At 37.1% G+C, this 72089-nt stretch overlaps 2 protein-coding genes and 1 pseudogene across 2 annotated transcripts; 1 reads left to right on the plus strand and 2 right to left on the minus strand.

Annotated features, from left to right (window-relative positions):
* Positions 1 to 20530: 20530 nt before the first annotated feature.
* Positions 20531 to 23217, plus strand: LOC145049468 (secreted RxLR effector protein 161 pseudogene; annotated as a pseudogene).
* Positions 23218 to 45803: 22586 nt separating this feature from the next.
* On the minus strand, positions 45804 to 47472 carry LOC145052361 (tRNA (Ile)-lysidine synthase). The gene is made up of 4 exons (XM_079000173.1): positions 46857 to 47472; positions 46660 to 46770; positions 46296 to 46568; positions 45804 to 46200 (listed from the first exon to the last, which is right to left on the minus strand). The coding sequence occupies exons 1-4, from the start codon at positions 47367 to 47369 to the stop codon at positions 45991 to 45993; spliced, it is 1107 nt and encodes a 368-aa protein (XP_078856299.1). The 5' UTR covers positions 47370 to 47472; the 3' UTR covers positions 45804 to 45990.
* Positions 47473 to 52645: 5173 nt separating this feature from the next.
* Positions 52646 to 53972, minus strand: LOC145049730 (uncharacterized). The gene is made up of 3 exons (XM_078998097.1): positions 53837 to 53972; positions 53530 to 53662; positions 52646 to 53413 (listed from the first exon to the last, which is right to left on the minus strand). Exons 1-3 carry the CDS (start codon positions 53970 to 53972, stop codon positions 52663 to 52665), a joined length of 1020 nt encoding a protein of 339 aa, XP_078854223.1. The 3' UTR covers positions 52646 to 52662.
* Positions 53973 to 72089: the final 18117 nt, after the last annotated feature.

The raw sequence follows: 72089 nt of genomic DNA on the forward strand, positions 1-72089 counted from the left end.
TTTCATATGAGGACTTTTAAACTCAAAACACATGTTATGCTTATTTTACTTTGTTGTTTGAAACCCTTCACTTTCTGAACCCTTTCCAATAATCAACCTCATGAGTAATCAGTTGAACTCATTGCCAAAGTCCCCTTTTCAAGGTTCACTAACATAGTTAGCACAGTCGGTAACACTTAATGGACCAACCCATACACCCTCGCTATCGAGGGGTCACACATTGTTTCACACAATGTCTTCAACTTGAACTTTTCTTCATATTTATCTTGATTGTGCATTCTTCAAGTTCTTTGATGCTTTATCGGATTTGATTATCTTTGTATTTGACTTTAGCTTGAATATATATATACTTGGAAGTTCTTCAATGTCTTATGATGCTCTTTGGTTGTGTGAAAACAATAATAGACCCCTCCCAACCCCAAAGGTGCAGGAGTAAGTAAGACCAAGTACTCAGATTGTGATGACACATATTGTTCGGTTGGGTCCTAATTGAAAAATCGTAGGCTCAAGCCAAAAACCTTCATTTTTCAAACACTTGGGTACTTCACATAACAAATTTTAAATAAATATAAATATTTCCAAACAAGCTGCGCAACCCACAAAATCAATATTACATGTATATTATGACTCGATGTACAAAACTCCTATCATTTTCCATCTTGATGAGTTACATTCAAGATGTAAAGATGCTACTAACTCATCACATATTTCTTAGAACCAACTCAGGAGAGAATAATAATAATAATAAGTTTAATAGCAGTACATTCATCCGAAATAAAGACATGAAAATCAAAAGAAAAAGAAAAAAAGAAAAAGAAAAAGAAAGTCTTCATCACACAACCATAAAAATAAAAATCAAAAGAGGATCTCACCAATGTTCACTGCGGGGGCGGCTGTGGAGGATAACGTGGGTATGGTGGAGGATACCCAAAGATCGATCCAGCTAAATCCTCAAAGCGAGTAGAGTCCTCTGTAGCTGGTGGTGGCTGATAATGCTCATACTCGGATGGTGGTGGATAGTTGCTCGGATCCCCGGATCGGTAGAAGACCGGAGCTGGAGCTCGGTATCGATACTGTGGCTGATCAATGTCCATCGGTTCATACTGGACACGACTCTGTCTGTAGGCGGCATCTGCATAGTACTCCTGCTGGTACAGCTGACGAGTGGCAACACTATAAGTGTTGCTAGCTGTAATGCCAACCTGTCGCATCTGCTTAGTAAGGTCAGCTAGTGTCGTGTCGACACCTTCCATCCATATATCTGTTCTCCCCATCCAAGCCTGCACCTCCTGGTTATGTGTGTTTTGTCTCCCCACAAAGTCCTCCCAAGTTGCCTGCATGTTCCATCCTTGACTTGCTGCTTGTGCCTGTTGCTGCTGCTGATCCCCCTAAAAATCACCAACAAATGGCTCCTCATCTCCCACTCCGAGTGGTGCCGTGTATGTCAGGTTTGTGGTAGAATCCACCAGAGTATGTCTCCCATTTATAATTTGAAATGAGATGTGTCTGAAAGAAGTAGCAGTGGGGCGAAGGATACGCTGGTATAATGTAGCTCGTGGGACCCTGATCCTATTTCCCAGCTCCCTAGTCACATATGTCGATATCAGGGCAACATGGGGGGTAGTGACTCTGTGCTGGATATTAAAACAGGACCATATGTTGCACATAGTATTATATGCATAAGAGATAAAGATAGATTCTGTCATCAATCCATATAATACATATAAGTCCTGTGTCCTCACCGCCCTAGGATCACTATTCCTCGGGTTCACATTTTCTGTGACAATGTTATGCAATGCTTTTGCTAAAGGCACCAACTCGCGAAACCTATCGTATGCCCACGTCCCCTCACGGAATACTGTGCGGTATACTTCTGTCATGATAACCCCGGGGTTACCCCCCTCGTGTCAACACATCTATACTCAGTCGGCTGATTCTCAATATCATGCAGATGATAGTCGGTATCTACATGAAACATGTCCCAAATACCCTGCACAGTCATCACTATATCATGAGTACGAACCGTCCCAATCAGCTGCAACTCCTCCGGCCTACCAGGCACCTCGACACGTCGAAGTGTCCTCATCTATTCCCGCACTATATCAACATAAATCTGCGTGGGATTAAAGTCCAGCACTCCACCCCATTCATAGCGATCAAATGTCTCTACAATATTGTACCCAGTGAAGCTCGATCGCTCCACCGTGTACTCTACAATAATACCTGTAATCAGATGATTCGCCTCATAAACTTCCGGACGAATGTCATCCGGATGCTCATGCAATGTCTGGTACTGTGGGTTAAAAGCCACAGGTACATTCGGCTCCGGATGTCTAGCTGGTTGTCTGGCTGCACTGCTTGATGATGCTACCCTTGATCTCTTTGCTAGCATCTGCAAAATCAACCCCACAAAAAAACACAAAACAAAGCTTGCCATTAAACACATAAGTGTCACAAAAATAAAACAAATATTCAGTTGGAAAGCTATTCCAAACAAAGTTAAAATAAATTTAGTCTAAATAAATAACTGTTTTAAGTCCTGTTATGTTTCCAGTAACTAAATATTTTTCAAAAATTTATCCAATCAGTAAAACAAAGATAAACCAAAGTTTAACTGCAACTGACAAGTTCTAACTGAAACCAAAACAGAATTGTAACAAGTAAATATTCAAACTAATAATGCAATGTCAAAATTCAGCGTTATTCTTAAAATTTCCTAAAAACTTGAATTTTAATCTAAGCACAAATGTAAACATAACAATGATTTTCAAAAACTTTATATAAATATATATATATATATATATATATATATATATATATATATATATATATATATATATATTACATTAAAAAAAATTCAATTTTCAGAAAAATTCACAGATGACACATGCAACTTGTTTGGAACACACTTCTAACAACTACAAACACTAATGCACAAGAATTCATACCAATATATATCATATTCTTCATCTTTTTCAAAATTTCAAACGTATATGAACATACATGAAAAAATTTTGAAATTCAACTAAAAAATAGAGTTTTGAAGCACATACCTTGTTGAAATTGTGTTTCTAGTGAAGAAGAACCAAGAACTTGAAGCAAAAACCCAAAAGAAGTCAAAAATTCGAAACCCTAGTTTTTGTGGGTTTTGAAATCGGCCCCAAATAAGTGATTAGAGTGTGTAAATCTTGCAATGTGATGTTTCTTACTTGATTTCTTGAAGAATGCAACAAAAATCAAGAGTCTTGGTTGAGATTTGATGAAGAAATCAAGAAAAATTGGTTTTTTAGAAGGTATTCTCGGCCATGGCTGTTTAGAAAAAGAAGTGGGGGAAGAGGGTGCAGGAAACAGCTCTAAAACGGCTCAATAAATGCCAAAGACGCGTCGGCGTCTTAGGGGGCGTCTTAGACGCGTCCTAGGACGTCTCTCATAAACAGGGGCATTTTTGTAATTTCGTGAAGGGTTTTCATCGGGGGAAAAAATATGGCTGCCCGACGGCGTCTAAGACGTCCTCTAGGACGCCTTTATTTATTTATTTATTATTTTTTTAATTTAATTTATTTTTAATTTTATTTTTTTATTTTTATTTATTTATTTATTTATTTGAATTACAAAAAGTTAAATACCCCCTCCCCAACTTTAAACCTTGGATCGTCCTCGATACAAAAAAAAAAAAAAATTTAAAACACACAAAATGAAAAATAAAAGTAAAAACACGCCAAAACGTTGGTTGCCTCCCGAAAAGCGCTAAGTTTTACGTCTTCAGCCGGACGGTTTACCTCGACTAAGTTGCATCCGAATATTGAGGTACCTCGAGCGTTGTTTTCTCAACGAGTGTCGTTTCACCATCTACCATTCGAATGTATGGTTTGAGTCTTTGTCCATTCACCTTGAATGGTTCACCGCCTTTCGTGTCCTTTATTTCAATGGCTGCATGATCTGCCACATTTGTCGCCACAAATGGTCCACTCCATTTACTCCGAAGCTTCCCGGGGAAGAGTTTGAGACGAGAGTTAAATAGCCACACTAATTGTCCTTCAAAGAATTGTTTCCGGACAATGTGTCGGTCATGAAATGCCTTCGTCTTTTCTTTATAGATCCTTGAGCTTTTGTAAGCTTCTTTTCGAATCTCTTCCAATTCAACAAGTTAGAGTTTCCTTTCCGTACCTGCATCACTCAATTCAAAGTTAGCATTTTTATGGCCCACATGGCACGGTGTTCCAACTCCACCGGGAGATGGCATGGCTTTCCATAAACAAGTCGATACGGGGACATGCCAATGGGCGTCTTATAGGCTGTTCGATATGCCCATAATGCATTATCTAGTCTTAGGGACCAATCTTTCCGGTCGGGACGAACAGTCTTTTCCAAGATGCATTTTATTTCCCTATTTGACACCTCTACTTGTCCACTTGTTTGTGGGTGATATGGAGTAGCAATCCTATGAGTGACACCATAGTGTGAAAGCAACTTTGCGAAATGCCAATTTTTAAAATGGGAGCCCCCGTCACTAATAATAGTTCGCGGGATTCCGTGTCTAGAAAATATGTTCTTTTTAACAAATTTACAAACAACACTATGGTCATTCGTGCGTGTAGCCTCGGCTTCAACCCATTTTGATACATAATCAACGGCTACAAGAATGTATAGATTGCCAAAAGAAGTGGGGAACGGACCCATGAAATCAATGCCCCATACATCAAAAAATTCAACTACTAAAATTGGGGTCATTGGCATCATGTCCCGTCTTGAGATCCCCCCAACTTGTTGGCAACGAATATGTCACACCCCCAAACCAGAACGGCGGAAACGTTCGGGGGCGGAGGACGTCATATTCAATATCATAACAGTTTATAGAAAGGAAAGTACACACCACCATATATAAAGGTTTTAAAAATGTTTACATCGTTGTATTCATTACATGTTCAAAAGATAAATGCATAAACATCTTTCAAAAGAAGTAAATAATGTCAACGCGTTATTCACCAAAAGTTGATTTCCAAACCTGCTTAACGATTCCCTGAGAATACAAGTTATTTCAAAGAAAAAGTGTCAACAATTAAGTTGGTGAGTTCATAAGTGATTTAGAAACATTGAATGCCATTCCAAAAACGAGTGTATATTTTCCAAGAAAATCCCATATTTCCTTATAAAAGTGTGAAATGCATGAGAATATTGGTATTGAAAAACGTAGATAGTTGAAACAAGAAAATCCCTTATTTTCCTAATAGTTGTTTGTTTAATGTTCAAGACTAACATTTTGAAGCAATCCACATGCTTTAGAAAAGTTTTAAACATAGATTTATATAATAAACCTATTAGAAGTTTTCAGCTTGTTAGATAATGAATAACCGTAGTAACTACTTATTCATTATTCAAAAGTACTATAGTAGTTGTATATCCGATGAGTTTTATAACCATACTGAACATAATATGCCTGTAGCGACGTTCTTCAGGCGTCGTAGCGTTATGACAAACTGTCACTCCAAAAGACGGACTGTAGCTAACAGCCAGGGTGCGGGATCATGACTTCCCGTATAGATCTATACACATTTGACACGTTCTCCGAACGGGAGACTCTGGTTATAGACAGGACTTGTAGCGATACCTTTTATCTAAAAGGCAGTGTTTGAAGATATACACGTCTCATGGATTCTCAACTAAGTCTGTATTAAAGTGATAGTTTTGTATGCAAAGTTTATCCTTTTTCACAATGTTTGACCAACATAAATCACAAGTTTTTAGAATATATGAAACGGTTTAACAACGAAAGATATTTTGGTGTTACTAAATACTTTGTATAAATTTATTGCGTGCAAAGCATAACAAGAGTTTTCGCATAATAGAACTAAATCACAAGTGATTCATTTGATAGAAACGAGTAAATGAGATTTTTACGAAATACACGATAATAACGGTATGTTTACTTGTATTCCTCCCCTAAAAGAGTATAAAAGCATTTAAAATGTATTTAAAGAGTGTTCGAAGGGGATATGAACTCACTTGATAGTTTGAAGATAGCGAGATGGAAAACCGGACAGAGTTTCGTCTCGGGAAACGGATTTTCCTCGGGATTCTCGGGAATCTCGGGAGTAAAATCGACCCTCGGGACTTGAGCAAAAAGACCAGAGCTTCGGGTTTGAACGGGCACGGAAAACGAGGCAAGATTGTGAGAGAGAGGAGAGAAATGAGCATTTTTCTCGGAAGCCCTCACATTCTATTTATAGGAAGGCTGAACCGCCTCGGTACGCGGGGCGTACGCTCGTACGCAGCGCGTACGCGTACGTCATGCATGACCGAAGCCTCGACTGCCTCGGCTTCGGATGGGACGGGTCGGTGAGGAGGCGGGTCGGATGGGACGGCGGGTCGGATGGGACAGCAGGTCGGACGGGTCGGAAGCCTCGGATAGGGCGACGTGGACGATCAGAGGCCAAGTCTCTCGGGTACGCAGGGCGTACAGGGGTACGCAGCGTGTACCTCGGATGAGGACGCTGACTCTTCTTCGGATAAGGTCCGAATTTTGATTTAAATAAATATATAATTTATTTAATAAACTTCAAAAATTCATATATTCTTCATACGAACTCCGTTTTCGATGGTCTTTATATCCACGCGTAGGTGAGACTACGCTCTACAACTTTCGTTTAGACTCCGTCGGCAAATTCCGAAATTATTTTTTTTTATTATTTATATTAAACTCATCGTGTTTAAGGAATTTCTTTGAAAATTCATAACTTCTTTATCTGATGTCGGTTTTTGCCAGACTTTTTACCGCTGAAATACCATTGTCGAGACCTTCGATTCTCGTTTAGGTCATTCCGGCCAAAAGTCGCTCGATCTCCGATTCGAGTTTTTAGCTGTCTGTTGCTAAGCTGAACTTGAAAAAAAAATCATAACTTCAATATAAGAAGTCGGATTTGGGCGTTCCTTTTACGTACGATCATGGTTTACAGACATTTAAACATAGAAGGAATTTAAATAGAATTATTTGTTCATTTTATTATGAAAGTAAATTTTATTACTCAAAAGTGGTTACAATACTTGACCATTTAGGTCATTACAAAGAGTTGAAATATCGGGTTGTCACATCATCCCCCCGTTAGAGAGAATTTCGCCCCGAAATTTAAAGTAGTAAAGATACTAGAGAACATGAAAGAGATGAGGGTACTTTTGTTTCATCTGATCTTCGCGTTCCCATGTGAATTCAGGTCCCTGCTTGGCGTTCCAGCGAACCTTCACGATGGGTATGCGACTTTGTTTTGTTTGTTTGACCTCTCGGTCCATGATTTCTGCTGGTTCTTCCACAAAGTTAAGATTTTCGTTTAGCTCGATTTCATCGAGTGGAATTATAAGTGTTTCGTCGGACAAACACTTTTTCAGGTTCGACACGTGGAATACTGGATGTACTTTGTTAAGCTCGATTGGAAGTTGGAGTTTGTAGGCCACTGGACCAACTCTCGCAATGATTTCGAAGGGTCCAATGTACCGAGGATTTAGCTTTCGACGCTTCCCAAAGCGTATCATGCCCTTCCAGGGTGAGACCTTCAGTAGTACCCGGTCGCCAATCTGGAATTCCAAGGGTTTACGTCTCCTGTCGGCATAGCTCTTTTGCCTATCTCTTGAGGACTTCAGTCGTTCTCGTATTTGTACGATCTTTTCAGTCGTTTCTCTGATGATCTCTGGACCAGTGAGGGTGCTATTAGGGACTAGACCTTTTGCCAATTGTGTGTCGCCCACTTCCGTCCAGCACAGGGGTGATCTGCACTTACGACCGTAAAGGGCTTCGAATGGAGCGGTCTTGATACTAGTATGGTAACTATTGTTATAAGAGAACTCGACCAAAGGCAAGTGAACATCCCATGCCTTGCCAAAGTCGATTACACATGCTCGCAACATGTCTTCCAGGGTTTGGATCGTCCTCTCACTCTGTCCGTCAGTTTGTGGGTGGTATGCCGTACTCATATCCAACCTTGTTCCCATGGATTTTTGCAGTGATTGCCAGAATCTGGAAGTGAATCTGCTGTCTCTATCTGAGATGATGGACATCGGTACGCCATGAAGTCGTACGATCTCCCGGATGTAGGTTCTCGATAGTTTTTCCATCCTATCAGTTTCCTTGATCGGTAAGAAATGGGCTGACTTGGTTAATCTGTCGACGATTACCCAAATAGTATCTTGGCCACTCTGATTTTTGGGCAGTTTGGTTATGAAGTCCATGGAAATCTGCTCCCATTTCCACTCAGGTATTTCAGGTTGTTGAAGTAGACCTGAGGGTTTTTGGTGTTCTATTTTTATTTTGGCGCAAGTTAAACACTTGCTCACATATGTAGCAATATCCGCTTTCATGTTTGGCCACCAGTAGAGTTGCTTGAGATCTAAATACATCTTGTCTGACCCTGGGTGTACGGAGTATGGGGTCCTGTGTGCCTCACTCATAACTACCTCTCTGAATCCACCAAACTTGGGTGTCCAGATCCGGTTCATGAGGTAGCGTGCTCCGTCACTCTTGATTTCTAAGTTCTTGTCCATTCCCCTAAGGGCCTCACCTGCCACGTTTTCGGGTTTCAAGGCCTCTATTTGCGCTTCCTTGACTTGCGCTGACAGGTGCGAATGGATCGACATAGCTAATGACTTCACTCTTCGGCCAGAGTACTCCTTTCGACTAAGGGCATCGGCTACGGCGTTTGCCTTTCCCGGATGATAGCGAATCTCACATTCGTAGTCATTGAGCAATTCGACCCAACGTCGTTGTCTCATGTTTAATTCTTTCTGGTCGAAGATGTGTTGGAGGCTCTTGTGGTCTGTAAAGACAGTGCACTTGGTACCGTAAAGATAGTGCCTCCAGATTTTAAGAGCGAAGACCACTGCTCCAAGTTCTAAGTCGTGAGTGGTGTAATTGACCTCATGTGTTTTCAGTTGTCGTGAGGCATATGCAATCACCTTTCCCCTCTGCATTAGCACACAGCCCAGCCCTTGCTTCGAAGCGTCGCAATACACCACAAAGTCTTCGGTCCCTTCCGGAAGAGAAAGGATGGGTGCACTGCAAAGGGCTTGTTTCAAAGTCTGAAATGCAGCATTTTGATTTTCTCCCCAGTTGTAGGTCACACCTTTCTGGGTTAAAGCGGTAAGAGGCTTTGCGATGCTGGAGAAATTCTGGATGAACCTTCGGTAATAACCGGCAAGACCGAGAAACTGGCGAATCTCGGTTGGTGTGGTTGGTGCAGACCAGTTTTCGATAGCCTTGATCTTTGAGGGGTCCACATGGATTCCTTCCTTGCTGACCACGTGACCGAGGAAGTCCACTTTTCTAATCCAAAACTCACATTTTGAGAATTTTGCATAAAGTTTCTCAGTTCGCAACGTCTCTAAGACTTGCCTCAGGTGTTGACTATGTTCCTCTTTATTCTTTGAATAAATGAGTATATCGTCTATGAATACTATCACAAATTTATCTAAGAATGGACGACATACCCGATTCATTAGATCCATGAATACGGCCGGGGCATTGGTTAGTCCGAACGACATCACTACGAACTCATAATGTCCGTATCTCGTTCGGAAGGCCGTCTTGGGAACATCACTCTCTAGGACACGCAGCTGGTGATATCCCGACCTTAGATCGATCTTGGAGAAGTAGTTGGCTCCTTGGAGTTGATCGAATAAGTCGTCGATTCGGGGTAGGGGGTATCGATTCTTGATGGTAAGTTTGTTGAGTCCTCGGTAGTCGATGCACATCCTGAACGATCCATCTTTCTTTTTCACGAACAATACGGGTGCTCCCCATGGCAAGAAACTCGGCCTGATGAATCCTTTTCCAAGTAGTTCATTCAGTTGGCTGGATAGCTCTTGCATCTCTGCCGGGGCTAACCGATAGGGTGCTTTGGCTACTGGGGTAGCTCCGGGGATTAGATCGATTCTAAACTCGACTTGTCTTGCGGGTGGTATTCCTGGAAGGTCCTCGGGAAACACGTCGGGAAAATCGCATACGTCGGGCACATCCTTGATGTCCCGGACCTCGCGTTTCACGTCTACAACATGCACTAAAAATGCGTGACACTCCTTGCGTAGGTACTTCTGAGCTTGGATACTTGAGATGATACTAAGAGTGGTACTAGGTTTGTCGCCCAATACAAGGAAGGTTTCGCCGGTTGGCAGATTAAGGCGAACGGCCTTATCGTAACATAGAATGTTCGCACGATGTGAACTCAGCCAATCCATGCCAATGATGACATCGAAACTCTTAATCGAGACTGGCATGAGGTTGATTTGAAAGAGATTATCGTTTAGAGTTAGGGTGCAGTTTAAATATATCTCCTTAGTGCCTTCGGTTTTCCCGTTGGCCATTTCTACTATGAACGGTTCACTTAATGATTGTGGTATTGGTTTTAGCATGCTTTTAAAGTCGTGACTCACAAAACTCCTTTCCGCTCCACTATCAAACAAAATTCATGCATACGAGTTATCGAGAAGAAACGTACCCGTAACAACAGTGGGGTCCGCAATGGCTTCATCTTGTCCCATTGCGAAAACTCGGCCTCTTCCGCCAGTATTCCTGTTGTTTGTCTTCGGGCAGTCCCTGCGGTAGTGCCCTGTGTCTCCGCACTCAAAGCAAGCGCGGCTTACTCCGATATTAGCAGTGGGGGCGGATTGTTGGGTTGGCTCCTTGCAATAGCGGGCTGTATGACCCTTCTTATTGCACCTGGTGCATTGAAGGTCACGGCAGAGACCGTGGTGGTGGAAGTTGCATTGGTTACATTTCGGTAGTTTTCCATTGTATGAACTTGTGGGGGCAGAGTTGGTAGGTACAGTAATAGCGTGGGTCGCTATCACTTGTTGTTTCTTGGGGTTCTCCTGGAGGGTTTGTCCCCTCCTCTTGTTCCAAGGCTTACTCTGGCCCTGAGCCTCCCTAGGTGGATTTGCGGCTGCTGTAATGGTACTCTGTTTCACTCCGTGGTCGATGAGTCGTTGCGCCAGGCGTTTAGCGCTGTTGTAGGTGATAGGGTTGGAAGCTAGGACATGCCCTTGAATCTGGGGTGACAACCCCCAAATGTACCTTTCGACCTTCTTTGATTCTGGGTTGACCATGGTAGGGCACAAAGCAGCGAGATCGTTGAACCTAGCTGTGTAGGCGACTAGATCAGACCCAGCCATTTTCAAATTCCAGAGCTCCTGCTCAAGCTTTTGCACTTCACCCCTCGGGCAGTATTCTTCTAGTAGTAGTACCTTCAGTTCTTCCCAACTCATGGAGTTAGCGACAGTGAGCGTCACTGAGTTCACATGGCTTTTCCACCAAGTGAGGGCTCGGTCTATGAAGGTGCAAGCAGCGAACTTAACCTTGCTTGTTTCTTGGCACGAGCAGATCTCGAAGACCGTTTCGGTCTTTTCGAACCATTGCATTAGTGCAATGACTCCTCCACTGCCATTAAAAGTCTTTGGCTTCGAGTTGGAGAACTCTTTGTAAGTACACTCCCTTACATGGCCCTGGCCGGTGCCACGATTGGGATGATTCGTGCTGCTTCCTGTACCTCCATTTGCATTGGAGTTTATTTGAGAGAGGGCTGCTGCTACTGCTGCTGTGATAGCAGCCTGGACCATTGCCGGATCATAAGTTAGTGGTGGAGGTGGTGGTGGGGTTGCGTTGGTACGTGCTGATCTACGAGGAGGCATTGCGCTGCCAAAAGAAAAAAAATGAGATATTATAAGTTTCGGTGGTTGCGAGTTTGAATGGTATTGAGTTAACTATCTTAAATAGTTTAAGAATTTGGTTTGGCCAACACTTGGTTTTGATCTTAATTCATTAATAATGTTTGAATGGATGTACTTCTGAATTGTACGGACTACACATAATTAAAACGAGAAAGAGATATGCCCTATATATATTAAACATATAGTTGTGTTACATCAGAGTTTAGACAAAACTTTTTGAACTTTCTAAAGGTCTCCGATTACAGAAAGTTTTAAAGAAAAAAATAATATTCTTATCCGAAGTCCTAATTCATAACAAAATTTGAAATCCTGGCAGGCACTATTTGCGACGTAGGTTGCGCTTGGAGCTTGACTCCGCATCTGATTGCTTCGATTCCATTAGGCGCCGATCAAAAGCGGCTTGTTGCTCCCTTAATTCGGCTAGGGCTGCAATCATCTGTGCCTGAAATGCCTCAGACTGGAGTTGAGCATTATCTTGTATCTTGTCCAGCCTACGGATGTCAGAAGTGTGAACCTGCACTTCCACGTTGACATCCCGGAGTCGGCTTGCTTGAACTCCGGACTGATAGGACTGATTGGCTAACTTACCCACCATTACCGGGAGTGCTCGATTAGCCGAACCTCCACCGCGGACATCATAGAAGTCCTGACACATGCCGTAGGGAGGGCGTATGCCTTGTTGTTGGCTCCAATGATGGAGGTGACTTCCCCAGACGGGAGTGGGTCCTTGGAAATTCCTCACATGGACAGGAGGTTGAATGGGTGGTGGATCGATCATTTCGGGCTCTGAGTCAGTACCGGAGTCATCACCCAATTCTATGGGTTCCTCGTCCTCTTCGGGATCATCTTCGATCCATCCTCCGTTGCCTTGGTTGGGAAAGTAGGGGTCATTAGGGTGGTGAAATCCAGCCATTTGACTGTACGAGAAATAGGGTTATAAGAATTGAATAAAGTCGAAACATGCAAAACATGTAAGTTAAATTAGTTTAGATAGCAAATACTCCTATAGTATTTAAATTCTTGTGTTTGATTCTAGTAACGGTTTGGTAAGTTTTAAAATTTGTTGTCCACTACAGACACCCCTCGGCACACGTTAGTCGACTCTCAGACAAATATAGTTGATCATGCTATATCCTTCCCAGTTCCGATTACGTGTCCCAAGGCGTACCTGTACTGCACAACTTATTTATAATACTTCTAAAATGGTACGATGTGAAACTGTTATTAGTACGAAATGAATGCATGCTTACTTTACAAAAACTAAATAAATTTAATTTCAAACGTATGACTCTTCTCAGAGTGTTTTTGCCCAGATGAGTTTATAGTTGTATACCAAAAATGGTTCTGATATACTTAATTCACTATAAACGGTGCTCTGATACCAATCTGTCACACCCCCAAACCAGAACGGCGGAAACGTTCGGGGGCAGAGGACGTCATATTCAATATCATAACAGTTTATAGAAAGGAAAGTACACACCACCATATATAAAGGTTTTAAAAATGTTTACATCGTTGTATTCATTACATGTTCAAAAGATAAATGCATAAACATCTTTCAAAAGAAGTAAATAATGTCAGCGCGTTATTCACCAAAAGTTGATTTCCAAACCTGCTTAACGATTCCCTGAGAATACAAGTTATTTCAAAGAAAAAATGTCAACAATTAAGTTGGTGAGTTCATAAGTGATTTAGAAACATTGAATGCCATTCCAAAAACGAGTGTATATTTTCCAAGAAAATCCCATATTTCCTTATAAAAGTGTGAAATGCATGAGAATATTGGTATTGAAAAACGTAGATAGTTGAAACAAGAAAATCCCTTATTTTCCTAATAGTTGTTTGTTTAATGTTCAAGACTAACATTTTGAAGCAATCCACATGCTTTAGAAAAGTTTTAAACATAGATTTATATAATAAACCTATTAGAAGTTTTCAGCTTGTTAGATAATGAATAACCGTAGTAACGACCCTCCACTAGTCAAGACTGCGGTGGGTAAGAGTGGATACCCATTCAATCGCCATTTTATAGGCAATTTCCTTAAACACCCCTTATAGACCAACTTCGTGAATGAGGCCTACTAACGGTAAGACTGACTTTTACTCATACATATATATAATGTTAGACTTTTAATGTTATATATAGTATAGGGTGTATTTTATACTTTCAAAATACTAGGTGGTCTAATTTAACAATTATACCTTTAATTCAATTAAATTGTAGACCTAAACTTTTATGGATTTATTAAACCTCTTTTAATTATACACCTTAATTAATTAATAAAACCATAAGGGTGTGATATGAACTTTTTCAAAACTATGCTAGGGTTTTAGAATTTAACATTCCTAATTAAACTATTAGCCTTCGTCTTAGAAACTGAGCTCTCACAAAGCAAGTCATTACTTATTGTTTACACACACTTTCTATTTGACTTAGCCTACTTCTTTCTCATTAGATCAATTAGGCAGGGGAAGACTCTGTGTACTAACTTTCTCTTCTTTCTTCTTCTTTGAAATCCCTTGCCACTTCCCTTCTTTGCTAGCACGTACCTGTCTTTGCTTTGCACAAGAGATCCCCCTACTCTTCACACCCCTCTAGTCCTGATCTTGCTTATTAATCAACTTTTAAATTCCAAAACTTGAGGGCAAGTTTTGAAACATTTCAACACATTAGGGTTTAGAATTTAAATATACATCAAAATTAAACCATTTAATCAAAATTTAAATTCCAAAACTTGAGGGCAAGTTTTGAAACCTTTTTCAAAACATTAGGGTTTCAACTATTTAAATTTCAAAACAACAAAACTTTTGGGTTCAAATTTAAACTATAAAACCTAAAGGGCAAAATATGAAACATTTCATAACAACAAGGATCAAATAACAAATAATTCAAATTAACATTTAATCACATAATTATCCATATTTGATTTATTTAATGATTTATTGCAAAACAATTTATCAATTTACTCAAAATAATTAATCAATTATCTTATAAGGAAACAATTATCTTGTTCATTGATAAATATCTTCAATTAGATCAAAATTATAGTCAAATATATCATATAATCGGATTAATAATGATCTAACATGATAAGGTAACTATCCATAAGCAAAAACAACAAGAAATCCCGAAGTACCCTCCATCTGACGAGTTGACTCGTCGAGTCAGACTTGGACTCGGCGAGTCTGCATGGACTCAGCGAGTTCAGCCATGGACTCGGCGAGTCCAGCCTCCAGAAACACTAAAAACGAATTTTCCAGTTATACAAGCATCAATACAATAGAAACCAATCTAGGCTCTGATACCACTGATGGGTTTTAGTCATAAGACATCCTATGTGCTCATACAAACCCTAATGCTTGGATCTAGGTTTCTCTATTGTACATGCTTTGAATCCAAGACTATAAACCCTAATTCTATCATACAAGTAATCATATTAACATAAGAATAGGTGTATAATATTACCTTGATTGTTATGTAGTAATAACAATCCCAAATCTCCTTGAACTGACTTTGGAAGGCTTAGAGTCACAAGTGTCACTCCTCTAATGGCTCACAAACACCATAAGCAAGAGGATGAAGAGGAGAGAGGTTAGAGCCTTCCCAAAACGTGTTCTAACCCTAGAAAAGAAGTTCCCCACGTTTTTTAGCCTTAAGGGTTCTATATATAGTGAGGCTATTAGGGTTATCTAACAAGGAAACCCTAATTTGGTTGCTTAAGCCCTAAGCAACCCATAAACTCCTTTAATCAAGCCCATGGACGATTTCCTTATGGGTTTCCCCATAGAATTCGTCCACTCCTTGATTCAAGACAATCCATGGCCCAAATTGCAATTATCCTATAATTACAATTCCAGTCCCTTAAGTTTAATTAATCTCTTTTAGTCACAAAACTAATTACCAATTAATTATTGACTAATATTAATTAAACAATATGATTTCTCCTTTAATATATTATTCCCATAATATATTAATAAATCATATTTAATCCTTTCTCTCTATAATTCATCCTATCAAGTTGCTTTGGTGAAGGCAACCCAAAAGGACCATGCACCATCGGGTCAAGTACATACCAAAATAGTTATGGACTTAGACACTAACAACAACCAAAAGAAGAGGAAAGTTTTGAACTTTATACCTCTAAGTGTAGCCCCTTTCTCTGTAGATCTCAGATCCAAAATGGCACCTCAAGCTTTAGCTTCCAAGAGCTCATTTCCTTCTTCTTCACTAAGTCACCAAAGCACAATTAGCTCCAATAACACTCACACACACTAAGGACGATGGGAGGCTCTCTCTTAGGGTTTCACTCACTGATATGGAGGCTGAGAAATGAGCCTTAGCACCCTTTAAATAGTGCATAAGACGGATTAGGGTTTTTGCACCTGGGCCGGGTACGCCCGGGGTAAGTCTGGGTACGCCCAACGTACCTTGGCGACTCCGTGTCCAAACTAAGCGCATGAGTACGCGCAGCGTACCCCTCTGGTACGCCCAACGTACTCACTTGCTAGGTTCCCTCCACTCAAGGACTAATCATGACCAATTGACAAAGAATAAGGGTGAAGGAAATGCACCTGAATCTCGGGGTGTTACACATATTGGTATGAGGAATAAGAAAATAGGAGGAAATGAGGGTACTTTCATCATAACTTAGTTATTTTTGGGAATATATTGTTAGAATATTCTAACAAAAATAGAAAACACAAATCACAGAGTAATTGCTAGGGTCAAATATTGATCAACTTTATTGAGGATCTCACAGCTATCCATAATCTCCTTTTGCCGATGGGTTTATTTGTTTCCTTTGTTTAGGCTCCTGTTTCCTCCTTATATTGGATTGTATTTGTTTTTTGAAAAAAAGAAATATATAATAAAAGAATAACAAACCCTCTGTATACCAAACTAAGATGGTATAAGAGCGTGTTTAATCCTGGGAATTCCGACCAATTTTCAAAAAAAATGCCCAACACCGAAGAAGTTGTCACTCAAATCCCCGATGAATTGATGATGCAGATTGCCGCACTTCTGAGAAATGGTCTCGGAGCACAACTAACAACAACTAACTCCGAGAATTTATCCATTGGGATTGAACTCGGTGGTGACAACTATGCTCTATGGGCAACCCTGATGAAGAAAGCCATTGGAGGTAGGGGTAGAAGTTCTCACATTACAGGGGAACCCTTGCCTCCCTCAAAAACAGACACAACATATACTCGATGGGAACAAGATGATCAATGCGTTTTTACTTGGATTATCCAGAATCTCGAATCCAATTTGGTGAATAATGTCTCATAGTATCCAACCACAAAAGCCCTTTGGGACAGTTTAGCCACTACATACGGCTCTGGAACAGACTCGTTGCAGGTATTTGATCTTCACAAGAAAGCAAATTCACTCAGACAAGGATCAAATACTTTGGAAGACTTGTGGAATAAACTACAAAGCATCTGGATGTCTATTGATAGGAGAGACCCAAATCCAATGAAGGACCCAAAAGACATTCAAATCTAAAATAAGAAGACTCAAGAGCAAAGACTTTATCAGTTACTTACTGCAGTTGATGACAAGATGGAACCAGTCAAGAGAGATATTCTGAAAAAGGACCCTCTTCCGACTATAGAAACAGCATATGCCACAATAAGGAGGGAAGTTTCCAGACTTAATATACTAAAATTAAGTCCCTCTGATAGTGACTCGACAGAAATTGGGGTGGGTTTGGCTGCCAAAGACTTGACACAAAGAGTAAAGTTCCGACCAAAGGAAAAAAGAAGACAAATCAAAATTATATTGCACCCATTGCCAAATGAAAAAACACACCAAAGAGCAATGTTTCAAACTTGTTGGCTACCCAGAGTGGTGGGGAGATAGTCATAAGCAAAAGAGTAACCAGCGGTTCAGGTCTAATGGAAAAGGTGCTTCGGCGACAAGTGTGGAAGGAGAACTGATTGAAAAAGGGCAACAAGAAAGTAGCAAGGGATTTGGGGGAATGGCGGTGACCTCCGATGAAAAACTCATAGGTAAACGGTTTGAGAATTACACCTCAAACCCCTCTCTTATTAACTTTAATTTTTTTCCCCCAAATGCTTCCCTTTTTGATAGTATTAACCGAGAGGGCCCTAATAAACCCAATGAAAACACAAGAGCCTGCCATGTTCAGACCTCCTCTCACTCGAGAATCTCGAAAAACTGGATTTTTGATTGTGGGGCTACGGATACCATGTCCTATGATTCTAAAGATTTTTGTACTTTGTCACCTCAATCTAAATCCCATATCGAGACTGCTAGTGGCGAAATTGTTGAAGTCAAAGGGGGAGGATCTATCACTTTTTCAAACAAAATGAAGATAAACAATTGTTTATACATTCCCTCTTTATCCTCAAAATTATTATCTATTAGCCAAGTAACAAAACAACTCAACTGTGTGGTGCTTAAGTATCCAACATTTTGCGTGTTGCAGGACATTCGTACAAAGGAGATCGTTGGGCGTGGTACTGAACGGGGAGGTCTCTACTATGTTGATGAAGTAGTTCACAAGGGACATGCTATGCTTGCTCATGGAACAACTGAAAGACAACTTTGGTTATGGCATAGACGTCTGGGTCATCCTTCCTTTAGCTATCTTAAAACTTTGTTTCTTAGCCTTTTTTTTAAATAACTCCATTCATGAGAAGTGTGAAACCTGCATTCTAGCAAAAACTCATAGGGCCTCCTTTAATCAAAGCAATACTAGAGTTGATTCTGTTTTTTCACTAATCCATTCCGATGTTTGGGGCCCAGCCCCAAATAGCACCAATAGTATGTTTAAATACTTTGTTTTATTTGTGGATGATTTTTCCCGAATGAACTAGATATACTTCATGAAACATAAATTAGAAGTCCCTGAAATCTTTTTTTATGTTTTATAAAATGATTCAGACTCAATTTGAAAAAAAAAAAAATAAAGATCCTCCGTTCTGATTACAGAACAGAATTTGTGAACAAAACAATGAAAACCTTTTTTTCAAGAAAATGGCCTTATCCATCAAACTACGTGTCCTAACACCCCTCAACAAAATGGTACCGCAGAACGGAAAATCGTACACTACTTGAAAAAACTCATGCCATTATGATTGAATCTCGGGTCCCTCATTCTTATTGGCCAGAAGCTCTTGCTACATCAACATACCTTACAAATCGTCTCCCAACTCAAATTCTTGGAAATAAAACCCCATTAAATGTCCTAGCCACCCAAGTAACAGTTCCACCCAGTATGAACTTACCACTTCGTGTCTTCGGCTGTTCAGTATTCATTCATATCCCCAAGACTAATCGAAATAAACTTAGTCCATGTGCGGAAAAATGTGTCTTCGTTGGGTAAGGTGTCCATCAAAGGGGCTATCGTTGCTACAACCCTGTTACTCGTCGAGTCCATGTCACCATGGACTGTGACTTCATCGAATCTGACTATTTTTTCCACCACCAATCTAGTGCTCAGGGGGAGAAAGTAAGTGAATCACTCGATTGGCTATTATCTCAAAGTTGCTCTAAGGAAGTTCTAACAAATTCAGTAGCCGAAGTTCTAACAAATTCAGTAGCCGACACCACCAAACTTGCTTCTTCTAAGATAGTAGAGGGTGACGAGTCAGCTGCCACAACCAATGAGTCTTCCAAGGATGATGTCCAGCAAGAGGTCGGAGCCACAGAGACAACTTCAACTCACACCACAAATGAGTCTTCCGAAGATAATAACCAACCAAAGGCAAACAATGAGGTACACAATTTACAAGATCATAATAGTTCACCAAATACTTCTAATCATGATTGTTCAGGAAGTCAATTTTTGGAACAAAAGGAACAACCAAACATTCATGTCCTTCCTCCAAGAAGTAATAGAGGAGTCCCTCCTAATCGGTATTCACCAGAGCATATTCCTCGTGCTTCTAAATACCCGATACAAAATGATAGGGGGAGTGGCTAAGATTGCAAAAGTTTTTTCGGCTACTCTTCTTTCAGAGCAAATTCCAAACACAACTCAAGAAGCTGAGAAAATGGTTGAATGGAGAGAGGCGATGAATATGGAAATGGAAGCTCTAAAGAAAAATGGCACGTGGGAAAGGTGTACCTTACCACAAGGAAAGAAACCGGTTGGCTGTAAATGGGTATTTAATATCAAGTATAACTCTGATGGCACCATCGAGCGACACAAAGCAAGGTTGGTCACCAAAGGATATACACAAACATATGGTATTGATTACTCTGAAACTTTTTCCCCGGTTGCAAAAATAGACACTATTAGAGTTCTTTTTTCAATAGCAGCAAACAAAGATTGGCCTCTTCATCAATTTGATGTAAAAATGCCTTCTTACACGGAGACTTAAAAGAAGAAGTGTACATGGAAGCCCCTCCTGGGTTCTCAAGAGATTTTCAAGAAAATGAGGTATGTAAACTCAAAAAGGCTTTGTATGAGCTTAAACAATCTCTGCGCGCATGGTTCGGGAAGTTTACATTGGCAATGAAACGATATGGATATAAACATAGTAATGCTGATCATACCTTGTTTTACAAAAAGAGAGGAAAACTGGTTACATGTCTTATAATATATGTCGATGACATGATCATAACAGGGAGTGATAGAGAAGAAATTAGCTCCCTTCGAAAAAATCTCTTCACCGAGTTTGAAATGAAAGACTTTGGGGGTTTGAAATATTTCCTAGGTATTTAAGTGCTTAGGTCAAGGAAGGGATCTTTATCTCTCAACGGAAGTATATATTGGACCTGCTAACTGAAGTTGGTATGGTGGATTGGAAACCCTACGATACTCCCATGGTTGTGAATCACAAACTGAGAATGGTCGAAGGAGCCAAACCAGCAAACAAAGAAAGGTACCAAAGGTTAGTGGGAAAATTGATTTACCTGGCTCACACTCGACCCGACATTGCTTATGCGGTGGGAGTGGTAAGTCAATTCATGCACAACCCTCAAGAAGACCATATGGCAGCTGTAATGAGGATTATTCGATACCTTAAGGGCACACAAGGAAGAGGTATAGTGTTCAAGAAAAATGGGCACTTAGGTGTTGAAGTGTTCACAGATGCCGATTGGGGAGGAAATCCTAACGACAAAAGATCAACCGTCGGTTACTTCACCATTCTTGGAGGAAACTTGGTGACTTGGAGGAGTAAGAAGCAGAAGGTAGTGTCATTATCAGGTGCAAAATCAGAATTTAGGGGTATCCTTAAAGGGATCGGCGAGATCCTTTGGTTAAAGAAGATAATGAAAGAAATCGGGTCTCCCCTTAGTCACCCAACTTAGTTAATGTGTGATAATAAAGCTGCCATTAAAATCTCAGAAAACCCAGTGCAACATGATAGAACAAAGCATGTTGAAATAGATCGACACTTCATAAAAGAAAAAATTGAAGATGACACAGTCGAACTTCTGTTTGTTAGGTCTGAAGACCAACTAGCAGATATTCTGACAAAAGCAGTTGCAACAAAAACATTCGAATCTGTTTATCCAAGTTGGGTATTGGAGATCCCACTACACAACTTGATGGGGAGTGTTAGAATATTCTAACAAAAATAGAAAACACAAATCACAGAGTAATTGCTGGGTCAAATATTGATCAACTTTATTGAGGATCTCACAGCTGTCCATAATCTCCTCTTGCCGATGGGTTTATTTGTTTCCTTTGTTTAGGCTCCTGTTTCTTCCTTATATTCGCTTGTATTTGTTTTTTGAAAAAAAAAAAGAAATATATAATAAAAGAATAACAAACCCTCTGTATACCAAACTAATATATATATATATATATATATATATATATATATATATATATATATATATATATATATATATATATATATATATATATCTTAGTTATACATTATGGCGATAGAATGATAATAACGATGATATGCTCTTTCAGTTATGAATACTTCTTGAGGAATATTTAATCAAATACTTAAATTATTGAAAGGTCTATATAATTTCATTAAATATGGGATAGAAGGGCTATTGGAAAAAGACCAAAATACTCTTATATGAATGGCATGTGAGGTATCTTAATGATTCCATCTTAACGATCAAATATACAACCAAACTACAAAATAGAAACCACATGCTCAAGAAATGAATCTTCTGGAATAAAGATGATACTTTTGGCAAACAATGAGGATCAAACATGTAATTTACATAAAAATTCATTCAATTAAATATGTGTCATGTAACTATGGCGGTGCCAAATTGGCCATTCCTTTGATTTTGATGCTACACCACTACGTCATCGAGGGTGACTATTCGCACCATCTTTTTGGGCCCACAAGGCTACAACGATTGAAACAACTTTTCAAACTGATAAATTATCAGTACACAGTAATCAAGTCTTGTAGTTCACGATTGTGACCTATGTGATGCAAAATCACAGTCGATTCTACAACCATTATTTTTTCGGAAGTTAAAATACTAGAAAAAAGTGCTATTTTTTTTAATCATTTTATTAACCATCTCAAAATATTTAGCAATTGAACGCTTTTACTTTTCATATCTTATTAAGAAACCCATAAAACTTGCCTACAAATCACAAATGGTTGCATATATTTACTTACTTTTGAATATAAAAAATGAGGTAAGATGTTAATCACTAAAGACAAAATTGCAAACATGGTCCCCTGTGGTATGCATTTTTTTGGGGTTTCAGTCCAAACCTCGACCTTTTTGGATTCATGGTCCTTTTGGCTTAGTTTATACGTAGAAATGGTCCCCCGACTTAACTTCCGTTAAGTTTTTGCTGTTAACTCCCTCATATGCATCTCACATGAGGATATATTTGTCTTTTTACATATAAATGATCATTTTTGCACCTAAAAATATATCCCATTTTTAAAAAAAAAAAAAAAAAATTAATACCTATTTATTTATTTTAATAATTAAAAAATTAAAAGGTCTCTCTCTCTCACTCTCATCGTCTTCTTCATTACATCTTCCTTCTCTCAAATTAAGCCACATACAAACACACTTAAAACTAAATAACACATAATTGATGAACCTGGGATGAATGATCTAACAATCATCTTCAATTTGTTTATTTGTAGGATAAAAGACAAAACCCCACCAAGAATCTATTCTGACCACCAACATCCCTAAACTAACCATCATCTTCACAACGGCCTCAATACAACAATTAATTCTCCATTCCAGCCATGATTATTTATACTTGTGTGAAAGAAGCACCAAACAACCAACACATGTTCCCTCCCCCATCTTGTTATTTCTTTTTCTTTTTTTCTCTTAAATCGGACCTACAAATTCAATACAAATAGATATATCTTGATTCTTATTGAGTTATCGGGCCGACTAGAGAGAAAAAACACACACACGCACACCTGCAAGCTGATTGAAAGGGAAGGGGCTGATATTGATTTTTTTGTGTGATTGGACAGAAAAATGAAAGAGAAGATGGTTGGATTGACCTTGAGAAAAAGGGAACGCACATCAATCTTGAGAAAAAGGGGCACCCTCCATCTCGTTCTTAATTTCACACATATTAACTGTGAAATCAATTAGGTCATAATGGGTATATTTGATGATGCGTGTGGCTGGTGGAGAGGCAAGAGGAAGAAGATATAGTTCAAATGGTGAAGGTGCAGGGTACAGGAGATGCAGTGGAGATTGAAGAGGATGAAGACGATGTCATCGCTGGTGAAGGCTTGGCCAGAGGCAGAAGATGGTCTCATCAAAGAAAGAAAAAAATGAAGGGGAAGATGCGACTTAGAGGAGACATAGGTATGGTGGGGGAGATATGATTCATAGTTCTTCATCGATCTTTAGATGTAGGTTACTGAACATGAAAAAGATGGGTGGAGTGTTTTGGGTTAAGAGAGAGAGAGAGAGAGAGAGAGAGAGAGAGAGACCTTTTTATTTTTTAATTATTAAAATAAATAAATAGGTATTAATTTTTATTTTTTTAAAAAAATGAGATATATTTTTTAGGTGCAAAAATGGTCCTTTATATATGAAAAGACAGATATACCCTCATGTTAGATGCACATGAGGGGGTTAACAGCAAAAACTTAACGGAAGTTAAGTCGGGGGACCATTTTTATGTATAAACTAGGCCAAAATGACTATGAATCCAAAAAAGACAGGTTTGGACTGAAACCCCAAAAAAATGCATACCACAAGGACCATTTTGCAATTTTGTCCTTACTAAAAAGGTGAAAATGAAATGGAATATATGAATATATGGATGTATGTCCTAGGTACTTATATGTGACTATGTGAGTAACTGAGTATGAAAAGACGTGCAACCTTGTTATGAAGTGTCTTTGGACGCCCTTTGAGTCGAAAAAATGATTAGTGTATTTTATGATCGATTTTATAAACTAATGTGGTGTCATAATTTGATATACTCAAGGGTCTATATTATATTTTTAAAAGAAAATTCCATAAACATCATAATATTTTAGCATCATAATTGATTTAGTATTTATATATTTTTTTTATTCAATTAAGTTTCAAAAACCAGAAAATATATTCATTTTAGATTTTTTACCTAGTCAATAGTCATCGGACTTTCAAAAATTATAATTTTGGCTCGGATTTTAAGCTTTATTATAATTTTGGCCCAAATTACAATTTATTTATTTTTTTATTTTTTTTTATGAATTCATCATAAATTTAGTTTTTTATATTTTTTTTTCAAATATTGTTTTGAATATGTTTTGTTTGTTGTATAAAATCATATTTATACACAAGAAACAATTTTTTCATATAAAAACCTTCTTTTTTCTACATAAAAACGTTTTAAAAACATTTTCTATGCAAAATGCCTATATAAAAACTTTTTTTTTTGAATTTAAATACTTGTTTATAAAAACGCAGTTATATGAAAATAAATGAAGTACACTTATGTAAAATATGTTATGATACACTTGTATAACTTAAGAAACTTTTATAAAATATGTATTTATTAAGTACATAAAAAACATTTTGTGTGTATATAAATCCATAAATATATACAAACTCGTTTATATATATATATATATATATATATATATATATATATATATATATATATATATACAGAGAGAGAGAGAGAGAGAAAGAGAGAGAGAGAGAGAGAGATGTAGGTTCAAATGTGGATGAAGAAATATTATGTGGACGTAGAGATTAATATGGGCAAAGTATTATTTAATTTTAATAAATAATTAATTAAATCATCTACCCTTTAATTTAGGCAAATTACTTTATTTAAAACCCTATTGCCTCTTCCATCCCCACAAAATCGTATCCCCCCGCTTCCATCAAGATTTACTCAACCACCTCCGGCTATGGGTTTGTGAGATCTTCATGATCGCCGCACTTTCCACCGCCTATATTCTACAATCAGTTTACGTGTACACACTCTTATCTTCCCCAGAGAACTATTGTCTTATTCTCTTGCTTGGTTCCTCGGCCTTACAAACAATAACTGGAAGCTGGAGAGATGGGTGAGACATGAAACTTCCCATCCGTCTTTACGCTTATACTTTCAAGTTCGTTTCTTCTTCTATGGATTCTATATTTCTTCTCCTGTGTTTTCTCTATTTTTCCTCTTGACGTCGACTATGTTGTTATTCTATATAAGGTATGTACAATTTCATATTTTTAATTAATAGTTTTTGTAATCTATGGTTTGTTACTTTGTATTGTTTAGTTTTTGTTTCATGTGTGCAGTAGAAATATTTCAAAGGCAAGTCTTATTCTTTCAACCACTGTTACCGGTTTCATGTAGAACTGATCCTTCTTTTTGGACGATTTTATGCACCCTTCTACTCTCTATCACACCTTTTCATGGAATTGTTAATATTTTGTGACATAAGTAATTGATTTTTTTATGCATACTAAGTGTTTGATTAAATGATTGAACCAAAATATATATTAGTATAATCAATAAGTTAGTTCAATCTTCCAACCCGTGCCACACCTAATCTTCTGTAGATGTTACTGGTAAGGTAGAAAGTAATATGTTTTTACTTGGATGCAAACATAGACAATCCTTAAAAAGTTGCAGGCTATCGCATAGTTCCTATTGAGGTGATGTATTAATTATAAAACTTACATCAAGTGTTGCTTAAAAAGAAAAATCATCATCAATTTGCTTAAAGTCAATCTTTATGTTCTCCTAATGATTAGTTTTTGTTGCAGCTGAAAAATGTATGTAGAACATATTGCAGGTTGGAAGAAAATATTTATGCAATGATTGGAAGCAAGAGATGTTAACATTCTATGAGTTTCTAATGGAATACATTATTATTCTTTTTTTTTTTTATCAAACATGTTTCTCATAAAATTCTTCTTATTCTTTTGTACTGATCATGAAAAGTCATGAATAGTATAACAGGGGATAAAAGCTTGTTATTCTCATGCCAGTCATTCTGACAGAATTTGATATTATGAAAGTTATTCTAAAAGAATTTATGATCGCAAACATGAAGGTAGATTTAATCTTTTAGAATGCATCAAATTTAATCTTTTAGAATGGATCAAATTTAATCTTTTAGAATGCATCATCAACTTATTCTTATTTTTGTTTGTGTATTTTACTTCGATAGTGTCTATTTGGTATCTCATTCTTCAAGAATGCAAAATAAAAATTGTTCTTTCTAAGGTTTTTCAAACTCATAGAATATCATTCAGACGAAATTTGATATTATGGAAGTTATTCTAAAAGAATTTATGATCGCAGACATGAAGGTAATAAATAAAAATATTGCCTGAAGGGGAACATGATGATCAAGAGTCTAAAGGCTGGATGATGGTGTGTGTGATGAAGATAAACAATGGTCATCGATTTTTCTAAAAGAAAACAATGTTCATCGTCTTATTGCTTTCAAAATGTATCATCAACATATATATTCTTTTAAAATGGATCAAATTCAATATTTTAGAATGCATCATCGGCATATTCTTATTTTTGTTTGTATATTTTACTTCGATAATGTGTATTTTGTATCTCATTCTTTAAGAATGCAAAATAAAAATTGTTATTTATAAGATTTTTCAATCTCATAGATTATCATTCTAACAGAATCATATCGTTTATGATTAAAAAAATATGTTCTATTTGAATTAACTAAAAAAACAATCATAATTTTTAAAATTAAAAAATCAGTTATCCCTTGAAATATGATAATTTCCATTTTTAAATATAATTTAATTTAGGAAAAATTCTTGGACCACAAAGGAGCCTTACATCCACACAATAGTTACAATCCATATTATAACCTAACTCTCTCTCTCTCTCTCTCTCTCTATATATATATATATATATATATATATATATATATATATATATATATATATCTTACTATATTATTATACAAATCTTACTATTTCTAAAAATAAATTTAAGACGTTCAAGTTTTTAAACACAATGTACAATATCTAATGCATTATATATCTTATGTGTATCAAAGACCCCCTTAAGTCTCGCATATTGTTTCCTCCATAGGCGATATATCCTTTTATCTTTTTTGACATGGCCTTTATTTTTCATTTGAATTCCCACTTAAAACTTAGTCAAACACGTTTGGATTCAGTAGACAGTTTCCTCAATCCCGCACACTAATCTCGGCCCCAGTATAGCTCTCCCATATTTGATCCTTCCATCTCCCTTATTTGATCCCTCCATCTCCCTTTATCACCGAAAAAAAACAAAAATATCGGTTTGAAGATTTCATTCAGATTCCTTTTCGCTTGCCTTTCTCACACTCAATGCAAACCCTAACATCGATGATGACGAAGAACTTTCTCGGATGGCCACTGGTCGCAAGGTCAGAACCCCTCTAATGGATATATCATAAAGTTTGCTAACATGTTTTATTTTATAGGGTTTCTAATCTATGCCTTTTCATTCTTCATACCTTCACCTTCATCTGTCGTCGCCTTCTACCCAAATCTCATCTCATGTGATACATTGCAGGTAATCGTCAAACAAGAAGCTTAAATTTGAAATTCTTTGTCTAGCTAAATCAGTTAGGTTTTGCGATTTTTTATTCCAAATCAATGTTAGGAAAAGTGCAATTGACACTGCCTCTCATGCCTTTCCTCGCGTTGCCATCATCCACTATGGATGGTAGGGTTTGTGTGGAGACTGCTTGGCTTGAAATTATTGCTCAGTTAAACTTGATTCTCTCTGGATATTGAAGCTTTCACCATAATTGAGTGAACATAAAGATGGCAAAGCTTTCACTATCAATGAAAATTGCACACCACTAAATTCTCAGTAATTCGGATTTTGTAATTCCTGGTAAAAGGTTTATTACATGTATACTCGATTTCATAAAATCCCTAACCTCTCTTTAATTCTCTTTCTTTTCAGTTTTGGGCGTAGAGGGAGTTTTAGGAGTAGAGGGGTGATTAGATGGTGAGTCTTTTGATTATACATGACTTGATTCTTAATTATCCGCAACTGATAAAGGAGGATTAGAAGTCATATAATTTGTAATATTTAGGGGAACTAGAACATCTATTCTAAAAATATATTTTAGAGAATGATTAGATCCATAAGTTCTAGGGTAACATGAAATGCTATTCTTATAATAATTTCGCTTTGATGTTTAAACAATATTTGTATCAATGTTGAGGGTTTAAGGTATTAGGCATCTATGTTTGACTCTATTGCTCCTTCTCCATCGATGCAAAGTCCTCCACCACAGGCTTCCAACCCAGGTAAAAGATATCCAAACCCACCGTCTATGTTTTTTTTTTTCCTGTGTTTCTATTTCTATTTTGGGAAGATTTTTGTTTTGGAATTTGTTTATTTAAAAGATTTAATTTTTAGGATTTTTGATGAACCATGATGGGTAAAAAGAGGTTAGATTCACTAATTTTGTCTACTGACACCACCATTACTTTTTCTGTTAGCTGACACCAACATTTTAGATCTTTAATATTTTCACACAAATGAGCCCTATGTATTTTTGGGTTCGATCTTCTGGTTTTTTTATGACAATCGCTTCATGCTAAGTTTTATGTGTTTCAGATCTATGTCCTTTTGTGGCTTCATTAATCGAGATAATGCTCTGACTTTGCGTTCTTGGCAGCTCTACAACTCATGATACCATGTAAGTGTTCTTTAATCTATCAAATTAAAACCCATTTGATTGAAATTGATGATATATATGTTGAAATGTTGGGATATTTTCTTATATGATGTGCTTCTGTGATTATAATGTCAATATTAGTCGTAGTTGTATTGTAAGTAACAATTTTTACTCAAACTCAAACAATGCTTGGATACAGCTGTAGGTTCTAAGAGAAATTACAACTCAAGAACATCAGGTGATAGTTTTAGAGGTTTGTATATAGATTCCTAAACCTGAAAGTGGAGACCTTACTAATCTCCTATTTTTTTTTCTTGCTTTCTTTGATTATTTTCTGTCAAAGAAACCATAGAAGGCTAATGGAGAGGTGAGACTTTCTTTTTATATTTCAAAGTGTTCTTGATTATGACATACATAACCGTTGTAATTTGATTTTACTTGATATAAAGTATTGATTGACAATGGCTTGGACATGTTAGTGTATAAATTTGCAGAACAGGCTTGGCAAACGGCTCTTTTGTGATGAAATTACCTATCTCTTATTTTTAAAGGTGTTAGTTTTTCTATATATTTTATATGAATTTACAGGTCACATTCAATTTTCAAGCCCCCCAAATCCTTGCAAATTGTAAATTATCACAAATAAGATAAAAGGCAAGATACTAAAAAAGTTTAGGCTACCAAGGTAAACTTATTTATGAAAACTATTGAAGATTTAGATGTTATATACCCTTGAATTACTTCTCTCTGCTGCACGAGAATAGAAAATCCGACCCCAATTCAGGAATGAGTAGAGCTTTACAATTCTAACATATGTCTTTTATTAGTTTTTCAGGTTCATATTTATGCTTGTGTCTTTATTCTGATAAACTTGAAGCCCATGTTTTAGATAAAGAGTATAAATATTTTGAACCATATCTTTCGTATTTGGTTATTACTGTCGAAATATATCATTGTACTTTAATTTTTTTGAATGTAATCGTAATTTGCTTTTTATTGTAGTATGCCTCCAAACATTATATTTATATAATAAGTTTGTATGTTTCCAGTGTATGACAAATGAAAGAATCAAAAGCCCATAATCAGAAGAAAACTATAAAAATTACCAACCAATGATTTGTTTAATCTTTGTCAACTATTCATTTTTCTGTATATAACCTTGAGACTTGAGTCACCGTAGTTTTGTTTTATACTTTGAAATAAATTTCACTATTCTTTTAACTTAATATGTTAATAACCTTAAATATTTATGCATCACTTATATAATACGCTTGATAAGAGATTGATACTATTTTTTGTTATAATAAAAAACTTCAACTATTTAAAACATGAAGAACCACTTATTTCAACAAGTAATTGAACAAACTAAAATGAAAACTAGATAGATACCAAAAGTGGAAAAATGCGTTTAATAGCAATAAACTATACTTTGTAAAAAATAAATAAATGAATTATATTGCTAATTATTGTATTTAGGAAAAAAAAATGACATTTATTTTTTACACAAATCCAACAAATGCAAAACTAAACGATAACAATGTGTCTTAATGTTTGTTTTTATTTATTTATTTATTTATTATTATTATTATTATTATTTTTTAAATATAACATGTTTATATAGAACATTGACCAATATATTATAAGTAAAACAATGTCACACGTATATAAATTATGATACTAATTCTTAAAACTTTAATTGAAAAAAACTTGGGTTTGTATCTAGCCATTCACATTAATAACAAAAATGACCATAATCAGAGGGTTTTTTTAACTGTCTGACATGTTTACAAAGAAAATTAATCGTCGAAAATAAATTATTCGCCATCCAATAAAATAAAGTATTCACTAGCTGTTGAAAAGAAACTAATCACCAGATGCCATATTTTTATCTCATGCTTTTATTATTACCCTGAAACAGCCTGCTAAAAACACTAATCGCCAAAATAAATTTTGCTATCTTGACCGATAACACCCTCAACGTTGCATTGGAGAAATTTGGAATGGTCTAGGTACATTAGTTTTAGGCAATTGTAACTAGAGGTGTTGATCAAGAATCAATTATTTTAACATTGGACCAAAAAAACCGAACCACTTTTTTATAAATGTTTTTTTTATAACCGACCCGCCGATTAGGGACCAACATTTTTAAAAATCGAAGACTTGTTTTCTAAAAAAAATGAAAGGAACCGATTTTAAAACCAAAAATAATGATTTTTTTACAAAATCTCATTTACAAAAATGAAAAACCAAACTAACCGTTGAAGTGAACTAATTATCGACAGCCGAAAATAAACCATTTGCCGAAAAAACTATTCTCCGCCCGTCGTTTTGTGCGGGCACACGACTATAGAGAGAGAGAGAGAGAGAGAGAGAGAGAGATGTATTTTAACATGGCTTCACTAAGCTAATCTATTACTTATGAGATAAACCTCACCTTCAAAATATTCATAAAAAAAATTAAACATATTATTTTATGAACATAGAGTCATGCCAGTAGATGATTCGAATTTGTAGCCAAAGATGGTGTAGTCAAAAGTAGAACATAAAATTACGTTTGGCTAGTCGTTTTGACAAAAAAAAAACATATTATGTTAAAGCAGTCCATTTATCCTTTGATTCAAATCACTCGACATCAAGTCTTGAAAGTGTAAACAAAACATAAATTGTGTTTAGGTTTATATCGTTCGTTGCTTAGTTTTTTTTAACTATACTTATTCAGTTTTATACATATTTCCTCAAAAACAATCATCGGTTGCTCGAAATAGAAAACGAAAAAGAAGAGGACAACAAATGGCTAGTTGTTTACAATAGTCTTTTGAATGAATATTTTTGTTAAAAATCAAATGGTAAATCGAAAATTCTTGGAGACGGCTTGATAAATAGTAAATATATATTTATGATTGTTTTTCATTTGATTAATTTGATTTTTTAATTAAGTTATGTATTTCTTGAATTTTTTTGAAGATTCTCAAAGTCAAAAATAGTTAAAGTAAGGTCCCAATTACAAGATCCAAACAAGTGATCAAAACAAACAATAACAAGAATGAGTAGAAGAATAAGATGATCAAGCAATGCACACATTCATTCACAAAAAACGTCTAGTACACCTTAAGTTACACACAGTTGACCGTAAACACTTATGATACGTCACTTTTCTGACAGACTCTGACACAAACTATTTATAAGAACTGACTGGCCGTAAACAAGTTCACGGTCGTAAACCTGTTTACGGCCGTGAACACCAATTCAACCTTAAACACATACAAACAAGCTACAAGACACCTCCAACCTGACCAAAACCCTATCAAGACTTATACAAAAGATTGCCTAGCCCAAACCACTAAACAATGACCCATCAATCTTCCATTTGGTTTGTGGCTAGCATGACTTTTGTCATCAATTATCTTGGAGTCTTTAGAAACCTCACGTCCGATCTTCCCATCACCCCCATACAAAGTTTGTGATCAATTATCTTTGCAATCATTCCAGTGTATTCCTTAGCAGCTGTCTCCATGACTTCATTTTTGTAGATTATTTGATGTTTTGCCAAGGTGTGAATATCCCTTTTCCTTAACCTTAGAAGATCTTTAGCTTCGACAAGTCGAAGGACAATATTGCTGTCGGAGAACTTGATAACTGCAGTGGCTGTGGCCTCATCAAAGGCCCAGAATTCCATCCGATCCAGATATCCATCTTAAAAGTGTTGAGGAATTGGGATTTCTTTTATCTGTTTAGTAGCAGGCCACAACACTATCTTCATTGGCTCATTGGTTCGGGGATCTAGCACATCCTTGTCTTTTCTAACTAGAGATTCTGCAGTCTTCATCCCAGAGAAATTCTCTTTCACCTGTCTCTCCAGAAAGAGTTTGAAGTTCGTAGCCTGGGGATCCTTGGAGGGACTGTGGAATGGAACATTTGAAAGCTCTATAAGATCGATTTTTGTCCAGGAACAAAAATCTTGTGCATTTTTGTCGTATTTAGGAGAGCCAAATTTCCTTTTCACCAACCACATATTTAAATCAGCACGATATCCCTTGTGACAATCGTCAAATTCCGGTCAAGTCAAAGTCAAATAAAGTCAACAAGTCAAACCGGTCAACTCAATTAACCTGGGTACATTAGGGTTTACGTTATGTAATCACTGTACAATTCACTATTCTAATGAGAAAACATCATTTGGAAAATTCGTATGTTTGAATTTCCTTAGCCTTAATAGTGCTAAACAAGGAACCAAAGAGATAAAAACTATTGCACACTCATCGGGAGTGTGTAGGACACTAAAACATGGCTTAACAGGGTTTACGGACCTTGCGTTATGAAGCCGGACACTCAAAAATATCACAAGCGAAAACTCTCTCAATTGTTTTCACTCTATCTCTCTATTTGAAATCTTTCCCAAATCTCTCTCAAAAGTTCCCGTAACTTTTGAAATCATTCGGTTCATCCCGACCCTTAACCGGGTCAAAAACGGCTTGAAATAGGGTAAAAATGAGTAAAATAGGCATAAGGACCCGAAACCCCTCTTAAAGGGGCGAACCTTCTTAGGGCCGAAGGTCCTCTTAGGGACCGAGACTGCTGAGAACCGAAGCTCCAGGCCCGAACTCGAAGCCTCAGGCCCAAACCCGAAGCCTCAGGAGCCGAACCCGAAGCCTCAGGAACCGAACCTCGGCCAGGACTGAGTGGCCTCGCTGGAAGCACAAAACTTCCCGGTTTTCGACTACGACTTCATTTTAAGCCCGTTTTCATCATTTTAACGCGGGATTTTCACCCAAAACTTTATTTTAACATATAAGGCCCCATATTTATTAATTAACCACGTTTTTTGGGGATAAATCTTATCCAAGAAGAGTAGGTGAAGTACAAGAGGTGGAGTGTTGACTTTTCTTTAGTTTATGACACAAACAACCACCTATACCCACTCCATGACCAACCACACCCTCCCCACCATCCCTAGTCATGTCAATCTCCTTTCTCATCATTTCCAACAATTTCCCACGTTCTTAGAGCTGGAAAATCCATCTTCTCTCCTCACACTTCATTCATTCTCTCATTTTTCTCCAAGAATCACACTCCAAATTCTCTCATCTTTCTCTCTAAATTTCGAGAACTTCAAGGAATACTCCAAAGCTTTACTCCTTCTTTTGGTAAGTGTCATCATATTTCTTATGATTATTACACTTCATTCTACTCCAATCATAGATTGCTTACACAAATTCCATCACATTGGTGTTAGAATCTCGAATCTTCAAGGCAATCTTCTTAGTGTTCTTGAGTTGAACACTCATTTTCCTCAACATCCATCCACAGAAATCACACAAGGTGATTTCATACCCCTATCTTTTCATGTTTTCTTTAGTTTTAAGGGGGGGGGGGGGGAATACAAGTTAAAACACCAAGAACACAACTGAACTTTTCCAACAGCTTTCATTGGAAAGTTTGAACTCCAATCACGAATTGTTTTGGACAACTTAAACATTTTAGTTTTCAAAATTGTACTAGGTGCAAGTAGTTCAGGTTCTTATCTTTAAAATGACTACTTGCACATATCCATATGATTTTTCTACAATTTATGATGATTTTTACAAAACTGCCTATCGTTTCAAGAAAACATTCGGACCAGTCTGTGATTATGACTGTTTCACCCAAGTTGGAGGTTACTAAAAATCATGATAAAATTTATGAACAAACTAGACTCCTTTTCAAACTCTCAGAATTTACGGATTCTGATTTGGACCTTTAATGATTTTTCTATGAATTTTCTAAAAACATAATAGAAATGGTAATACTAGAAAAATGCTTTCAATTTCATTTACACCTTGTAACTTGTTGAGCAAGGTGTGTAACCTTCATGTGATGATATGTTACTACCATATATGTCATTTTGTCTCGTTATATAGACAAACATCAGTTAACAAATGGATTTTTGCTATATTAAGCATAGTAAATGATAAATTGTTATTAACAAATTTACATCCATTACATACAAAAATTTGGTAAGCTAAGACAAATATTGTTTATGATTCATTTACATAATAAACAAATTACTAAAGGTATTACATATACAAAAAGGGAGTTATTACCACTACGAATAACTATGATAAACTATAATAAGTATAGTTAAGTCTATTACACCCCCACAAGCAAGTACGCTAATTATAATCGGTATAATTAGGTTGCATATACATTACAAACAATATGATAAACTATAATAAGTATAGTTTATGTTTCATCTAAACTACAGACTTATTACAAGAAGGGATTTCACTATCACCACCACTTTTGATAAGCTATAATATGCATAGTTCATGTTCACTGCCACTATCGCTATTTGATGAATTGTGATATGTATAATTTATGTTCACCATCACCATCACATTTGATAAACTATAATATGCATAGTTCATGTTCACTACCACTATCACTATCCGATGAACTATGATATGTATAGTTTATGTTCACAACCACTACTACTATTTCATACACTACACTAGAATTTGGTTTCGGTCTTTGGTTTTAAGACTACATTCTATCTAGAATTGTTAGTTTTCAGCTATAATTTCTAAGTGTATATGCTAGAGTTATATAGAATTTAGTCGTGATTGACTTAGAATTGGTGGGTCCGCTTTATTTCCTGTTCCTTGTTTGGTTGTGGACCTAGGGCAGACCCATTACATTCGACAGTTTATTTAACTTTGATTTTATATAACTTATATACACTTGGAGATTATGGAAGGAAATTATTGGGAATTCTAGGAGGCAAAATTTAATAACACGAAAACTTACAACTCACTTTTCAAGGAAAATATTGGATTTTCTGGAATCCCTTTTACCGCTTTTACAAGGAAAACAGTTTATTTCTCAATTAAAACTCTTATGAACTCACCAACCTTTGTGTTGACACTTTTTCAAACAACTTGTATTCTCAGGAAATCACTACACAGGTATTCAACTGCTTTCGAGGACGGGACGCTAAGGCGTTAAATTCAAAACTTATTTTGTCATCATGATGTAATTGATTTTGAAACATGTAAACCTACTCGGCGAGTTGGAGCCAAGACTCGCCGAGTATGGTCGCGGATGTTCATCCGGGTTCACGTCCGGACTCGGCGAGTCCATTCGTGGACTCGGCGAGTCCACGCTGTTTAATGAAACCCTAATCCCCCGGGTTTGGGGGCCTATTTAAGGGCACTTATAGCCTCCCATTGCGGCTGCCAGTCCCTTGAGAGAACCCTAAGTGAGCCAAATCGTTGTGAGGAAGAAGAAGTCACATTTGATCCTTGCACCTTTGGTTTAGCAAGAAGAAGGTGACCAAGAGCAAGAGGAAGTGCGATTCTAGCAGTTCCAAAGTTCAGAGACTTCATTTTGAGGTAATAGTTCGAACCTTCTCCAGTTTTGGTGTGGATCATTAGAGATAGGGTTTTCTAACCCCTTTTGAGAATGGTTATGTGGAGCAAATGGTCCTTCTTCGAGTTTGTGCCTTGGATCTGGACTCAAAGAGGTCCAGAGACCTTAACCCTTGGAGCTTTATGGATCAGTTTGGGGTTATTGGACTTAGGTTGCCATTTTTGGGACTAAATCACCATTTGATGCCTTGTTGTTGATATATAAGCATCAAGATTCGGGCTTTACGTGGAATTCATGCTTGGGAAGGCCAAATCTATGGCTTATGGGCACAGTCAGGAGGTCAATAGAGTTTGTGCATGGCATGAACTCGCCAAGTTGTTCTTGAGACTCGGCGAGTAGAGTTAGAGTTTCACATAAATTACTCAGTGAGTAGACTTGCCGAGTTGGGGGATGACTCAGTGAGTCAGAAGGGGGTTAGAGGACAGGAGTTCAAGGCGGTACTCGCCGAGTTGTTCTTGAGACTCGGCGAGTTGAGTCAGGGTGGCCCCGCAATTCATGCCTGGTATGACTCGTCGAGCATAGGGAGGGACTCGGCGTGCCAAGCGGGACAAAGAGTTAGTGGACATGTGTGTACTCGCCGAGTCACCAGAGTGCACTCGGCGAGTTGGGTCAAAGTATGACCGTTGACTTTTGTTGACTTTTAGGGTTTGGTCAACAATGGAGTCCTTGTGTCAAGAGGGGGGTAAAATAGTCTTTTACCCTTCTGTGGGTGCCAATGGAGGGTTGAGTCTAGTCTCGAGAGTTATATTTATGAGAGTATTTACTTTATGTGAATAGGCGGAGGCTAGGCAATATTTCTACCGAGTCAGAGGTTTACCGAGACGCCTGAGGTGAGTCTTCTCACTATACTTTACCTAGAGTGGTAACAGAGTTATGTGACAGAGTTATTGTATGCTATCTATGCGATGGGTGACACTGCATTATTTCTATGTGATTTATGTTGTGTGTATATTAGAGTTAGGACCGGAAGGTCCATAGAGCTAGGACCAGAGGGTCCACAGAGTTAGGTTTAGAGTTATGTGCCAGTGTATTTGTATGCTATTTATTTTATGAGATTTATTGTGATATGTGATATGCATGATTCAGAGCTATCAGAGTTAGGACCTTTGGGTCCATAGAGTTAGGGCCAGAGGGCCCACAGAGAGTTGGGGATGGAGGGCCCCACTGAGACACATTGACCAGAAGGTCGACAGAGTTACAGCCTCGAGTGGCTATTAGGTGTTAGAGTGGTATTTTGGGGAACTCACTAAGCATTTATGCTTACAGTGTTATATGTTATGTGTTTCAGGTACCAGCGATGATCGCGGGAAGGCGCCGGCATGATTCGTACACACATGGGATTTTATGTATTTCGGTCTTGGGGGATGTTTTGTGAAACAGGGATATGATACGATGACATTTTATTAATAAATGTGTTTGGAAAAATGTGTTTTGAAAATGCGAAAATTTGTTTTAATTTTTACGGTGTTATAGATGATGGTTGTGTTTGCTTTCTTCACTATTATACTCGTTGTTATGATACTATACCTGAAGTCATCCACCCCCGAACGTTTCCGCCGTTCTGGTTTGGGGGTGTGACAGATTGGTATCAGAGCATTGTTTATAGTGAACTAAGTATATCGAACCATATAATATATACAAACTATCAATACATTGGGACTGGAAGTCTCTGATTTAACATTTTCCAAATAACTATACTTTTAGAAACAAATAGTTTCTCGTTAAAAAGTATGAGCACATGCATACACACTAAGGTCGGTATCATGGTGGGATGGGACAAAAGTGGTGATTGTTGAACAGTACGAGTAGGCTTGGGGATGTATAGTCAGGTCTGGGAATGACATAGCTTGATCAACTATGTCTCCCCCAGAAGTGATTAGCATATGCCCAGGAATGGTCGTGGTGTTGCAACAAGTCAAAAAAAAACTTACCAACTCTATCTACAAAGAAATATCGAGAACATAAGAAAAGCATTTAAAATACTATAGGAGTATTTTGTGGAACTATAACTAACTTATGTGAAAACTAAAGACACCTATTAGTAGGTCTAAAATGACTAAGTGCATACGCTAAGGTTATACATAATCAAAGATATTATAGACTCATAATCTATGACTATTGCTCTACTTCCTGTTCATTGTTTGGTTGTGGATTTAGAGTAGAGTCATTTATTCGAAGGTCTATTTTATCTCAGATTATGTATAACTGGTATGCACTATGTAATTAGAAGTGGCTAATAAGGATCACCCCCTATAAGTAGTCGTAGGATCAGACGTCTAATAACCGCCTCATCTACCCCTGTTCTTGCACTAACAACATGGCAAGAGCTCAACTACCAGGAGACCCCTATTTACCTAACCGGGGAAATGGTGATTAGAATGGAGAAAATCCCGAAGAGGATCCTGAAGAAATAACGGAGGAAGACCCCGAAGACAATTAGAAGAGGAATGAGAGGAAGAGAAACCAAAGTAAAACAAAGAAAAGAATAAATAGGAGAAGATTCTGACAAGGAGCCGAGGTCTACAATACACCCTCCAGACTCTACTCGACGAGATTTCCATGGTCCGACACCTCGATAAGTCGTAGATTTAAAGAGAGAGAATCTGAGACAAGGTTAGTTACCTTCCCTACAGTATGGAAAGAGGTTTCTACAACCTCAATAGAGGAGGATCAGTAGACAAGGCCCTCTTTGTCATAGTATACCGCATCGCTCACCAAAGGATACAAACACGAGCACCAGACAACCGAATCAGAAAGGTTAGCGCTATCACCGAAATCACCGCGAGGTGCCTTTGTCACCTGGATAGAGGACATGACAAGCCAGGAACCCTTCGGTCCTCTCGACCGGATACTGGGGACTATTTCTCCCCTCTACTACTACCACATAACATGTAACACATAATCATATTCTATCTAGCATGAGTGGGTATGAACACCCCTTTCGGCCCTATCGACCGGAAATCTTGGGGACTGTCTCCCCTACTGCTACAAGCATATAACATCATATCATACTAGCACATAACATATCAGGTAGTAGCAAACCTAGATGAATATCACAAAGACAATCATCTAACATACGACTCCTACTGGTGGGCCGACATTTGTGCCTTAGACCCATTTCTACTGGAAGGTAACTCACCTTGTAAGGCCGACTGCTGAAAAGCTGATCGACAGATGTCTAACTGCTGCTTCGGTAATCCTCTGGCTATAAATTCATAAAATACTTAATAAGACACTGATAACTACTCTTAGGGTAAAATGACTATTTTACCCCCGACCAAGTCGAAGTCAAAGTCAACTTCCAGTTGACTTGACTCGTCGAGTTGGGCCGCCAACTCGTCGAGTCCCTATCCTTTCATTTGTCCTTCTTCATGTCCCTACTCGTCGAGTTTAGCAACGACTCGACGAGTTCTCCTTCTAAAACATCCTCGAATGAACCTTCATCCGACTCGCCAAGTTGTATAAACAACTCGTCGAGTTCTATGATTTCCAGGTCTATGGCTAAGTCTAAAGCGTTGGGTCACTCGCCCGGACCCCTCTAAGACCACTCTAACACTCACTGGGTTCCTTCGAACCACAACAGAAAAGGGAAGTCAAGCTATGGACTCGCCGAGTTGAAAATGACCAAGTCTCATTTCTCGATTTCTGATGTACAACACTTGACCAAAAGATAGATCTAGGCTTCTAAGATCGATCTAGCACGTAAAGTTACAAACTTTACGTGCATGCATGGGACTATGAGCTCAAATGGCCCTAAATGAGTGTCACGCCCCAAAACCGGAACGACGGAAACGTTCGGGGGGTGGAGGACGTCATGTTTAGTATCACAAGACATGTATCATAGTAAGCAAGTAACGAACAACCATTTCATTAGAAAGAAAGTGTTTACAAGGTGTGTGTTCACAAAACATAGACTACATAAGCAAATAACAAAACAAGACTTGAAGCTATACGGCTCCATCTTCTGAATTCCCAGCGCGAGTACCTGTCTACTAGTTTTCTGAGAATACAAGTTATTTGAAAGAGTTTATTAGAAATTAAGCTGTTTGGTTCATAAGATTTTAGTGATGTATGTAAGTTGTAGAAAGTTGTTGAAAAATGCAGTTGAAATATAGTAAGTTATAAGTTCTGATTTTAGAAAAGTTCGCCTGTTCCCCTAGAAAATCCTATATTTCGTACTTTGATGAAAGATACGTAAAAATGATCCTACAATCCTTTCTATGAGTACTAAGTAGATACAAGTTATATAAAACTCAGAGCAAACAAACAATTGATTGTGCGCATCTGCCCTAAGTCCACAACCAAACAAGGAACATGAGGTAATGCGGATAGCACACATCCCATTGTTTGTTAGGTCCTCGTTGTATATAACCCTGGTGTATTCACTTGTTACTCATGGAGTTAATTGTAATAGTTCATTTATATTTAATGAAAAGATCCTTTAAGAAAACCCTTATTTCTTATAATAAAATAGTGACCACAGTGACTACTTCTATAATCACTTAGTTTATACTGGCTATATATAATCTAATATCGAATAGATAGTTGATTGGATGAATCTGCCCTAAGCCCACAACCAAACAAGGAACATGAAATAAGGCGGAAAGCACACATCCAACAAACTGTTGGGTATTAATGATATATAACCATGATGTATAAACTAAGGTATTATAGATTCAATCACCTAAAGTCCTTTAAGTTTACACTGGTTTAATAAAATGGATTAAACCCTTTACTGGTAAGTTTCTAGTTTTGCATACCAAAAGTTCTGATTTGAAAAGTATGATTAGTACTGGAAAATTGTGCATTGAATTAGTGTCGTATGACTTCACCCATACCTGGTACCCCTTATGATGACTTAATGTGTACGGAACACACACACACACACACACACACACATATATATATATATATATATATATATATATATATATATATATATATATATATAGCTAAAATCGAATAGATAATAGGTTGGGTGAATCTGCTCTAGCCCACAACCAAACAAGGAACAGGAAATGAAGCGGAAAGCACACATCCTATTACTTGTCGGATCCTATTTATATATATCCCTTGATGTATACATTAAGGAATCATAAGGTTAGCATTATGGTCCCTTTCTACTGGATGTACTAGACCCGACTGTTCTGTTTGTCATTTGCAAAATGTAAGTACTGTAGTATTGTATATAGTAACTACTATTATACTAATTGCCTTAAATTGGTTATTAAGGTATAATGTGATGGCTAGATCCCATACCAAACGCTCTCCCTGTCAAAAGATTCTGGGATCCAAACGCGACCTCTGCAATCAATTGCAAGCTGTGAACATCCACATTAAAATTATATGATCATGTATACCCAATAGAACTATCACCTTTTGTTTAGAACAATGAGTTAGTGATTCATTGGTATAGTTAGATCATGCAATAGTGCCATGCTATAGCAAATTAGTGTGTTCGTTCTGTTTTAGTATCTTCTTTCTGTTATCGTGTATTGTATCTGGTATGAACTGAACCCCTAAACTATACCCATTATAGTTTACTAGTATTCTACTTGGACTATTATTGAAAAGACATAATTTACTACCAAGTTATGCTTGTACTTTAAAAACGGAGTTTTGTTAAACTATAAAGCAACATAACTGTAAAATAGTTTTTGATATGTTTTGACCACTTATAGAAGACATAAGCAACATTTTGAAAGATGTTTATAACAAATAATTACACAATTATCATTGTGTTCAACTTGTATTTCCCTCTTTAAAAGCATTTAAAACAGTTAAAAGATTCATTACGGGGTATGAACTCACCTGATGTGGGTGATTCACCGAATACGAGTGTAAGGATGAGAAGTTACACGAATGAAGTCCCGAGATTTAACAAGTCCTAAATAACATATATTGGCATGAATATAGTGTTTATAAGTAACTATATGAAAGGAAACACCTTCCGGGACTAGGAAACACTTTGACAAAGTGTTGGAATCACATGTGATTGGACTAAGGTAGGTGGAATGACTCTAACATGAGTTTACTACCATGGGTTTACGGCCCAAAGGATTTTACGGACGTAAAATCATGGTCAAACATGCATAAGTGTTGGTTTGAAGGCTAGGGAAGCTTGAAGGACTTTTTGCTCTACACAAGGATGAGCAAGACCCACCTTCATTGAGGCTTTTGATGAGTTTACGGCCCAAAGGAGTTTACGGCCGTAAAATCATAATCATTTATGTATTTAAGTGAAGTTTAAGTTCCTTCAATCATCAAGGAAGGGTTTTGGGTCACTAGCTTTGCATCTTATAGGGTTTATGGTCCATACATGCTTCAACATTGAGTTTACGACCAAGGGAGATCTTGGGCCGTAAACTCAATATGTTCTTGGGAAAGTGTATGTTTTAAGTCTCTAAGCATGTTTCCTAACTAGATATGAAGTATAGGGAAGAGTACTTATGATCTAGAAGCTTGAAATGGTTGGTTTTGGCCAAGAACACTAGTGTGTGTTCTTGGTGTTATTGGTGAAACTTGAAGATCTAAGAAAAGAGTGATTTCCATGGATGAAATCATGTAAGGATACTAGATTCAGAGATGTATCAACAAATCTAGGAAGAATGGAAAAATCTTGTATATATGGGGTGAGTTTACGGCCCACATGGAGTTTACGGCCGTAAACTCCAATGTAGTGGTCGTGAACTCATGAAGTTGGTGTTTTAGGCTTGATCATTGTTCAGTGGTTCTAGCTGGTACTTCCTAGCACTCATTCCTTGAGTGTACTAGGCTCAATCTCCTTAGAATGACCTTCAACAATGCTAGAACTCATTACCAATGAGTCTGACACTCAGTTGAGTTGATTGAACGAGCTTATAAAGCAAAAAATTTCAGGTTGTCATAATGAGACTCTTAAGATGCATGGGGCTCTCTAAGGCTCCAAAATCAGCCCTTTTCTGCCTTGTAACCCCTCAAAGACCTTGGATCTGAAGTCTTAGCCCCCAACCATGCTTGCACTCATGATTGGTCACCAAGAATGGCTCCTAAAAGCCCTAAATCACCCCAAAAAGGGATCTAAAACATGAAAGAGCAAGGTATCAAGTTTATACCTCTAAAGAACTGGAGAGGGTGCACAAACTCGAACTCCTCTGGCCTCCTCTTGATTCCTCAAGCCTTTCTTTTCCTTCTTATGTTCCACGATCACCAAAAACCACCACAAAGGCCTTCGATCTTTACACAAACGATTAGGGTTTGATATGGAGAGTTCTGAGAGCAATAGGGACGAAGGGGGGCTGAATGAGATGCTTAAATAGGGTGCAATCCCTTAAATTAGGGTTTTGTCCAGTCAGGCCCTACTCATCGAGTCTGGCTGCCAACTCGTCGAGTAGGTCATTAAACTCCCGGGTCCAAGTCGCTCCTACTCGTCGAGTTGGCCATCAACTCGTCGAGTTCCTAGGCCAAAAAAATGAATAATACTTGAATGAAATTCATACCAGGAATCGGGTGCTAAACATCACCAAACTTTCATTTTTTTAAGATCAGTCATTGTGAGCTGAGGCTGGTCTCCACTACGGTTCTCATCAGGGTTCCTCATGAAGAGTAATCCTTGTTTCTTGTCAACAGTGACCTTTCTCATGGCATGCTTGATAGTGATTCTTGTGTTGGCATTCAAAGGTTCAGTTTCGAATCGATCGACAATTTGAGTGGTTCTGGGAGGTGGAGGATCCATAATGTTGTCATTTAACGAAGGCTGGACCGGAGCACTGGGAAGACCATGAGATGTTGCAGGCTGATCGACAGATGACTTGAACTTATCACCAAATTCTTCATAAAGTTTGTTCTTTAAGTCATAATAGCATGCAGTCAGCGCTCCAAGGTGATTTTTGAGTTAGATATTTGCTTTGTCTTGGCTTCGTTTTCGGCTTCAACATCTGCGAGATGAACATCAAGTTTACCTATCAACACGTCCTTCTCAATGATCGTTTGTTTCAACACGCCAATCTCAACCATGAGCTCTGTGTTGGAAGGCTCAACTCCCTTCAACACCAATAACCGTAAACCCCCAGAAACGATGAAAACAAGTGTTTTTCGTGCAGTTTTGATGCCTTTAGCTGTGAAAACTCAAACAAATGCATAACCAAGCTTTGAACAATGAAGAAAATGAAGATCATTTCAACCGTAAACTCCACTAAAGTTGTTTTGACACCAGATTTTCCCTGATACTAATTGTAAGGTCTCAATTACAAGATCCAAACCAGTGACCAAAACAAACAATAACAAGAATGAGTAGAAAAATAAGATGATTAAGCAATGCACACGTTCATTCACAAAAACGTCTAGTACACCTTGAGTTACACACAATCGATTGTAAACACTTATGATACGTCACTTTTCTGACAGACTCTGACACAAATTATTTATAAGAATTGACTGGCCGTAAACCTGTTTACGGCCGTGAACACCAATTCAACCATAAACACATACAAACAAGCTACAAGACACCTCCAACCCGACCAAAACCCTATCAAGACTTACACAAAAGATTGCCTAGCCCAAACCACTAAATAATGACCTATTAGAGCACATGATCCAAAGAATTGGACATGATCGGAAATCGGATTTACCTAAAACCGGGTCAGCTCCAATGCTTTTAACATATCGGTTTTCGGGTAAGAACCATACTGGATCCGAGAATTGTAAATCGATCCAATATATGAAAAGACTTTTTCTATTGACGTGAACTAGCCATATGCGACTAGTACCTAAATATTATGGTAGTGATTTTTTACATTCTTTTTATTAATGTAAAATGACTAAAACTTCCATGAAAATAATATTTGTTGGAGAAATGCTTATAAAGTAATACCAATCTTGCAATATTACAGTAGTGATTTATCCATCCATTACAAAATAAACATCTTTAAAAGTAAATTCTTTAAAAAGAACACATTATATATAAAACTCCATCAATCCAAATTGACGTAATTTTAAGGAAATACGATATGCATCAAAACAAGCATTTCAAGTTTATGTTTTGGTCTAAATAAAGGAAGCCCATAAATAAATATGCAGCAAACAGAAAGCCCAACAAACGGTCCAACAACTTATAATCCACTTGAAGTACCGAAACCCGGTTTGGGGAACCGGAAAACCATAAACGGGTCCGATTCCGATTTTTGAAAATTGGTTTTCGGTTGTCAGACCGGGCCCGACCCGTTGCTCATTTTAAAGTAATCTATTTGAAACTGCTGTGATGTGATTTTGCAACTTGCTGTCCTGTTGACTACTTGACCATTTGGATATTTGGATTGGAGATTTGAAGTTCAAAGTTTCATAATTCCATAGACTACTCATCCTTTCTGGTTAACATATACGTTTAAAAATTTTAAACTTGAATAAGGATTCGCCTTTATGTAATCAACTATTAATATCTCGTTTTATTTTTCAGTTGGTACGAAGTGCATCATTTGCTTGAGGCTCTGTGCTATTGTCGACAGTTTGGGTAGATTCTCAATTTGTGAAAATGTATTAGTAATGTATTTATCTTTGATGGATGTAAGTGTAAACTTGTACTAATATGGAATTTAATTAAATATATTTTTTTCTGTACTTATGTTTAATAAAAATCTTGTTACACATCCATATATTCATACAATAGCCCAAGAACTTTTATTAGCACATATGGCTCCAACATATCTGAATCTTTCAAAGCTCTAAAAAGATGGTAAACAAAGCAGAAATTTAGTAACATCAAGTAATGAAATGAACAAAGTGTACCTAATAGCTAGTTTCAAATGACTCCTGTACGTTTCTTTAAAATTGGGAAAGTGTTTAGTTCCATGGACTAGGAAGCCTGGCATCTCTGAATACAGAAGTGCCACCATTGGCGGCTGGTGAAGGAGATGAAGCAATGTAATTTGTTCCTGTTACAGATACAGTTGGATTACCATTACCATTACCATTACCTTGTTGGCTTGTAGGAGCAAATCTTGATGGGCTACTTGTCACTACCCCTGAAGTTGTTCGTGAAGGATTTGATGCCTGCATTTATTCCAAAAGATTCATTCACACCCCTTTTATAAAAAATGATGATGATGATGATCTAACTGTATATACTTTGTTAGATTATGTTTTACCATAGCAAAAGGGGTCCTTCTATGAAGGGAGTCTGAAGATGGTGACACGCTGCTCATTCTTGGTAAACTGCGTGAATGTTGATTTTGATCAGCATCTGCTCCTTCTGTATCGCCATTACAGTTGACTTCTGAAGCGGGTCGTGGAGTCACCTGTCTACTCATGGAACCAGAGTCATTCCCAACATCCACTTGGAGAGATATTGATTGGTGCCCTGTAGTAGTACCCTGCTGCACACTGCTTCTTCTTCGTAGCTCCTCTTCAGCACTCAAAATCTATGAACCCAAAGATAGGAAAGAATTTTGTTAGAATAAAGAATTATGGTGAGGTTATCAAATAAGAAAGGAATATATACAGTATACTCACCTGTTTCAGAACTTGTACCAGATTATGCTTCCTTGCATTCAGGATCTGCAACTTCTCTTCAACCTCCTTTTTCCTTTTCTCTATATCACTCAGTGTAACGTTCTTAAGTGGCTGGTAGGCAAAAACACTAATAGTTAAAGTCATTCGTTTCAATTCTCAAAAATGATAAACAATCCATTGCAATAACCAATTAATACCTCTAACTGATGTTGAGCATCCGTTTTCCCTTCCTCTTGAAGGTCATCCACAGCATTTAAGGCGTTTTCCGGGACATCAACAACAGCTTTAGCATCATCAACTGCCACTAATTGTTCACCAGGAATCACTAAAGTCTCATCTTCATCGCCGACCTTTGATTCTTTCTGACCGTTTGCTTGTTGATCTGCATGATTCGATTTCACCAATTCGTCATCAAATGTTTTATCGTCATTAACCTTTGATGCTTCCTCATCTTTGGAGACATCTTCCACAGCAGGTCCGTCGGATTCAGGTGGTTCTCTATCATCGGAAGTAGCATCCTCAACAGAATTCTCATTAGGGTTAGGGTTAGGGTTCGGGGTGGTGGCCTCGAGGCGAGAAAGGGCTCTGGAACGGCGTTGGAGGAGATTCTTGAAATCCCTAGGAGAGATTTTGGGGGTGGGCACTAGCCATTGGTGGGGAACGTCAGGGCTCCGGTGGAGCTTCCCTTTGTAAAGCGAAATCGCAACCATTTTTTCTGGGATCGTCTCTCCTTCGCTGTCTCTGATTCCCCTTCTAACAGTCCTTTTAAACGGGTCGGGTATCCGCCACGCCTTTCGACCGAATGTGTAATGTGTTGGTTTTCAGTTTCACGGTTTTTAAACGCGTAATCAAATTAATTTATAGCTTTTTAAAATAATAACTTTTTTTTTATTTTGATTTTTTTAAAACTAAAACTTAATTATTCTTTTTAAAATTACTTTAACCATCACTACATTAACAAATAAAAGGTTGTAACAAAAGATAATTAAAGTATATGATAATTTTTCATAAAATTATTAAAGTTCATGTTTTTGAATATTTAAATATTGTTTTGCTTATATGCTTATATATTAGTGATCACTTTTGGTAGTAGAAGTGCATGCTTCATCAGTTGAGTTGAAAAAGAAATATTTGGTTCAATTGTTAACATATACAAATGGTTTGGTTGATCGAAATTTAAATTTAAAAAGGTAAAAAAAGTCAATTTACAATCAAAATGAAAAACAAAGTCAAAAGTTAATAAAAGAATAATACGATCACATGGATATTTCTTAATTTTAGATAATTATAGCTTCGATTACTATAAATATATAAAATATTATTGTTGTGGCTACTTCAAAACACTTTAATTTAAAAAATAATTCCGATTTTATAATAAAAATTTACTATAAAATGATAAGTAAATATTAGCTAATATCTTATAAAAAAAAGTTAAATTTTTTCATTATTATATATACATATTAAAGTTGGACAATCCTTAGGGTACCTTGGGTTGGTTAGTTGACGTGAGTTTGGTTAATCTCGATATCCACCGCCTCAAATTGGGATCTACTCTCGATACTTCCCGAACCTTTCATTCCCACCGCCACTATCCTCCACCGCCTTAAGCGGCTGTCATTCGTTAATTCCTTTCTTGTGTCTTCTTCAACCTCCTCAACCCAACCGTACACGATTAGAGGTCGTCGCCCTCTGTTTTTGCTTATATGTTTCCGTTATGCCTGCTTGCATTCCCAATTGTTACCAGAGGTCAGGCACGTCAATTGAAGGTATGTGTCTTTTTAGCCCTCTTCTACTTCTTCACTGTTCATGGCGCTGTTTGATTTCGGCCTCTGTGTTGAAGGTAGCCTGCCTCCATGAGCAAGATGGTTCCAAGTTCAATTTTCGGTTGTCAGCTGTTCTCTCTGTTCGATACTAATGCGACGGCCTCTGTCGAGCCATGAAGATGACCTCTAAGTGTTGTTTGTTGATTCCTTGCATATCAAAATCAAATTTCTTTTTCTATAGTCCACATCCGTCTTGCAACGGGACCATCGACCCCAACTGTCTATCAGGTAATTTGGTTTGGGGAGAGACGGAAGGCGAGGGAGGACCCCGTCTACCGCATCGTTCGTTGTCGGTGCCCGTATGGAAGGTTTAACTTACGCACCCATTTTTTTCCTTTTTACCTGTGATTAAGATGCCTTTTGTGATTTTCAGATTGTGGTGTTCTTCTCAACCTGTCATCTTCATATGCTTTCTTATATCCACCGCTACCTTGACGTTTCATTGAACCTAGGTATGTTTCGCAATTTGAATTTAAAGTTTTTTCCTTATGCAGATTACCTGTCAATGTTGGTTTATGGAGTTTTTGCTTTCGTATGTATATGGATAATCGAACCGTTAAAAATTGAATTTTTGCTTGTGGTGATTTTGATAGTTTGGCACTGCTTTTAGGGTTTCAATTATATTCTACTTTGTTCAGATTTCTTTCCTATTATGTTTCAATTGCAAATAAAAAAAAATCTTTTTTTTTTGAATTTAGATTGAATGATTAGAGGTTCATAAACACTATTGTTCCCTTTTGGTGATCATGGTTTCATGAAGTAAGTTTATGATCACGATGAGCTTATCTGAAAACTCACTTTGTCTTCCGATTGTTGACCACCACCAGTCAGGTTAGATCTATCAAATCCATGATATGCTACTCCTTGCTATATGTTTAGTTAGGATATGTTATATTCATATTTTAGGGTTTTGTTATTTTTTGTATTTATGAAGCAATCGTGCTGGGTGTTTTATGAAATGCATCAAACACTTTGAGGGCTAATCAGACAGCTCTTTGGAACAAAAGCAAATGATGAACTAATCTTATAATCATCATCAACACAAGGGTTTCAAATGGTAAGACTTTCAGATGCTGTAATCATATTCTTCCAATCATTATTTAAGAAAAATCATCTCTAAATGGATTGTCTAATTCTAAACAGAAATTCTACATGGGTTGCAATTACGTGATCGGTAGGTATCTTTCCTTACTCAATTTCGTTATTTAGAATAGGATTGGGTTCTAATTCCACATTTGGCTTGACCTAATTGCAGGGACCTTTTTTTTAAAAAAAAAAAGAGTAAATAACATAAAATGATCTGCATGCTTTCTATTTTTTATTGTATGAATTGGAATATTTTTAAAATTTGGTGGTTATTTTATGGTTTAACCCTACATTGATCTAAAGGTGTTAGATTCAATCACATTTATTTCATATGACTGTTTCATCATTTTATGGTGCTTAAATGATTCTATTTAACCTCATATTTTTGGTGTTTTTAAATAAGAGTAGAGTATGTTTTTAATTTCTGTAGTTAATTTTAGATTTTAAAAATGCAATTCTCAACAATTTGGGCTACATCCTTCTATTGTAAAATATCAATTAATGTATGATATTCTTTTTGTCTTCTTCTTATTCTTGTCTTTGGATTTTGAACTTCATTTATGGCTTTATGGATGTTGTAGGCACACAAGTTTTAAGAAGCTGAAGAAAATTTTGAAACCATTTTGACAGATGAGCTTTCAATCAATGCCACACTGAATGGATGGTATCATTGGGTATGTTTTGGTTTGGATATGCTTTCAAATGAATTTTTTTTCATGCACATCATTTTGTAAAAAGTTATTATTGGTATGGATTCTAGAGTTTATCGTCCAAAAGTTCATGTACTACTCATCTAATTTTATGTGGTTTGAATTCAAGTTATATCTTTGTAGATTATAATAATAGATAAATAAATACTTTTGTTTGAAATTAATGATATTATTATTACTTTAAATTCTATTGTTAGATATTAGGGTATGGATGGGCTAGAATGTTGAGAAATCAGGGGTAAAAACTGCATCTACATACTATTTTTATAGTTACAAATTATTTCTTCTAACATTTTTGGACCAAACTGCCCCTGCATACTGTTTCTATAGTTAGAAATTTTTTATTCTAACATTTTTGGACCAAACTGCCCCTGTATACTTTTTCTATACTTAAAAAAAATTAATTTTAAGTTTTTTGGACCAAACAGCCCCTGCATACTGTTTTTAAACTTAAAAAAAACCATTTTAACAATTTTAGACCAAACTGCATTTGCATACTTATTTATAGCTAAATTTATTTTGATTTAAAAGTTTTGGGCTGAAATGCCCCTGCATAATGTTTTTACACATAAAAAAAATTGAATTTAACAATTTTGGATGAAACTGCCCTTACATACTCTTTTTATAGTTAATTTTTTTTTTGTATTTTAACAGTTTTTGACAAAACTATCCCTACATATTGTTAATTTGGTTAGGACCAAAAAAAAGTACACAAATCCGGACCCCGCTTCACTGTTCCTCGGTTACAATACTCCGCTTTGTTCCGGTTTTGCATCTGGCTTGCTCTAATTTTATTTCATTCTTATGTAGGTTTCGACGAATTTGAAAGGAGTTTCAAGGTCGACTTCTGAATTCCAAGTATCTCACCTCTAATTTCGGATTTCAACTAGCTTAGACTTTGATTTTATTGTAACTTCCCTCCAGATTTCATCACTATTTGTGTTGTGTTTTTGGTTTCACCCAACTTTTGAACAGGGAATCCGCCATCTGTGGATGTTGCCGATTGGGATATCGAGTTCGCTGTCAATGCAACCCTCGATTTTCCATCAGTGTGGCGGGAGGAGTAACGATTCAACTCCTTCCAAACCTTCGGTGCCTGTTAAGCGCCTTCAATGAAGTCGCCGACAGCATGAAGCAAAATTCACCAAAAAAATATTATTTTAATGTATTTTATTGGATTTATGGGTAAAATAAAAAAATGTAGATGGTTTGATTCAAAAAATGACTTATTTGATAATTGATCATTTGTGTGTTTTTTCCATACAGGGATTTAGTGCTCACGTAGCAAACACCATTCCTGCAACAACAATTCCCATGGTACAACAACAGAAACAACAGCAGATGAGAATCTTTATGTCGCTATTCCTTAGGTAAAGCTCCTTGTTGTTAATATATTTAATACAAGAAAATTATTCCATTCTTACAATGGAATGCAAAGACTGATTCCATTCCATGCAGACACATCTGAACCTTGGATGCATTCAAGGGACATTCCAAGCCTACAATCGACAACGCGACATAAGGTTGAAGTACCTGTTGACGACACCGTGAGACTGTGACTTTTCCATTTTTAGGTTATAGATGTAGTAAACTTTCGATCGTATCTGTTTAGCTCCATGCCCCGCAACGCGGGGCTCCTCATCTAGTTATAATTATAATTATTCAATCATCAAAGTCCTAATTTATGAGTAAAAAAATACTAGTTAATCGGGCCCGAACCCAACCCAAATGGCCCCAGAACTAACAACCCGAAAAATAGGATTTAGTTAAATCAAAACTAAATTGGTATATAGGAACCGATCATGATACAGGACCGGGTAAAATGAGTGTAGAACCGGAAAACCCAGAAATATCAAAATGAGTAGGGTGGATCCCGGTTAAGTGGATCTAGAAATGGTAATGTGTAATCTGTGAAATTTATAAAAATTGAATAACTCATTCGTTTGAAGTCTAATTAACATGAAATATTTTCCAACATGTATTTTATAGTTTGTACTTCAATTTAGTCTATAATTTCATCATATTTGGTTCCATACTAAATGAGTTACAGTCTTCCGAAATCAGATTATCAAAGTTGAAATTTTTTAGTTTTTCAAGTTTTTCCTAGTCCGGTTCTCTTTACCTATTTTCCCCAACCCAGTATACCCGATACCTGTTTTAGCCTTTAGGCTTATATTAATATACGATACCCGGCCCACTTTAAGTTTATACCGGTTCCGATTTTCAACCGGGTTTCTGGGTTGGGAGCTTATCCTAAGTTCACCTTAAACTTCCAATCAAATACATCTTACTAGTAAACCATATTCAAACTCATTGTTTCTTCCTACACGGACGATGGAACAAGCCATTATTCTAAAACTTGAAAAGTCAAACTAAAAGTCAAATCAATAAGATGGTTCACCCAAAAGCCCCGGAAAGTCCAGCAGCATATCGTTTTCCGATCCATCCAGCATCGCCTCCACAAACGACCCATCACAACCTTCTTCTATACTTTCTTTAACACCATTCATCAACAATGGCGTATTACACTTAACCACCTCAACCCCTCCCATGGCTTCCAAGTTCAATTTCTCATCTCCATCTTGCCCATTCTCGATCAGAAAGTCGCGCCAGTTAAACGTCTGTTGTGGGGTCGTCATTTCATTCAAAGTCGAACAGGTACTTGAAGACGACGACGATGATGACGCCACCGAGACATGGAATTGCGTCAGAGAGATTCCGATTCCATGGTTGGTTGAAGAGTCTTTGACATGTGTGATGGCTTGAAGCTGAGTTAGAAGATCGAGTGAATCGGATTTGATTACAACTTCCGGTGGTTCCATTTTGACGTTGTTGTTGTTGTTGAAATTAGGGAAAAATGATTCTGTTGGGGATTGTTGGAATACATGATTTTCTTGATTCGAGATGAAGAATGTGTTGTTGTTGTTGTTGTCGTCTCGATTGAATGAACCCATTCTGGTTTGGTTTCTTGTGAGTCCACTGATGCTGCCATAGTCAGCAAGCATTTGAGAGAAAGGCCTGTGAGTGACTGGATCGATCCCCATTGCTGATAGCTTCTTCTTTAGTTTGGTGTTCCAGTAGTTCTTCACATCATTATCTGTTCTTCCTGGGAGTTGTTGTGCTATTATAGGCCATCTATACAAACACAAGTTGCATGCATGAATTATTGTGAACAAAGATATATTTATATACTCCATTACAGAAATCACCCACTACAGGGAAAATATAGAAGAAGGGATATATATATGAACCTGCTACCAATGGCGGAATGAAGCTTGATGATCAACTCCTCTTCTTGTTGTGTAAAGCTTTGATGCCTGATATGATCATTCGTTGCAACATTTGTTTTCCTTAACCTACAACTCTTTCCACACTTTCTTAAACCTTTTTTCTCGCACCACAAGAACACAAAATGAAAACCTTTAATATATATATATATATATATATATATATATATATATATATATATATATATATATATATATATATATATATATATATAAATTTATTGTTGAAAAGTATAAAATGATATATGATGATGATGATGATGATGATCACCTGGTTTCTTGGGAGCCCCTGCTTGCCAATTAGTTGTTGGTTGTTTGGATACAAAGGCGAGCATTTGTGCATCATCTTCTTCATTCCATGAGCCTTTCCTCATACTTAGCTTATCACAACACGGAGGCCTCACCATGATGAAGATCAAAAGTCACCCAAAAAGAAAGGAGACTGCATTGTGGGTAATATTTTCTAATGATAGAAATGGCTCAAAGATGATGAACTTAAAAGAAGTAACAATGGGTAAGTCGAAGAAAAGGCGAGAAAAGCATGCTCTAATTAACTAATTTTCATGATAAAATGACATATACTCTCAAATCATGAACCGATCAACGGAAAAATCATCTTTTAAAAATAGAATAATTAGTAGCTCACCTATTTGGATGAGAGAGAGACTGGAAATAGGTTCATATTGGGTGGATAATTTGGTTAAACATTAGTTATTAAACTAATTGTAAGCTTAAATTATTGATTTTAGTTGGGATTAAAAAGGTGGGAGTGAGTTTTGAATGTGATTTTTTTAGTTACAAATGTGATTACAAGATTGATAAAGACATGATTCAACTAATTAATCGGAAAACACCAAAAGCCCATTGTGTGTCATGCTTCATGTCCACCAGTTTTGCATGATCTAGGGTTTATCAACTCGTTTGATCATCTCATTCTAACAATATTTGCGCCTAATTATAGTATTTTGTTATACAATTACAACATGGGTATGTATAGATGAACCCTATTAAAACTTTTGACTTGTTTATATCTAAGAACATGAATGGCTTTCAGAACCAATTTACAGCCAAAAATGTTGATTTAGTGCAAATTTCAAGTAAATAAATGTAAATTAGTACTAAGTATGCGTTTAATTTTGTTGGGGGTTGCTAATTTTGCTTCCATATACGCCACTTTATTATTATTTTTAATTGACAAACATATTATTAATGATCCTAAATTATGTTAGAGGGAAATATAGATTCCGGAAGTAAAGATTCGATTCGTTGAGGAAGCTGAAGGAAAAACGTTTGCATTGGTAAGTATAGATTCCATTTATAATTTTCATAAAAATACTTTTTATATGGTTATATTATATATAGGATAATGATAATGATAATGATTAAACTCAGTGGTCTAGCCATATGGATGTAACGTTTGGCCCAGGAAGCAATTTAATATTAGGGTAACAAAACATGAAATTGAATTGCTGAGGCTGTGGTCTCTTCCAAAAAAAAAAAAAAAAAAAAAAAAAAAAAATTGAAAAAGCGTACTTTGCCTATTAAACATTTGAGTCTGCCACTTTTTTAATCGTTTCCCTCGTTTTTCTTAGTTCATATCAATTTCACCATGAATTCATTATTCGAGGTTAGTGTAATAATTTTTTTCTATTATCATAATTACTCCGATTACTTGTTTTTATTTTCATTCATACACAATTTTAAGTATCGATTTAAGTTTGCATTGATTTTATATTTTTATCGAAGGTCTCTAATAAATTAGGTTATTACTAGTTGCAATGAATTAATTATTTGTAATATAGTACATATAATTTTGTTTTCTATAAGAATTTAATAGTGAAAACTAACAAAATAGGCTAAGGTTTCATATTATTATCAAATGAGAAGTACAAAAATAATATGAAAGAAAAAGATAATATATAGACTAGCTAATTAATGTTTTCTAGTTATTGGGCCAACACAAAACCCAATACTAAATAAGGCCCATAATCTTATTAGACTAACATTCCCCCTCAAACTCACAATGCAACAACAATAAGCATTAAGAAGTTGTTAGACATAAAATGAAATCGAGTAGCAGTTAATGGCTTCGTAAGAATATCAACAATCTGCAAAGTGGAGGAAACATAAGAAAGAGAGATAGTGCCCTTCTGGAGATGATGTCGTGTGAAATGACAATCAATCTCAATGTGTTTTGTGCGCTCATGAAACACTGAATTCTTGTCAATCATTATCGCACTCTTGTTACAATACAAAAGGGTAGGCTGAGAGATGTGAATGCCCATATCTGCAAGAAGCCATCTCAACCAAACAATCTCACAAGTAGCGATAGTCATAGCTCGATACTTAGATTCTGCAGAAGAGCAAGAGACAACATCTTGTTTATTGCTTTTCCATGATATCAATGAATCTCCAAGAAAAACATAATACCCATTAGTGGACTTACGATCATAAATATCACTATCCCAATTTGCATCACTATAGACACACAGCTTAAGAGAGGATGTAGATGGAAACACAAGAGTGCGGAACTGAGTACCACATAGATATCTCAAAATACGAAGAACAGCTCCCCAAGAAATAACCATATTAACTGCATGAGCAATATCAGTTGGAGAGTACTTTGCATTACTCTCTATAGGTGTATCAAATATCCGATTATTTGTGAGTCGTGTGCGTTTAAACAAATCTGAAATATACTTCCTTTGAGATAAAAGATAAACCTTTGGAGACTGAGCAAATTCAATCCCCAAGAAATAACATAGCAAACCAAAGTCTTTCATAGCAAAGTGATGAGCCAAATCACGCTTTAAAGATTCTATACCATCATGATCATCACTAGTAATAATCATGTCATCGACATATAAGGAAAGAATAATCCGACCGACATTCGTACATCGAACAAATAGAGTCGAGTCATGGTTACTTGGTTGAAAACCAAGTGAAGTAATCACCGTAGAAAATTTCTCAAACTAAGCACGAAGGGATTGTTTGAGGCCATATAGTGCCTTCCGAAGTCGACAAACTTCACCTGGTTGGTGAGCAATACCAGAGGGAGGAGACATGTATACTTCCTCATGAATATCACCATTCAATAACGCATTCTTGACATCCATCTGATAAATCTTCCATTGGCAAATGGAAGAAACTACAATAAAGGTACGAACAGTCGTCATTTTTGTAACAAGAGCAAATGTCTCCTCATAATCCATACCATAATTTTGTGCGTACCCTTTCACAACAAGTATGGCTTTATAACACTCAATGGATCCATCAGACTTTATTTTGATTTTATATACCCAACGACAACTAATCGTGCACTTTCCAGGCAGAAGCGAAGCCAAATCCCATGTATGAGTCTGATAAAGAGCTACAAGTTCCTCAGCCATAGCGGTCTACCAAAGAGGATCAGAAACAACCTCTTTGTAGGATGCAAGCTCAGAGAGACGATGTACATTAGCAATAAAGGAGGAAAACACTGGTGAGTAATAGGAATAGACAAATTCATGAAGCTTTGTGGACTTCTTATTACAATAAGGCCTTGATGGAGGAAGTTCTTGATGATTTACAAGCTGAGGATCAGTGACAGGTGGTGGATCGACGGCAGGTGGTGGATCATCAACATCAATGCTAAACGGATCAATAGTAAGAAGCTCATCTCAGGTTGCATCATGTGACCGAACATGAATGCTATAAAACGGAATATGCTCCAAAAAGGTGACATTGCGAGAGACATAAAGTTTCTGATTTGATGGATCATAGCACCGATAACCTTTCTAACCAATACCATATCCCAGAAAAACACAAAGAGCTGATTTTGAAGACAACTTATCTCTTTCTACATGAGGCTTCAAGACAAAACATGTACACCCAAACACTCGTAATGAAGAATAATCTGGAAGTTGTCCAAACAACATTTCATAAGGAGACTTCCCTGAAGTGTAAGCAGTTGGAATGCAATTAATAACGTAAGTGGTGGTATGAACAGCTTCTCCCTAAAACATATTGGGAACTTGAGCAGAAAGTAGTAAAGATCTTGCAGTTTCTAGGAGATGTCGATGTTTTCTTTCTGCAATACCATTCTGCCGAGGAGTGTCTGTACAAGATGACTGATGCACAGTGCTATCAGATGCCAATAATTGTTTAAAATCATTGGAGGTAAATTCTCCCCCCAAATCACACCGAAAACATTTTATGACAACAGAGTGTTGAGTCTTGATAAGAGCTCTAAATTCACTATATATGGTGAAAAAGTCAAACATGCGCTTCATAAGACAAACCTACATATAATGAGTGTAATCATCAATGAATAAAACATAATAGTTAGCTCCCGATTTAGAGGTGATCGAACATGGACCCCACACATCAGAATGCACGATATCAAAAGGATCAATAGAACGAGTGACACTTTTATTAAATGGTAAAGCAAAAAATTTTCTCAGTTTACAACCACAACAATAAGAAATATCATCAGTTTTCAAAGAACCTAACACACCAGTGGAAACCAAAAACTGTAAATGAGACGCAGACACATGTCCTAAACGAGAATGCCAAAGATAAAAAACAGATGACGAAGGGTTTAAACGAAAAGACGACAAATTGACACTAGATGCAACAACATCAGCAACATTTAGCTTCTCCAAAACATAGAGCTCCCCAATTCTACGACCTATCCCACTCACCCTCCGATTCCGAATGTCCTGTACACAACATAATGAATCAGAAAAGAAGACCCAACAACCATATTTACATAACTGGCTGACCGATGCAAGATTCTAAGCAAGTGTGGGAATGTAATACACATCTGTTAAAGATATATAAGGAGTGAAAATAGAACCAACACCCTCTATTGACATGAGTGTAGCACTAAAAGACATAATAGAGACAGGTGTACGAGAAGATAATGAAGAAAAAGATGACAAATATGGTGACATGTGATGAGATGCACCGGAATCCAATATCCACAAGGATGAAGGAATACCTGGCATGTTGGATGAAGACGGACCTGGATGAGGCATGGAAGTTGGATTGGCAGCAATGAACTATCTGAATTGCTCAACAATCTACGGATCCAAGGCTGATGGTGGTGTAAAATTTGTTTCATTCTCAACTGAAGGTGCAGCAGCAACGTACTGTGGTGGCCTAAAAAATGGAAACGAAGGACGTGACTATCGAGAAGACATGTTATGTTGTGAATGCTGAGACTATGCAAGTGATCTCGTTTGCAGTTGTTGTTGGTTTCCCTTATTTATCAGCAAAGGACAATTTTCCTTCCAATGGTTCTTCTTCTTACAGAAAGCACACTCATCAAATGCAAATTTAGGACGATTTTGGTTTGAAGTTGAGGTCGTTGTTGAACAATAAATACAGTAGGAGTGGCTGTCTTGAGACCTTTCTCAGCATGGGACTTGATACGAGTCTCTTCAGCAATCAACTCATGAACAACCAAATCAATAGTGGGAAGAGGTGTGCGGTGCAAGGTTGATCCATGAAAGCCTTAAAAATCCGAATGTAATTCCATCAAGAACTAAACCAAACGTTTCTCTTCCCTTCTATCAATATAAGGCTTAAAAGCCTTCAACACATCAGGTTCTGTAAGAGCCAACTGATCCCACAAATCCAACATAGTTACATAAAATTTTTGAACACTAAGATCGTTCTATTGGAGGGCTCGAATATCAAACTCTAACTAATATTGCTTTGCAAAGTTAGATTGAGTATACAGCCTAGCCAAGTAATCACAAACCTCCTTTGCTATGTCATACTTCACCAATTGAGTACCAATAGACTAGATAACATAATTATTAATCCAAGTAATGGTCTTGGAGTTATCAATCTCCCATGAATCTGTTGGGTTTTGAGCATTCTAACACTCCTAAGGTGTGCATGCAACCCTAAATACCTTGAATCTATGTTTTCTCTATTATACATGCAAGCTTGAACTTTCCAAGGTATTACCCTAACTAGCATAAAAAACATTGATACGTGGATAATAAAACAAGTTAGAAGACATACATTTTCTTGTAGCTTGTTGCTTAGAGCTTTAAGAGCTTAGTGCCCCAAGTGTTGCACCTCAAATGGAATCACACAACACCACCAACAATTGGAATAACTGGAGAAAAGAACACTTGCACTTCATGAAATCGGCTAGCCCTCCTTACCAAGACTCTAGGTCCCACTTCATGAGCTATGACGCTTCTTATATAGTGTGCACATTAGGGTTACACCATGTAACTCATGACTTTCCACATTCCTCATGATCCATGGGTTTTAACCGCCATGGAGTATCCATGGGTTACCACATGGGTTTAGCCCAACATGAAGAACTATGGATCATAGGCCCACTTTATAAGAATGAATGATTTACCAAATCAATCCCCATTTATTTAATTAGTCTCTTTTGATCACAAAATTAATTCCAAACTAATTCTTGATCAATACTAATTAAATAATATGATTTCATATTGATATATTAGAACTTATAATATATTAATATGAAAGACCCTAACTTTCGTATTTATGAAAGACCTAAACTTTCATACTCGACAATATAGTTACTCCAAAACATGCTACTTGCATATTCATAAAAACAATATTTTACATTGATAAAGAGATTACAAACTACTGGATAGAAACCGACTATTTTAAAGTGTTATATATTACATAACTTCCCAGGATTCCATAGTTTTATACATATGAGAGTGCAAAATACAATAGTTTCAAACTATTCATAAGCTTCTATCGATACAATAGTTTCAAACTATTCAAAAATCTTCTACCAGTATATAACTATACTAGATGCTTATCTCATGCAATTTGTTAAACATTGAGAAGGTAAGCAGTGGCACTTAGTGAGCTCAATAATAGATACAATATAACGTTATGCCATATATATTTTAATATGTCAGAAGCAAAGAGGAGCAAGGAACAACAATGGTATATGTGAATCATGTGACAAACATTCCATATCAATCATTGATTTGATTTAAAGATATATACAATCAATGAGACATAACAATTTCCATGCTTGATATACATCAATAAAGCTTTGGCCCAAACGGTGCAGAGGATATACAACTTCGGATTAACATTTTGGTAGATTTCAGGCTTAAAGCCCTATCTAACCTTCTGCCAATACCATAGAATATAATTCATTCTCTTACGGTGACATGTTCTACATGGCCAGAGGCTACATACAAGTACCAACGTGAATCTAAGTCCTTTCACTGATCACATGGTCAAAGGTATTTCTTTGCTATTAAAAATAGCAAATAAAAATAACCCGGAATAATAACACCGAAAGGCACGTAGCACATATAACACATAACATACAATTGTTCCTATATATTAAACTCACCGTGAAATAACCGGGGGCTAAAATATTAATTTGGGCAGTACTTCGACTCTAAATATGACTTTCGTCGTTGAAAACCGGGCTCTGCGAAGGTAGAGCTTTGAAACTGAAAAGATAAATTTTTCGGGCTTCTCGGGAGTCTCGGGGCATGTTTCGGGCTTTGGAATCAGTACCGGGGCTTCGGGGGAAGTCGGAATAGTAAAAATATCAAAAAGGGGGGTGAAAGTGGCAATTTTCCAAAATTACCCGAGAGGTCTCGCAGGCCCTTGTATTTATAAGGAGGTCCGAAGTCGGTTAAGGAAGGGGGAGTCAGCAGCGAGGACACGCGGCATCAGCAGGGCGAGGGTGCGCAGGTGACTCGCACGTGGTTTGCGCATGCGAGGGGCTCGGTGTCGGCCTCTGATTGGACCAAGGTCTAGTCCGAGGCTTCGGACGTGGCACCCCTGCGAGGCTCGGACACGTGATAAAGGGCACGCGTCGGATTCTTAGTTGACCGGACTTCGGATGCGAGCGCAGGCGACACGTCTCGCCAGCTGGCTTCGGTGACTCATCAAATTTCGGATACGTGGCGTGTTTTAAGCGAGGGTGACGTGGCCGAAGTCCACGTATGCGAGATTTCTCGGTTTTTGTGCAAAAACTTCTAAAATCCATAACTTTCACATACGAGCTCCGTTTTTGACGTTTTTATATGCACGCGTAGCTAAAATTATGCTCTACAACTTTCGTTTAGACTTCGTCGGCTAATTTTGACTTTAATTTTAATATTATTATTTTTAACAGACCGGGACAGGAAAATCCGTTAAAAATTCATAACTTCTTCATCCGATGTCTGTTTTCGTCAGACTTTTTACCGTTGCACTACAAATGACGAGACCTTCAATTCTCGTTTAGGTTGTGTCGGCTAAAATCACTCGATCTAAAATTCGAGTTTTTATCTGTCTACTGCTAAGCTGAAACTTCGAAAAATCATAACTTCCTCATACGAAGTCAGATTTTGGCGTTCTTTATATGAAAGTTGATTATTTTCACGAGTTCTACAATTTTCATTTACATCACTAAGGCTAAAAATTAGTTTATCGAAAACTAAATTTTTACGCGACAAAGTATTTTTCGGATTTATCACGGATCTTCGTTTGGTCATAACTTGTTCGTTATAACTCGGATTTCGACTAGGTTTTCGCCTAAATGTTTCTAATGAGATTTTCTACAACTTTCAATAATAAAATTTTACTTATTCCAAATTTTATATTTTCGCTATATTTCACTATTTGGCTTTTAATTAGAATCTCATAAGACTTCCAACATTTTATGAGTGATTCTAAACATAGTTTTACTTTATTTCTAGTAAAAACTATCTGTTAGAACGCAACATTCAAATTCACTTAATATTTCATAATATTATTTACTTAAAACACAATTTCAAAACGTGTATGTTACAAATACCTCCTCCTTTTGAGGATTTCGTCCCCGAAATTACATCGATTAAAATAAATGGAGATATTTTGCTCTTATCTCATTCTTATTTTGTCAAGTATAATTTGGGCCTCGATGGTGTTTCCACTTGACAAGCACCAACTCCACTTCTTTATTACGTAGATTAGTTGTTCTTTCATTCACGATCTCTTCCGGCTCTTCTACATATCTTAACTTATTATCCAATTTCACCTCGGATAATGGAACTGTCTCATCATTGATGCTTAAGCATTTGCGCAGATAGCTCACATGAAACACATCATGAATACCTGCCAAATCTTCATGTAATTCTAAGCGGTATGCTTGCTTTCCCATTCTCTGGATGATTTTGAAAGGACCAACAAATCTAGGACTTAACTTTCCTTTCTTCCCAAATCTCATAAGGCCTTTCCATGGAGATACCTTCAGCATCACGAAATCACCCACTTGGAATTCTATGGGTCGTCTTCTCTTTTCTGTATAGGACTTCTGTCGATCTTGGGCCGCTTTCATTCTTTCTCGTACGATTTGAATTTTGTCGGTGGTGTCTTGAATCATTTCAGGGCCTCCAAGGATCTTCTGTCCTATGTCTCGCTAACATAATGGAGTACGACACTTGCGACCATATAATGCTTCATATGGTGGCATTTTGATTGAAGCGTGGTAACTATTATTATACGAGAATTCGACAAGAGATAAGTATTTATCCCAGTTACCACCGAACTCCAAAACACATGCACGAAGCATATCTTCTACTTTTTGGATTGTTCTCTCCGTTTGACCATCTGTCTGGGGGATGATAAGCTGTGCTGAGAGCAACTCGAGATCCTAATTCACGTTGCATACTCGCCCAAAAGTGAGAAGTGAAGTGAGTATCACAATCGGAAATGATCTTTAGTGGCACACCATGTCTTGCCACAATTTCATCTAAGTATACTTGTGCGTATTTCTCCATTGGAGTCGTTTCACGCATGGCAAGAAAATGAGCGCTTTTAATCAGATGGTCGACAATTACCCAAATGATATCATGCTGTCTAGCAGTCTTTGACAATTTGGTAATGAAATCCATGGACAATTCCTCCCATTTCCATACAGGAACACTAAGACTTTCTGGGGTTCCATAAGGCTTTTGGTGCTTTGGTTTGACTTTCAAGCATATTAAGCATTCCTGTACATATCTTCCAATGTCTCTCTTTAATCCAAGCCACCAATAACCAACTCTTACATCATAGTACATTTTACTTGTACCAGGATGGATTGACAGTTTAGATTTATAGGCTTCATCTAAAATCTTCTGTCTCAATCCACCGATCTTTGGAATCCACAGCCGATTCTTGAATACTTTTAATCCTCGCGGATCATCAAGTAGAGCATCATTATAATGTATCATCCCTTCTTTCTTCACATTTTCTGGCTTTAGGGCCTCTTCTTGCCATTTCTCTAATTCATCTAAAATAGTGAATTTTACTGTAGTATGAGTAATGGCATAACACATACTATTGCGATAAACTTTTCTGCTAAGTGCATCAGCAACCACGTTAGCTTTTCCAAGATGATATAGGATTTCACAATCATAACCTTTGATCAGCTCCATGGCTCGTTGTTGTCTCATATTCAAAGTTTGTTGACTGAATATGTACTTGAGACTTTTGTGGTCGGTAAATAATTGACACTTTGTACCAAAAAGATAATGCCTCCAAAGTTTTAGGGCAAATACCACTGCAGCGAGTTCGAGATCATGAGTGGGATAATTCTTTTCATAATCTTTCAGTTGTCTTGAGGCATAGGCTATCACTTTGCCACGTTGCATCAACACACAACCGAGTCCCAATCTTGAAGCATCGCTATACACGGAGAAATCATCATCACCTTCTGGGAGTGATAAGATTGGAGCATGAGTCAAAAGATCTTTTAAAGTTGAGAAAGCTCTTTCTTGGATTTCACCCCATTCGAACTTCACTTCTTTCCGTGTAAGACTCGTGAGAGGTACAACTATACGAGAAAAGTCTTTAATGAATCTCCGGTAATATCCTGCAAGACCCAAGAACCTGCGAATTTCGGAAGCATTACGGGGCACTTCCCAATTTTGAATGGCTTCGATTTTTATAGGATCTACGGATACACCATCACTAGAAATAACATGGCCGAGAAATTGAACTTGGTGAAGCCAAAATTCACATTTCGAGAATTTAGCATATAGTTTCTCCTTTCGAAGAAGTTCCAATACCGTACGAATATGAATGGCATGATCAGCTTCAGACTTGGAATAGATTAGAATATCATCAATGAATATGATGACTGATTTATCGAGCATTGGGCGGCATACCCGATTCATCATATCCATGAATACAGCCGGAGCGTTTGTTAAACCAAACGGCATAACAAGGAATTCATAATGCCCATATCGAGTACGGAAAGCAGTCTTCGGTACATCCTGCTCGTGAACTTTCAACTAATGATAGCAAGATCTTAAATCAATTTTTGAGAAATAGCTAACACCCTGAAGTTGATTGAACAAATCGTCGATGCGAGGTAGTGGGTACTTGTTCTTGATAGTCACCTTATTCAACTCACGATAATCAATGCACATTCGCATCGATCCATCTTTCTTCTTGACAAACAGTACCTGAGCACCCCAGGGAGAGGTACTCGGTCGAATGAAACCCTTGTCAAGTAGTTGCTGCAGTTGGATCATCATTTCTTTCATCTCAGCTGGTGCAAGACGATAAGGAGTCTTTGCAATTGGAGCAGCACCAGGCACAAGGTCAATTCGGAATTCTACTTGTCTATCCGGAGGAAGGTCGGGCAAGTCATCGAGGAAAATATCAGGATATTCGTTAACAACGAGAACATCATTTACAGTTTTCTTCTCCTCTTTTGAGACATCAACTGTGTAGGCCAGATAGATAGAACACCCTTTCGATATGAATTTACGATCTTTAAGGAAAGAGATTATTTTTAAGAGTCTTTGTTCACCGTAGACATAGATAGGATTCTCCCCTTCAATAGGAATACGTACTATCTTTTCATAGCACAAGAGTTCTGCGTGGTTCTTTGATAACCAATCCATGCCGAGAATAATATCAAAGTTGGGCAAGGAGATAGGGATCAGGTTAGCGAGAAAAGTATAGCCTTCAATTTCTATAACACAATCCCTATAGACTTTATCAGCAAGTAATGATATACTTCCCGCAGTATCTATGTGAAATGGTTGCGCGAGTACAAAGCAAGCAATTTGAAAGGAATGCGCAAATCCGTAAGACACAAAAGAATCTGAGGCACCAGAATCAAATAAGATGTGAGCAGGTCTAGAGTTGACAAGAAGTGTACCCGTCACAACATTCGGGTCCTCGCGTGCCTCCTCTAAGGTAATTTGGAATGCACGAACCCTAGCTTTTGGCACCTCCTCCTTTTTAGTTGGAGTACCCTTTGATTGTTGAACAGGGACTTGGCTTCTCGCCGGTTGTTGAACAGAAGCTTGACTTCCCGTCATCTGACTAGTAAGAGTAGGGCAAAACCGCTTCTTGTGGCCAGTAATACCATATGCATAGCAAGTAACATCCTTTCTTAGGCAAGCTGGCTTTATATGACCCTTTTCTCCGCATCCATAACAGACAATGGATTCCTTGTCTATTTTGCATTGGCCCGGATGATTCCTTCCACAAATACGACATGAAGGCGATTGCATAGAAAAAGATTGTGATCTACCGCGTCCATGAGAGACACTTTGAGTTTGAAATTGATTACCAGGTTCAGTCCAAACGGATTGAGCTGGTAGAAAAGAAGGAACAGGAACAGTTCTTTCAGTACGTGGATGCTTCGGAGCAGTAACAGTGGCACCACGTATTTCTAAGTCATGCTCACGTCTTCGAGCATATTCAACGGCTTTATCGAATGACAGAACTTCTTGATTGGCAACGAAATCGTGGATCTCATGTCGTAGTCCCTCCATGAATAACTGAATTTTCTCGTCTTCAATTGGAATATACTTTGTAGCAAACCTTGCTCTTTGATTAAACTGAGTTTCATACTCATTCACAGTCATTCCTCCTTGTTTAAGCTCGAGGAATTTCTTCTCCAATCTCCTCCTCATGTCTAGAGGACAATACTTCTCTAGCAAACGAGTTTTAAACATTTCCCAGGCTAAATTCTCTTGGTCAAACCCGTTGAGAGCTTCATATGTTGCTTCCCACCAAACCAAGGCTTCTCCGATGAGCATTGCGGAAGCATAGTTAGCCTTGTCTTCATTATCCACATGAGAAATACGAAACACTTTCTCTGTGTTCTGGATCCAAGTAAGAACAATAATGGGATTGAGAACACCGGAAAACTCTGTAGCACCACTACTCTTGAAATCTTTGAACAAGGGACGCTTCACCTCTCCTTTTGAAGATTCTCCAGTGGCTTTCTCTTTTCCCTTATCACCATTCTTTTTGTGTTCTTCGAGAGTCTGTCGAATAACACCAATAAGTTTACCCAAGAGTCGCTTCTCACGAGGAGATACTGGAGTATTCACTTCCTCGGGTTGAGGACCTCCACCAACCTTGGGGGTATGGCTACTAACCTGTTCAGCCATTGCTCTGCAATACGGAGTAACATTGTATTTTAGAATATTAAGGTTTATTATTACCTAATACTTTTACTTATGTATTTGCTATGGTTTGTATCCGTATACTTATAATGATTTAGTTCATATACTGAACATCCAATAGTTTAAGTCTAAATACCAATCCGTAGAATTTAGTTCACTCAAACTACTGCTCTGATACCATGATTGAAAGACCCTAACTTTCGTATTTATGAAAGACCCAAACTTTCATACTCGACAATATAGTTACTCCAAAACATGCTACTTGCATATTCATAAAAACAATATTTTACATTGATAAAGAGATTACAAACTACTGGATACAAACCGACTATTTTAAAGTGTTATATATTACATAACTTCCCAGGATTCTATAGTTTTATACATATGGGAGTGCAAAATAAAATAGTTTCAAACTATTCATAAGCTTCTATCGATACAATAGTTTCAAACTATTCAAAAATCTTCTACCAGTATATAAACTGGATGCTTATCTCCTGCAATTTGTTAAACATTGAGAGGGTAAGCGGTGACGCTTAGTGAGTTCAATAATAGATACTATATAACGTTATGCCATATATATTTTAATATGCCAGAAGCAAAGAGGAGCAAGGAACAACAAGGGTATATGTGAATCATGTGACAAACATTCCATATCAATCATTGATTTGATTTAAAGATATATACAATCAATGAGACATAACAATTTCCATGCTTGATATACATCAATAAAGCTTTGGCCCAAACGGTGCAGAGGATATACAACTTCGAATTAACATTTTGGTAGATTTCAGGCTTAAAGCCCTATCTAACCTTCTGCCAATACCATAGAATATAATTCATTCTCTTACGGTGACATGTTCTACATGGCCAGAGGCTACATACAAGTACCAACGTGAATTTAAGTCCTTTCACTGATCACATGGTCAAAGGTATTTCTTTGCTATTAAAAAATAGAAAATAAAAATAACCCGGGAAAATAACCCGGAATAATAACACCGAAAGGCACGTAGCACATATAACACATAACATACAATTGTTCCTATATATTAAACTCACCGTGAAATAACCGGGGGCTAAAATATTAATTTGGACAGTACTTCGGCTCTAAATATGACTTTCGTCGTTGAAAACCGGGCTCTGCGAAGGTAGAGCTTTGAAACCGAAAAGATAAATTTTTCGGGCTTCTCGGGAGTCTCGGGGCGTGTTTCGGGCTTTGGAATCAGTACCGAGGCTTTGGGGGAAGTCGAAATAGTAAAAATATCAAAAAGGGGGGGTGAAAGTGGCAATTTTCCAAAATTACCCGAGAGGTCTCGCAGGCCCTTGTATTTATAGGGAGGTCCGAAGTCGGCTAAGGAAGGGGGAGTCAGCAGCGAGGACACGCGGCATCAGCAGGGCGAGGGTGCGCAGGTGGCTCGCACGTGGTTTGCGCATGCGAGGGGCTCGGTGTCGGCCTCTGATTGGACCAAGGTCTAGTCCGAGGCTTCGGACGTGGCACCCCTGCGAGGCTCGGACACGTGATAAAGGGCACGCGTCGGATTCTTAGTTGACCGGACTTCGGATGCGAGCGCAGGCGACACGTCTCGCCAGCTGGCTTCGGTGACTCATCAAATTTCGGATACGTGGCGTGTTTTAAGCGAGGGTGACGTGGCCGAAGTCCACGTATGTGAGATTTCTCGGTTTTTGTGCAAAAACTTCTAAAATCCATAACTTTCACATACGAGCTCCGTTTTTGACGTTTTTATATGCACGCGTAGCTAAAATTATGCTCTATAACTTTCGTTTAGACTTCGTCGGCTAATTTTGACTTTAATTTTAATATTATTATTTTTAACAGACCGGGACAGGAAAATCCGTTAAAAATTCATAACTTCTTCATCCGACATCTGTTTTCGTCAGACTTTTTACCGTTGCACTACAAATGACGAGACCTTCAATTCTCGTTTAGGTTGTGTCGGCTAAAATCACTCGATCTAAAATTCGAGTTTTTATCTGTCTACTGCTAAGCTGAAACTTCGAAAAATCATAACTTCCTCATACGAAGTCAGATTTTGGCGTTCTTTATATGAAAGTTGATTATTTTCACGAGTTCTACAATTTTCATTTACATCACTAAGGCTAAAAATTAGTTTATCGAAGACTAAATTTTTACGCGACAAAGTATTTTTCGGATTTATCACGGATCTTCGTTTGGTCATAACTTGTTCGTTATAACTCGGATTTCGACTAGGTTTTCGCCTAAATGTTTCTAATGAGATTTTCTACAACTTTCAATAATAAAATTTTACTTATTCCAAATTTTATATTTTCGCTATATTTCACTATTTGGCTTTTAATTAGAATCTCATAAGACTTCCAACATTTTATGAGTGATTCTAAACATAGTTTTACTTTATTTCTAGTAAAAACTATCTGTTAGAACTCAACATTCAAATTCACTTAATATTTCATAATATTATTTACTTAAAACACGATTTCAAAACTTGTATGTTACATAATAAATCATAAATATCCTCTACTCACAAAAGTCTATCCAAATTGTTCCGATGCCATGCAACCCAAATGGACCATGCTACTCTCGGGTCAAGTACATACCAATTATAGTTATAGGCTTAGACACCTAATCCAACAGTCTCCCACTTGGATAAGTCTAATAACTATTATAGCAAGCATGACTCCAACCTGGCTAGCAATCATAACTCTTAAAAGCCACTGTCGAACTCTGATCTAATCAATGACGTGTCCATTAGATAAGGGATCATATATTCCTCCATTCTAGATATCATATGGACTGCGACATGGATTATAATCATTCTCTCTATCCATCTGTTGTTTCCTGATTTCTGATTTATGACGACCGACTAATTGAACAAATCAAATCAGTCCAGGCCTGGTGTCATCACTAAATCATCAAGGGGCCCACAGATATCGCTTTTATCCATATGGGGTAAAAGGAACGGATAAACTTCGACCCAAATGCTTGCTTGTACTTACTCATCAAATCATACACAACGATATGTTTTATAACAACCAAGTTACTAGTGCGTTTACATATGTCAATCTGCAACCGACTTGCAACTACAACTCACACGTCTCCGTTTGAAGAATATAAGATATTATCGTCTCATGATCACTCGTGATACAATCCATGAAGTGATTCAAATGAGTGTGGGTTGACTCCAATACTCGAATCTTATTCCAAGAGTACTCATGAACACTGCAGCCTCTTTGTCCTAGACAAACTACATACGCATTCATGACAGTCTTGCCTCAATACCTACTTCCAAAGTATGATCGACTGTGGATAGTTTGAATAACCTAGTACATTCCTTGGGGGATTGTTGCAAGACAATTCCATGAAATGAAGTCTCAAATTCAAAGTACATTCCTTTTAACATCCTTCTTGCATAAAAGTTTCTAACTTTCTCATCTTCAACTCCTAATATGGAAACATTCCATATTTGCCATATGACAACTCATTATTAATAGGCTCCTGTCTATTCATAATAATGTCAATATGGTCCTTCCATTACTATACTTCCAACTGTCCTTAAGCGACCAATCTTTGGCGAACCTTAGGTTGTCCTTAACAGTTGTTTGACCACTTTAGTCATGACCAGTTCTAGTACTTTTTCCCTCTTAATGCCCTAGGCATTTGGAAAAATTTAGAACACAAGAATATTATAGCATATGCAATCGATCCTATACCCGAAGCATATGGGATAAGATTCATAATTTCTAACATAAATACATGATACTCAATCAGTCTTTTGCTATAATATTTCTATTTTCCATGTTCTTATAATTTTTATTATAAATAAGGATGTCGTAATCATAATCAAATTTTGAAAATGCAATTAACATTTTCATATATATATATATATATATATATATATATATATATATATTTGACTAAATGTGATTAAAATCTCAATCTAAGATTTTAGAATTGAAATGAAGTATAATTTCATCTCCCTTAATTATAGCAAAACAACTTTTCAAACCCTGTAACTTTTTTTTTCTATAATTAACATTGCTAACTTGCAACATTTACCATAATTGATTATGCTCCCACTAGCATAATAATCATTATCTTACTAGCATTACACTTATGCTCCCACTAGCTTTGACATGTAGTTAGAAATCAACTGAACTTCTAGAAATCAACACTTATTGACTTTCTTACCAAAGTTCAGATTTTTGATATGAGATGCTTCGATAAGACTTTATCTAGGCTTCTCAAAATCACACACCTTTCCTCAGATAACTTACATGTGTGTCTAAACAATTTAAGAACTTACAACAATAAGTCTTCAATGTTTAGACCTTTTGCCATTTCTCACAATTCGAATTATGAAAAGAGATGTCGTAATCATAATCAAATTTGAGAATGCAAATATCATAATTGCTATCTCCTTAAAATCTACTCAGTGAAAGCATTTCCTCACAATCATTTTCATGAATTGGAGAGAAACCTTATGACACTTAGATTTTATGGCGTTTGTGTTCCTATTCATGTGAGTTTGTCATAACCATAATCACAAGACAAGGTTAGTGACAAATCCAAACTCATATGGACTACACTTGTTCAATCTTAATTTCTTGCCACCTAGTAGCACAAGGGCCTACCATTTCTTCCAAGTAGTTATGCAAAAAACTAAGAACTCATAGAACTCACATGCATAGTCAACCTTAACAAGAATGGGCACAGAAACAAGAATATGTCAACACGATAGTTTCCAAACCTCAAGTCGTGTGCTAGTGATAAATGACAGGTTTATGCTTGATTAATTCTTGAAACTTGCCAAGATCTTTAAGACTCCCACTGACCTCTTGACATATAAGATTCACTTTGTCAAGAAACATTCTTGACAAACAAATATTCAAGAGTTAGTGCGAATTCTAATCAAGACTAACACCTCACACAATTGGCCTTTGTTGGTCTTTGTTTTATCCAAAACATCACAACTTACCAATTTCAAATGTACAGGAGTAGGAAAAACTTTTACTCTACATTTGATAAGTGTTTTAAACCTTTCTTAAGATTATGTCACTCAAGATTACGATCTTGGAGTATGACTCTGAGACTTGTTTTGGGAACGAAGTATGACTCATCTTCTTGATTTAAAC

The sequence above is a fragment of the Lactuca serriola genome, chromosome 5, assembly GCF_051521515.1.
Source record: "Lactuca serriola cultivar US96UC23 chromosome 5, Lser_US96UC23_V15, whole genome shotgun sequence".
NCBI classification, from domain to species: domain Eukaryota; kingdom Viridiplantae; phylum Streptophyta; class Magnoliopsida; order Asterales; family Asteraceae; genus Lactuca; species Lactuca serriola.

Bases quoted from the DNA above. Each gene is read 5' to 3' on its own strand.
- LOC145049730 (XM_078998097.1), bottom strand. From the start codon at position 53,972: ATGGTGAGGCCTCCGTGTTGTGATAAGCTAAGTATGAGGAAAGGCTCA. The intron at 53,663-53,836 runs GTGATCATCATC...GCGAGAAAAAAG, and splicing joins AGGGGCTCCCAAGAAACCAG to GTTTAAGAAAGTGTGGAAAG. The intron at 53,414-53,529 runs GTTCATATATAT...GTGTTTGTATAG, and splicing joins CATTCCGCCATTGGTAGCAG to ATGGCCTATAATAGCACAAC.
- LOC145052361 (XM_079000173.1), bottom strand. From the start codon at position 47,369: ATGGTTGCGATTTCGCTTTACAAAGGGAAGCTCCACCGGAGCCCTGAC. The intron at 46,569-46,659 runs GTGAGTATACTG...TTGGGTTCATAG, and splicing joins TGGTACAAGTTCTGAAACAG to ATTTTGAGTGCTGAAGAGGA. The intron at 46,201-46,295 runs GTAAAACATAAT...GAATAAATGCAG, and splicing joins GAAGGACCCCTTTTGCTATG to GCATCAAATCCTTCACGAAC.